General features: G+C 45.1%; 1 protein-coding gene and 1 long non-coding RNA gene across 2 annotated transcripts in view; both read left to right on the top strand.

Moving 5' to 3' along the window:
* Nucleotides 1-2,638, top strand: part of LOC132217819 (uncharacterized) — a 4,656-nt gene extending 2,018 nt beyond the window's left edge. Inside the window, exon 2 of the long non-coding RNA XR_009449019.1 lies at nt 576-2,638. This is a non-coding gene — a long non-coding RNA (uncharacterized LOC132217819). The remainder of the gene's footprint in view (nt 1-575) is intronic.
* A 44,138-nt stretch (nt 2,639-46,776) lies between these two features.
* On the top strand, nt 46,777-67,585 carry MMD (monocyte to macrophage differentiation associated). Its single transcript, XM_059669537.1, has 7 exons — nt 46,777-47,069; nt 53,680-53,761; nt 55,344-55,504; nt 58,075-58,149; nt 59,778-59,879; nt 61,992-62,061; nt 65,710-67,585. Exons 1-7 carry the CDS (start codon nt 47,044-47,046, stop codon nt 65,908-65,910), a joined length of 717 nt encoding a protein of 238 aa, XP_059525520.1. The 5' UTR covers nt 46,777-47,043; the 3' UTR covers nt 65,911-67,585.
* Nucleotides 67,586-72,089: the final 4,504 nt, after the last annotated feature.

Raw genomic sequence — 72,089 nt, 5'->3', positions numbered from 1 at the left:
GAGCCTGCAACCAAGGCATATGCCCTTGACCGGAATCGAACCCAGGACCCTTCAGTTCCTAGGCCAGTGATGGCATGTCAGAGGTGACACACGAACTCATTTTTTTTGGTTGATTTTTCTTTGTTAAATGGCATTTAAATATATAAAATAAATATCAAAAATATAAGTCTTTGTTTTACTATGGTTGCAAATATCAAAAAATTTCTATATGTGACACGGCACCAGAGTTAAGTTAGGGTTTTTCAAAATGCTGACACGCCGAGCTCAAAAGGTTCACCACCACTGTTCTAGGCCAACGCTCTATCCACTGAGCCAAACCAGCCAGGGCAACAACACATCGTTATACCGACTCAGACAAAAGAGGCTTCGTTCCAAACAGTGACGTCAGTACTTGGGCTACAGAAAGGCACGCCTGCGCAGTGCACACAGGAAGATTGCCATGTCCTTGCTTTTGCTCCTGCATATGGCAGATTGGCCTTGAACGTCCGGCGTACTCTGATTAAGGTTCCCACACCCCCGTGCCACTCAAATCACCCTAACTTCCTCTTCTGCTGTTTACTCTTTCCTCTATGGAGACATCTCTACTGAACCTCCAGGAAGATGCCTGCAAGTCGCTCCTTGACTGCCGATGTCTATGAGGACTCTGCGCTCGGGTGCATCCACATTCCTCATTCTCCGTTCGCCTTGGCACAGAACCAGGGGGCTGCTGCTCCAGGTTCCAGTAGTGGCCCAGTCGCTAACTTCCTGGGAGGCATGACCCTCTCTTGCTCCTCTAGGAAAAGAAAGCCTTGAAGTTAATGGACAGCCCTCCAAGGTCCTTCTGGCTCTGGCCTTCTGGCCTTGCACCCTTCCTCTTTCCTGGCCTTTCCTCTCTCTCCCCACCCGGGCCCTGTAGAACAACGAAGCAGTGAGTGACAGGGGGGCTTGTTCTGAAAAGCTGCTGTGGCTGTGGCATCGCTGCTGCTCAGGGCCCAGGAGGCTGAGCAGAGGGGTGAATCTTCTTCCCGCGCAGGAGGCTTGCACATTCCCCGTTTCCGGACATGTTTTCCATCTGACATTTCCAACAACGGTCCCCACGTGGGTGCTTCCTCAAGGCAGGTCTGTTTTGCACCTTTTGGGAGAAGCATCTTCCGTGACAAATGGTCTCAGTTCAGGCAGATGGCGATGCGCTGAGTCCCTGGTTGCCGGGCTGTATGAACACACTTATTGTCCCCAAATGTAAAAATAATGAACTTACCGCTGTGCCTGGAACGTCGACAATGTGAACCAGATTTGATTTATTGGAGCCTCGGAGACCGTCCTTAATGTGTAGCAGAACATTGCCTTTTATTTCCATCCAAAGTGAATTTCAATTGACTCACCCCCACCCCCCCACACACACACCCCCGACCCCCACACCCAGAAACCTTGTTTTGAGTTGGTCGCAGTGATTAGGAATTTAAAAGTTCTTTCTTTGTTTTTAAGTGGATATATTAGTTAGAAATTGGCTCAGCTATGACCAACGAAAGACACTAACCACAGTGGCGAAAACATGATGGGGACTTGGTTCTCTCTCCCGCAGCCTGAAGTTGGGAGATGGTTCAGCCTGGTAGTGACTCCCAAATGTCCCCAGTGGCCCAGGCACCTTTATTCTGCTCTGCCAGCTTTACTTCATGATCTCTATCCTTGGGGATGTCTTCTTACAAAACGGCTGCTGCAGCTCCAAACCTTACGTCTAAGTTCCAGCAGGGAGAGGAATAGGAGGGCACATGCCAATCAAGTCAGCTGAGAGGCCCACGCAACTCCTACTTAAGTATCATTGGCTAGAACTTAATCAAATGTCTACTCTACCCCCATCTGTAAGGAAGCCTGGAAGATACAAAATTTTGCTGGTATATTGACATTCCCCCCGCCCCACCGCCACCACCAAAAAAAAAAAAAAAAAAAAAAAAAAAAAATTTCAGGTTCCATTAGAAAGAAAAAAGGAGAGAATGAATTTGTGGTGGGCAAATTTGGGACTGTTTTTCCTTCTAATATTAATACATGTTTGTTCTTTTGTTTGTTTTTAAATCAAGTACTTCTTTTTGTAAAAAACATTTTTTATTGATTTCAGAGAGGAAGGGAGCCGGAGAGAGAGATAGGAACATCAATGATGAGAGAGAATCAACTGGCTGCCTCCTGCACGCCCCCTACTGGGGATCAAGCCCACAACCCAGGCATGTGTCCTTGACCAGAATCGAACCCAGGACCCTTCAGTCCACAGGCCAATGCTCTATCTGCTGAGCCAAACCAGCTAGGGCTAAATTAATACATGTTTGTAAGGGTAAACTTGAAAACTATAAAAAAGAAAAGAAAGAAATGATGATTTTAACTACCCCAATAGCATTTAGTGTAATTACATGCTTGTTTTGCTTAATATTCATAAATATTTTTCTGATTACAAAAGGATTTCCTACTCATTGGAGGAAACTTTGAGCAAAGTGTAGAGAAGAAAACAGGAATCACCCACAATAGCATTACCCAGAGATGGTCACTGTGCTATTTTGTTGCATTTTTGCCAATTGTATGTATATTTTACATATGAATAACTATAGTGTATGTACTAGTATACACTGGTACTTTTTTTCACTTTCTAAATAAAATAAGTGTATTGACATATGACCCTACCTAGTGTATCCCTGCACCCTCATAACACAGCATTCCAAATCATGGCTGCAGCGCTGTTTGGGGGGTGCTTAAAGTAGCAGAGAATGAATAGCACAAACTGGTTTTCTCTCGCGCTGCTTCTGGGAGACCAGATGGCAGATCTGGCTCACTTCTCACTCTCATTCGAAGACTGTATCATAGGCTCTCCTTTCCGTATTTTTCCATCTTGAAAAATGTCAAGTGTTCGTGCCAAGAGTTACAACGATTCTTCAGGGAACAGAAGCTGGCATGCCCGTTCTGACCTCGTGGCTCACAGGGGTGGCTTTTGCTCAGACTTCTAAATTCATAAGCTCTCCTAAGGCAACAGCAAAGAGAAGCAGGAAGGCATAGCACTTGCTCAGGGTCACGGTCAGTGCCAGAACCCAGGCTTTCCAAGTCCCTTTCCCAGGCCTTCCCACTCGAGACGCTGTGGATGATGCAACTCACTGCTAAACCCCAGCGGAGTAATGACTCCAAAAAATACACACAACCAACTGTAGGCCGTCGCTAAAGGCAATAACGGAAGCCTAGAGATTTAGAAAGTAAAATGTTTCATCTGAAAAGCCAGGATAATCACACTGTCCTATCTGCCATTACAGTGGGCTGTGACAGCCAAAAGAAATTGCTGTCCGTTAGAGCACTTCCCAAACTCTGCATGTCGCACAAATAGAAGGTGTTGCTCGACGGCTTTTTGTTAAGAACCGGTAAGGCAGCTACAGCCATAAACGCACGGAAACGCTGCGATGTTTAAGGGCCTCTTTCTCTTCATTTCAGAGAGGCCGCACGCTTAGGCCGCACATTTTAAGAAGAGGGAAAATGGTTACTGTCCTCAGGGAAAAGGAGTCAGAGTGCTAATTTTCCACATGAACGCTTCCATCAATAAAGTCATGTTCCCCCCGAATCCCCAATTCTCTGTGTTAACACCGTAGCCTCGGCAAATGCAAAGGGCAAATAACTGGCTGGTTGCATTCATTCATGTAGCCATTCAGTAAGCATTTATCGAACACCCTTTCTGTGTAAGATACTATGCCAGGTGCTAATGGAGACACAGAAATGGATCCAATCCAGATTCTGCCCTCAAGCAATTTATAGGTTATTGAGAAAAGGAAGCCACAATTTAAAGGGGAAAAAGAAACACACACAAAAAAAACCATTGTAATACATAGGATAGAAATTGAAACGTACAAGAGGGAGAGAGAGAGAGAGAGAGATCAGTAACATCCCTTGGAAGGTTAGAGGAGAGATCAGTTTCAACTAAAGGTTCCATAAGGCTCCGTGGAGAGGTGGCACTGAGCCAGACTGAAGAACAGGAACCGCCCTGGACCCGTGAGGTGGGGCAGGATGGAGCAGATGGAGTAGGAGGGAACGCTGTAGGTATGGTGGGAAATACAGGGACTTGCTTGAAGGGGAGAAGTCAGAAGAATGTTTGGACATGGGATCATTGTAGCAACGGATAAATTCTCTTCTTTACCTCTAACTTCCTTCTCTATATTTTTGGAAAGAATAACAAGATCCATCTAGCATTGGGATGGCAAAAAGACTTCCTGTCTAGCTCACCAACTTCCATTCATGGGGAGCAGAGGCCACATCGAGCTGGTCAGCTCAATGGAGACAGTTATTGTCAAATGCTTACTCCATAAATTGTAATTTTGTTATGATTACAGTGTTTTCCAACCCCACGATCTTCAGGAGCCAAGTCTTTTTGGAAAGTTTTTAACATTTTAGACGTAACTCTTCCTTCGCTAGAGTGCCCATGTCCATGCTTTCTAAACAGAAGAGACAGAACTTAATTTAGCCTCCCGGATGATTCATCCTTCAAAACAGAAGGGATCAGACCTCGCTGCGTCACTACAAGCCGGGACCCATGGAGGCCCAACAATTATTAGCCCTAAACTCAGTGGCCCCAGATTGCTCTGTTCAGATTGATTTCTTTTTCTGTCTGCCTCGTGGCTGGGCATTCAGCACTCAGAAGTTCATGCTCTCCACATAGCCACCTCCTTTATCCCATATTTGTTCTGTCTGTTTGCTGCTTCTATTCTACATGGAAGTTAGAGAAACAAGTTCTGTTAGAATTACACATAAAATAAGAGTGTAAGCTCTGTGTAAGGGTCTAAGAGGGTTGCCTACATGTACAGTATCTTGAGATGTAGTTCCATCTGGTCTGGCTGTGTAGCTGTTTAATTAAAGGTGAGAGAGAGAGAGAGAGAGAGAGAGAGAGAGAGAGAGAGAGAGAGAGAGAGAGAGAGAGAGAGAGAGAGAGAGAGAGAGAGAGAGAGAGAGAGAGAGAGAGGATATGAATGTATGTCTGTACACATGTGCACATGTAAATCACCATGTGCTTTTCCCTTCTGGCTTTTTACTGTGTGCAAGGTAAGTAAAATGTGACCATCTACAATTTGCCTAGAGAAATGAGGAAGCATAGAAAAAGCAAAGATAAGAAGAAATGTTGTAACTTCTTATATAAGAGGGCACTGTGGCTGCCCCTGCTGCCACGCAGACCGTGTGCTGATTATAAGGTAGTTTAAAGAGCAGCCATTATCTCTGAGAAACAGCAGTTACAAGATTAGTCCAAATTCCCATGGGGCAACTGAAAGAAAATGATGGCTAGGCTTGAGGTCCCCTGATCCCAAACCAGAGTTCCTTCAACTACAATGAAGTGCTACCCACACCCGGCCAGCATAGCTCAGTGGTTGAGTGGAGACCTAGGAATTAGGAGGTCACGGTTCGATTCCTGGTCAGAGCACATGCCCAGGTTGCAGGCTCAATGGATTGATCATGCAGGAGGCAGCCGATCAATGATTCTCTCTCATCATTGATGTTTCTGTCTCTCTCCCCCTCTCCCTTCCTCTCTGAAATCAATTATATATGAAAACAGAAATCAAAGGAATCCTGCACCTCTGCGATTCTACCCCGCAATGGAAGGACATTTAACCGAGGGAGGTGGCTTTGGAGAAAGTCAGTGCATCCCAAAATTCAACCAATGAGTGTGCTGAACAGAACCACTGGAGAGCTTCTCACCAATATCATTGCTTGGGTCATGTTAGCAAGAATCTGTTGTAGCAGATCTGACCCTGGGACCAGAAGTCTGGGAGAGATTTTCACCGTTAAATACTTAAGCACCTTAACTCCACCTTAACTGCAATACTATAATCACACCAGGTTTGACTTTATTTTATTTTATTTTTTAAAAAAATATATTTTATTGATTTTTTACAGAGAGGAAGGAAGAGAGATAGAGAATTAGAAACATCATCGATCAGCTGCCTCCTGCACATCTCCTACTGGGGATGTGCCCGCAACCCAGGTACATGCCCTTGACCGGAATTGAACCCGGGACCTTTCAGTCCGCAGGCCGATGCTCTACCTACTGAGCCAAACCGGTTTCGGCACCAGTTTGATTTTAGAACAGTGGTTCTCAACCTTCCTAATGCTGCGACCCTTTAATACAGTTCCTCATGTTGTGGTGACCCCCAATCTCATTGTTACAAACTAAACATAATTAAAGCATAGTGATGAGTCACAGAAACAATATGTAATTATATATGTGTTTTCCGATGGTCTTAGGCGACCCCTGTGAAAGGGTCGTTCAACCCCCAAAGGGGTTGCGAACCTCTGTTTTAGAACAAACTCCAATTGTCTTTGTGTTCCCAACCATTGAGTATTCATGCCTGGGGCTTTGAGTATGGGAAGGTCATTGTTCTGTTCTCAGAGCACACCTTTCTTCCAGCCGGCCTTTCCTGTTCAGTTCACTGTGTGCCTCTGGCCCTCCACCCAGGCCTGTGCCAGGACACTTAGGCATGCATGAGGTCCCACTGCTGGCTTTCCGCACTGCCTCTGCTTGGGTGCCTGGCTCCAAAGTGGTAACAAGGTGACTACAGGGCATTCTAACTAGCCAGGCCCTTTCCCGTGAGAAGCTTGAGGACTTGCACCAATGATCATGTTTCTGAAAGAGGAGTCAAATGGTGAGTGCTAATGTCAATAGCAAAAACTGGTGCCGGTGATCCAGCTAGGAAGTCCAACTCCTCTACAGGTTGAAGGCACACTTACCAGATTGTACACCAGGGGCAACAGGGGCGCTTACTGAGAGGATAACCCCTCGCCCCCGCCCCCGCCCCCCCAAAAGATATGTGGAGGTCCTAATCCCCTCAGAATGGCATCTTATCTGGACATTGGGTCTCTAGGAGGTCATCAAGTTAAAATCAGGTCCTTAAGATGGGCCTTGATCCAACATGACTTATAAAAAGGGAAAAGTTGGCCCCACCTGGTTTGACTCAGTGGATAGAGCGTCGGCCTATGGACTGAAGGGTCCCGTGTTCAATTCTGGTCAAGGGCATATGCCCAGATTGCGAGCTCAATCCCCGGTAGGGGGCTTGCCAGAGGAAACCAACCAAAGATTCCCTCTCATCATTGATGTTTCTATCTCTCTCTCCCTCTCCCTTCCTCTCTGAAATCAATTTAAAAATTTTTTTTTTAAAAAGGGGGAATTTGGACACAGAAATACACATGCTCAGAGGGAAGATGCCATGGAGATACACATGGAGAAGACAGCCAGGGGACTGGAGTCAAGCATCCAGAAACCAGAGAATGTCAAGGATTGAGGACAAGCAGAAGAAGTCAGAAGAGACAAAGGACTCTTCCCTCGTGCCACCCAAGAGACCATGGCCCTGCTAACACCTTGCCTGTAGACATCTAGCTTCCAGAACTACAAGACAGTGACTTTCTAGTATTTGAAGCCACCCAGTTTTAGGTACTTTGTATTCCTAGCAACCCTAGGAAGCCAATCCAACTCCCAAACTCTTCAGCATATCATTATAGTGCCTCCATGAAAAGATGCAAATGTTGATAGGTTTGCCTGGGGATATTGCTCATATAGGATAGACAGTTCTAGAAAATAGTGGTTGTCACGGAGGGAGGTAAAAGAAAGTAAAGGGGGGACAGATGGTGATGGAAGGAGACTAGAGTTGGGGTGATAAACACACAATACAATAGGCAGATGATGGGTTATAGGATTATCTACCTGAATCCTGTATAATTTTATTAACCAATGTCATCCCAAACTCAAAAAAAGTCTATAAATTTTTTTTCCAAATACATATCCTATATAATCCTATATAATCAAGAGCTAATATGCAAATGGTTGTCATGCCCTCACGCCCTCGTGCCAGGGCCGGGGGACCTGAGGCCATGCCCCCCACCCGGCAGGGCTTGACGGGGGTGGGGCCGGCTGGGTCTGGGTCTTGCACCATTTTGAGGTGCACTTGGATGGGCGGGGACTTGACTCTGGGTCCCTCAGTGCGCCCCAGACTCTGACAGGAAGGAGATTTTCATATACATTTTACTAATTTTCTTTCACCTCTTACACTTCTATTATAGAGAAAGGGCAAATACCAATATTAAAATATTTCCTCTAATTAATTTCCTTTTAATGTACATGAATTTCATGCACCAGGCTACTAGTATATATAATATATATATATATATATATATATATATATATATATATATATATACACACACACACACACCACACACACACACACACACACACACATACACACAAAGAGAAAAGAAAAGAATATAGTGGTTGTCTTCATGAAGGCACAAAAGTAGGACCAATCAAATCATGTGTTAGCCCAGCCCTAGAGCCAGGTTGCAGGGAAAACCATCACGAACTCAACCTAAAAGAATGGTCCTAGGATCTTCACACAGGCTCCCTACACCCTGGAAGGCTGGTGTCTCTACTCTCATTCCACAGGACTGGCCCCAATCCCACTGCTCGGAAAGAAAAGCAAGCCTTGAAACCTACAGCTTCTGCCAGCCCCACGTTCTTTTCTGCCTCCCGGCATTTATTCAGCTTAAATTGGTCCTGGTCCGTGTGACCAGTTTGGTCCCTGGCTCTGCCTGCTGTCTCAGAACACTGAGCTGCTTCTCCCTGGTGGCCTCATTTCCCCCTCCTGCGACCGTGCATTCTACTCAGCAGAGCTAATAGCTGCAACTCATTAATTTAAGAATTGCCTTGAGATAAGAACAAGAGCGCTGACGTTAAGAATTCAGTGGATTGGACTTAGGGGATGAACTTGTCCCTGAAGGTGAAAACTCTGAACTTGGCACCTCTGATGCCATCGGGACTGTGATCTTGAAACTGTTGCTCTGCAGTTGAGCAGACCCATGGATGCTGCCTCTACTACTTGGAAGAACTATGGAAGTGAAAGCCTTTCTTTGTTCTCCACACGCTGGAGGGGAAAAGAACATCAGTGTTATGGTTCAATCCATCACTACACATCGTCGATGCATAGCTCTGGAATGAAGCAAACAGAAGGTGACGATTAATTGCACAGGTTCCAAGATGGTGAACTCCAAGAGGGGGAGAATATTGTGTCTGCAATTGCCTTTACTCATCATTTAGCTCACCCTCCAGAATGAGAAATGTCTGTGGCTATGTTTATCATGGAACCTTGCTTGGTAACCTCCAAACTCCCCTAGCATCTAAAGCTCTCCACCAACTGGCCCTACTTTCTTTCCGACTACACTCCCATCCACAGTTCTACTTAACACCTCCCATCTGTTGAACAAACAAAATTCAATCAAGTAAATCTGAAGATCTAATTGGATTTGTTAAGCTATTAATGAATCAGGCAGCCTCCCACCTAGTAATTACAAAGGTGCTCTGATGGGTTGTACAAATGGCGGGTTTTTATAGGAAGAGGGTGGGACAAGGGAGCTATTAGCAAAAGAAAAGAAGGGATTATGTTTGGTGCTGGGATATCACCTTTTTCTTGTGGGGGGGGGGGGCGGGGGGGGCGTAATCATGCAGATTGCCTCTTCTTTCTTTGGGGGATGAAAAGGGCCCATGTTACAGATTACCTTACTGATGCTTGACAGACCAGAAAATTCCAGACTGGTTGATTACGATCACATTTTTGGGAGAGGTTCAAACAGCAAATAGGTCAAGTATTAAATCTAGGTTTGGGCCCTAGCCGGTTTGGCTCAGTGGATAGAGCGTTGGCCTGTGGACCAAAGAATCCCAGGTTGGATTCTAGTCAAGGGCAGGTACCTTGGTTGTAGGCTCCTACCTGGCCCGGGCCCTGGTTGGGGCTCATGTAGGAGGCCACTAATTGATGTGTTTCTCTCACATGGATGTTTCTCTCTGTGTTTCCCTCTCTCTTCCACTCTCCCTAAATACCAATGGAAAAATATCCTCTGGGAGGAATAACATATATATATGTTTGATATCATAAGATTTTAGCACGCGGGATGCCATTTGGGGGCTGTGGTTTTTTCTCTTTAACAATTCTAACCAAATGCATCCAAAATATGTTTGGCACTTTCTTATCTTCGTGTCTCCTTGCTTGAAGCACCTTCCTGTCAGAATCCCATCAGAGCCTAATACAGGTGAAAGGGGACCAATCCTCTAGTGCAGTGGGTCTACGTTGCCCACGCAAGCCGGGTTTATCAGAACCACCTCAGGTGCTTATTAGAGATCCCTGAGCTCTACTTCCAAATGCTGAGGCGCAGTCAAGTTTGAGAATCCCTGAGAGCCCAAACTCACTTGCCCAGTGCAGGACTCTCCACTGTACCTTCCTAAGACATGGACATCGGCATCTGCATGAACACTGTCTGTGGTCTTGAATTTCATTTTTAAGCAATGCTGTCAAAGTTTCTGCCACATGTTGAGGCAATATTATCTTCTTGGCAAATCCTACTTTGTCACCTAATTCTAATTATATGAATCTACCCAAAATAAGCCCAGTACCTCTTCCCAATCACAGTTGTTCAAGTATCTAAAGATAGACATCACCTCCCATTCACTACCGTCACAGCGCCCCCTCACTCCTAAGCCTTCAACTAAACAACTCTAATTCCTTCCAATGTAAATCATAATTTACCATCCTCCTCATAATCCTTGCCATAATTCTATGAGGTAGGTACTGTGCATTACTTCCACTGTATAGATGAGAAAACTGAGAGTGTGGGAGGTTAAGTATCAAGGCTTGGACCTGAGTCCATCTAACTTTATTTTTTTTAAGTATATTTTTATTGATTTCAGAGAGGAAGGGAAAGGGAGAAAGAGATAGAAACATCAATGATGAGAGAGAATCACTGATAGGCTGCCTCCTGCACGCCCCACACTGGGGATCAAGCCCCAAACCTGGGCATGTGGCCTGACCGGGAATCGAACCATGACCTCCTGGTTCATAGGTTGATGCGCAACCACTGAGCCATGCCGTCTGGGGAAGTCCATCTAACTTTAAAGTAGATGGCCTTAACCACTTTGCTCTACTGCCATCCATGTGTTCACTCTTCTTTGGACAGTCTCCAATTTTGATATCTCTCATTAAATGTGATAGCCAGAATGGGACACAATGTTTGTTGAACGTGTCTGCCCAGCACAGAGTACAGAGTTCTCTTATAGGTAACACAGCCCAAGACGATCTTGGTGTTCCTGGCAGCTCCATCACATGACTAACTAATACCAATTAAAACTCCTGGCTTATTTTCACCTGGACTGCTGTAAAGTCAGGTATTATTTATATTTTATTAATTGTCTATCATGTGTAAATCAAAGAACTATGGACTATGGATAGAGGACTGGGTTCATCATTAGATAAGGCACATCCTACTTTCAAAGGAGAAAGTGAAAGGAAAGGGAGGGGAGAGTGGGGAGTGTGAGAGATGATGTCACTGGTTCCCAACCATATCACTGGCATTAAGGCACTGTCAGGTGGAGAGATCTTAGGGAGACTCAGTCCTTTTCCAACTGTGTGACTATTGTTAGTTTGTGACTATGTAATCCCTGTTGACTGAGCAGAAGGGCAGGGCAGATGGTTATAAACCCTGTATGTCTTCTTGTGTACCTGTAAATTTAATTTATTTTAAACTTGAGTTAAGAACTTTCCTTCTATTTGTACTTTTTGTATCTCATATATTTCTTCCCAAACTTTAAAAGTATTTTATTTTTGCCCTGGCCAGGTAGCTCAGTTGGTTGTAGTATCGTTCCAATAGGCCAAGATTGCAGGCTCAGTCCATGGTTAGGGCACATGCAAGAATTATGTGTAGCTTAATATTCAATGAATATAAAAATAAGTGGGACAGCACCTCTCTCTCTCTCTCTCTCTCTCTCTCTCTCTCTCTCTCTCTCTCTCTCTCTCTCTTCTCTAAGTCAATAAACAAATTTTTTTAAGTATTTTATTTTGTTGCATAACCTGACTCTGCAAGAATCAAACCCCACAATGCCAACACTGCCAGCTTTGACCCTCCCACAAATGGAGATAACATGCCTTCTATGTCACTGAAAAAGTGTTAAGTGGGAATTGACCTCAGACAGATAGTATTGCCATAGAGATACAAGCTCAGGCTGGGAAAGGCCAATGCCTGGCTTGTTCATCACTGACTCCCAGATCATAGCACCAGGCTCAACACAGAGTAAAGGCTACATCAAGCCTTGTATAAATCAATCGATTCATTAAAATCCTTGTACAGTTTCAAACCATAGCCTATTAGAATATCCTCGCTGGAAAGGACCTTAAAAGTCATTTAACTCAACATCCTCCCTTCATAGCATCAGAAAATGAGACTCAAAAAGGAACAATTCTTTACTTCAAATCACCTACTTGGAGGGGAGGTGGGGGGACGGGGGGGGGGGGCGGGGGCGGGGAGAGACACAGATCAATGGCCTAGGCTATTTCCTAACACAGAGCACTTTCCACCACACCAAGCAATGGACTTACTAATCAACACTCTCCATGATGTTATCCACACCATAACTGTGCTACTGTTACCTACCCTGGGGGATCCTGTGGAAACCCCAATTAAGGCAGAAGAAATACCTTTTCTTTCTGAGTTAGAGGCAAATACTCTCGGGTGAATGAAGATGAATCCCCAGCTCCTTAGGTACTCAATTTGTCATAATAAGGGAAGTAATTTTAACAGCATGTTCCAGAAAGCAGCTCTAGGTTTTATAGGGCGGGGGGCAAAAAGTCTTCCATCACCCTTAGACATAGCAAGTGGCTCCCAAAGTAGCTCTCAGGGTCCTATCAGAGTCCTTGGCCCCACAGGCCTGAGCATCCTGAATATTAAATGCTACAGATTGCTGAGTACCTACCAAGTGCCAGATCCCCACACTGGGGTTCTACATTCCTTATTTCAAATCCTCGTGACCACCCTGCATGCTAGCCTTGAGTAGCCCATTTTCCAGAAGAGGAAATGAAGATCCACAGTGATCAAATCATTTTCCCACGGTAATATATGGAGAAGCCAATATTGAAACCCATGTCTAGCCATCAAGTCCACACATTTTCCACATCACCAGGCTGCTGGCCCCCAAATCTTCCCTAAATTATTTCAAGTTTAACCTCAACTGGCCCCAAACAAGTTACCCAGAAAACTATGAACTTGGCTACCACTCCTACCTGCAGCCTTTCCCATCGGCTACTCCAGACCAAGCTCCCCGTGGAGTCCTAATGCAGCCTACATTTGCAGCTCTCTTCTGCAAGAACTGCCTGCCCCGAATTGTTCTATTTATTTAACCATATTACAGACTCAAAAACAAGGCGACTTCAAGGATACATTTAACTCATTCAGTGCTACCACAGCCAGGGCGGTGTCTCTGGTTTCTTTTTTTCCTCCTTAAAGAAATGAGGATTAAACAACAAACCAGTTATATTTTCCTGGATAGCCATAGAAACGTATTGGTGTCTGTTTTTAAATGTACAGTACCATTTTATCAGCACCATACTTTCTGACCAACTGAGCAAACCAGCCACTGCACTGTACAGTATAATTTGTACATAAATAATTCATTTATTTTTTGTTTATTGTGGTATAATTATTACCAAGTAAAAGTCACCCTTTTAAAGTACACAACTCTATGAAGTTTTATTAGGCACTTGTCATTATGGTCTAAATTGTGCACAACCAAACTCCTAACCCTCAATATGACTGTATTTGGAGATAGGGCTACTCAGGAGGTAATTACAGTTAAATGAGTTTATTAAGGGTGGGATTCTAATCTCATAGGAAGAAGAAAAGATACCAGGAGTGAGCGTGCACGGAGGAAAGGCCATGTAAGGACGCAGCAAGAAAGGGGCCATCTGCAAGCCTGGATAAGCAGCCCCAGAGGCAATCAACCCGCCAGCACCTTGATCTCCGGCTTCGAGCCTGAGAGGAAACTACATTTCTGTTGTTCAAACCATACTGTCTGTGGTATTTTGTCGTGGCAGCCCTAGCCTACAATTACAGTTGTGTAACCACCATCAGAGTCAAGATACAGAAATTCCCATCATTCCAAAATGTTCTCTTTGTAGTCAGTCCTCTTCCCCCACTGCAGTCTGTGGCAGCCACTGATCCGAATTCTGTTCCTATGGCTTTACCTTTCCAGGGTGTCAGACAAACAGAATCATATCGTATCTAGCCTTTTGAGTCTGGCTTTTTTCACTCAGCATTATTATGCTTTGAGATTCACCTATGTTGCTATATGGGTAATATTTTTTTTTAATTTTTATTGATTGGTTTCAGAGAGAGAAAGAAACATTGATTTGTTGTTCCATTTATTTATGCGTTCATTGGATTGTATGTGCCCTGACCAGGGATCAAACCTGCAACCTTAGAGTATTGGAACGGTGCTCTAAACAACTGAGGTACCCAGCAAGGGCCAATCATCTTTTTTATAAAGATGTTTTGGGAATGTATGAGCTAAAGAAAGGATAAAGGGGGAGGGAAGGTAGGGGGAGAGAAAAAAGAGGAGAAGAAAAGGACAATGATTTTAGAGGAGTACAGTGATGTTGAGTTAAGAATCAGGTATTTGAGAAATTAAATGCACTCAAAATATGGCACAAATAATTACTTCAAATTTCCCCAAAATTTAGCCTAGGAAATTGTTCCCTTCTCTCTCTTAGTGGCCTTAGATCAGGGTGGAGATCATCATATTTCTCTGTTCCCAGTGTCCGAATGCCCTTAGTCTGTTGAGGCCTCACTCCCGTCTAATTTTATTAAGTTTCTCAATTTATTCTTTACACCATGGCTCTCCTCCCCCCGGGCTCTCTCATATGTTCATTATATGTGCTTAGATGTGGATGGACCCTTAAAGTCTGTAGAGAGATGATCTGTGTGTTCAGGGGCTTGAAATATATGCAAATGGTATTGTGGTGTAGACCTTGTACTGTTTCTTTGGCACTCAGCACCATGTTTTTAAGACCTATCCATAATGAGTTCTTGTGCAGTGCTTTGTAAACTGTCAAAGCTCTACAAATATTTACTACAAGTAGTAATATTCATGGTATATTATTAGTAATAATAGTAATTATTTAAGAAATCTTTTTGAGTACCTACTGTACTTTAGGCACTTTTTAACACCCTGTGTATAGCCAAATAATTTCTAAAAAAGATGCAGTTCTTCAGACTGATGGTTGCCAGAGGGGCGGGGGGGTAGGGGTAAGAAGCTGTGTGGAAAAGGCAGGGGATTAAGAAGTACAGATTGGTAGTTGCAAACAGTCTTGGGGATGTAAGGTACAGCTCAGGGAATATAGTCAATAATATTGTAGCAACTGTGTGTGGCGCCAGGTGGGGACTGGAGATGAGGGGGTTGGGGGGGGAACACTTTGTAAAGTATATGACTGTCTAACCACTATGGTGCACACTGGAAACTAATAGAAAATAGTATTGAATGGAAACTGTAAAAAAAATATGAATGAAAAACCTTTGGATAATTAAACGACTTATTTGAGATTTTAAATAAAGAGTTATTTGTGAAGAAGTACAGTAAACAAGTAATTGCATAATTAACTCCATAAATATGATTGTAATTATTCTAAAATTGTAAAGAACGAAGTGGGCCCGGCCAGCACGGCTCAGTGGTTGAGTGTCGACCTATGAACCAAGAGATCACGGTCTGAGTCCTGGTCAGGGCACATGCTTGGATTGCCGGCCCCAGTGGGGGGCGTGCAGGAGGCAGCGGATCAATATTCTCTCTTATCATTGATGTTCCTACTTCTCCCTCCCTCTCCCTTCCTCTCTGAAATCAATAAAAATATATTTAAAAGAAAAAAGAAAAAGAACTAAGTGGGATGAGAGTTTCTAACAGGCAGACCTCACCTCATCTTGAGACTCAGAGACAGCTTCTCTGAAGGAGCACACTTAAGCCAACTTTTCATCCCTTGATCTGACTCATAAAAGACCCCGTAAACCACATATACTGAGCATAGGCCAGATGGGTTTGCAATTTCTTCAGAAGGGTAAGTTTGAACAGAAGGAATCCAGGACTGAGCTGTAGAAAATTGGGTCCAATGACTGCTTTGGAGAGATGAGTCAAACCCAGATGACGTGCAGATGAGCTAGAGCTACGCGGAATCATCGACCAGTGAGTCAGCTTCTGATCGCATGCGAGTGGATGTCATCTGGGGCACATCAGCATCATCAGAAGAAAGACTAATTAAACGCCTATGACCATGCATTGTGACTGTTTGCTTGCTTGGATGGAGGAACAGTTAGAGACAGTCCGTAATAGAACACCCAGATGCCAGACCGAGTCATTACTCTCAGCTTTAGTACTGATTTGCACCCAGAGAAAAGAAGTCCAAGTTCAAAACATAAGATTAAGCAGCTCACTGACTAAGCAGTTCACACTGCATTAATTTTTATTTCATATGAAGTAAGAAGGAGGAACAAAAGAGAAACATGCACAAGCTGAAAACAGGGAGCACATGCCCAGCCTGGCCAGTGTGGCTCAGCTAGTTAAGGGTTGTCCCAGGTACCAAGAGGTCGCCAGTTCCATTCCCAGTCAGGGCACATGCCCAGGGTTGGGGCTGGATCCCCAGTAGAGGGTATGCAGGAGGCAGTTTCTCTCTCTCTCTCTCTCTCTCTCTCTCTCTCTCTCTCTCTCTCTCTCTCTCTCTCTCTCAATCAATAAAAGCATATTTAACAATGAATAAATAAAAATAAAAACAGGGAGCACATACCCAAGTGTGGATGTTGAGAGAGCAGGCAAATCCAGCTCTCCTCCTGTTCATTTCAAAAGCAAGCGCCGCCCTGTGGGGTAGTGCATATACAAACGGTTTTCCCTTCAGTGAGGAGCAAGATAAAGATCTTGGGAACTGTCAACAAGATTTTGTTTTCAACGCAAGCCTACATAAACACTGTTCTTCGTGTATGCCTTTTGTAATCATCTGGACTTATTTGAAAACTGCCTGGCTTATCCTCTCCTCACCTACTCCTACCCCATGAACTAATGTCTTAAGAGTCTGTGTCCCTGTGTTGGAGGTGTTAACGTAAAAACCATTGAAACCTGTAAAGAATTTTTGTGAGCTTATTTGTGCCAAACTGTCAACATATGCCGGGAAGCAAAACCTCAATTAATTGAGATAATGCTCCGGAGAATGGCGGGGTTACAATTGTATTTATACACTTGTAATCAAAGGAGGGACATAGGTGGGTTACATGAAATTCATTGGTGACAGATTAAGGAGGTGGGATAAAGCAAAGCAGGGGAAACCCCTGGGATTGGATAAAAAGTAAAATGATGGACACATACTTAGGTGGGTGCAGGATCAGTGAACATGATATGAAGGAATTTGTGGTATCTGTCCTGGCGCCCAGCACATTTGGTTGTGCCCCAGGGGCTCCAGAAAAGGGGAAGTTACAAGTTACCCAGACATTTCAAGGGTATGTTACCATAGATGCAAAAAGACAGATAGGCTCAGTTACGGTAAAGGTTGACCTTGTCAGTGAAGATACTGGCCTAGGACGTAACTGCCCACCATAACTGCTTTTAGTTAAAGTTTAATTTCAGACCATCCTTTGTGGTTACTTTAGGTCTCTGAGTCTGCAAGACCGCCATGCAGGCCTCCCCTGAGCTTGTTGGGTCAGCATGTGGCCCCTTTCATCCACAGAGGAAAAATATGACCCTACAATTGCTTACTGATCTGCAATCCTCTGACTGAGGAAATCTGAAGTCACAGATCGCTATGTGGAATTCACCAAAATGTGTGATGTCCAATGGTGCCTACAAGACTAAAGGTCACCGTTTACTCAAGTATATTCCAAAAGCTTCACAGTTTGACATTTTGATATATTGACATGCATGGAGATGTAATACCAAAGGTGGCTAGAAAGTAATGACATTTATCGTTAAGCCCCATAGAGTGAACTTAATTATTTTTTAATCTTACCACCTTACTGTTGGAATACGATTCACAGGAACAAATATTTAATGAGCCTTCCTGGTACGTTTAAGAGGGAAATGAAAATCAACACAATGCAGACTTTAGTAAGCTTTTTGAATATGAATATTCCAAAGACTCCTACCAAACCCATATTCAAAACCTACTTCCTTGGAACATTTCCTCTGGTGTTAAAGTTTCCACTGAGTGACGAGCTGGTAATGACCCTCCTACCGGAGAGAAGGAGGAGGAGGCTTGGCTCTAACTTGTCCTTCTGTCTTTCCAGCCTGACTCCTCTTTGCAGGGGAACTGACTGGGTCAAACCAGAAGGCAAATTCCCATGATGCCACGCAAACAGATCATATATAAACTGTAGGTTGTTCCAGATAGCACCTGGTGAGGAGCCTTCCCACTGCCATGCTTAAATAGTCTTGACCAACTGCTCTGAACGCCTGTGGTGTTTACTGTGAACACCTGGACACCTGCTATTGTTGGTAGACTGGGTAAACACACTGCGGTATAGTCATTCCTGCAGGAAGAGCGGGGAGTGATGGGATTCTCGAGGAGCTGGGGATGTTCTGTTTCTTGTTCTCAGTGCTGGTTACAAGGGTGTGCTCAGCTCCTAAAAATCCATTCAGTGTACATATATGCGCTGTTTGCTATATACTTCAATACAATGTTTAAAAAAGAAACCAAACTGGGGACCACTGCTGCCATTCTCGGAGCAAAACTCCTTAGTTGGGCCAATACTGAACTTGCCAAGGGACCTGTAGGAGCGGCTGTAGAGGAGAATCCCTTCCTTGTCTCTTCCAGCTTCTGGTGGCTCCAGGAGTCCTTGGCTCATGGCCCATTGCTCTAATCTCTGCCTCTATAGTCGCATTGTCTCCTCCTCTCATTTCAAAATCCTCTCTGCTTCTTTCTTTTAAAGATATACCATTTATGTCACACAGGAAGAATTTGCTAAGGAAGAAAACAATGATTTTCCTCTATTCATCTTAGGTTCATTGGTTGGGGCCATGACCATGAGATTCACAAAAGACAGATTAACAAGAGAAAAACAAACAGATGTTTGTTAACACATGCATCGTGCATACACACGGGAGTATTCAGTGATAAGGAGCTCAAATCATTGTTAGAATTTGAGCTTATATAGCAGTGATGGCGAACACTGACACGCAAACTCATTTTTTTGGTTGATTTTTCTTTGTTAAATGGCATTTGAATACATAAAATAAATATCAAAAATATAAGTCTTTGTTTCACTATGGTTGCAAATATCAAAAAATGTCTATATGTGACACGGCACCAGAGTTAACTTAGGGTTTTTCAAAATGCTGACACGCCAAGCTCAAAAGGTTCACCATCACTGTTATATAGCATCTTCACAAAAGAACAATAAATCTGTAGAGAAGTGACAAGACCAAGGCAAAGGATTGAGTTTTTGGGGGCAGCAAATTGTGGGGAGGGGAATTTATGGGGGAAACTATGGGAAATGAGGGCTAATTAGGTAGGTACCTCTGGTGTCAGCTAAGAGCTGGTAGGAGTCTGAAGTTGTCTCTGTTGATTAAGAGTCATCCTGACCGTCCTGGTAGCGGGGGAAGGGCAGAGAGTTTTTCTTGGTCTGCTTTTCCTCAATTGCTGTCAGCTTAAAACAATCCTTACGTCAGAGGGACGTACTATGGGGTGGCGTACTCTGAACCCTGCAGATCCAAGATTCAATACGTTCTTTCTCGGGATCCTTTGGAATACATATTCTTTTAAGTTACAGAAGGAAAATACAGCCTTTGCCCTTTCCTACTGCAACGTGGGTGGGTGTGGGCGGGGGAGCATCTGCCCTAGAAAGAAAAGGATTCAAGGGAGATTAATCTTCATCTCCCAGACCGGGTGGCCCAGATCTGAACACTTGAGGCTTTTGCAATAGGCAGGGTCAGGTTTCAAAGATCACTATCTCCATCAGGCTCCACTGCTGTTTTGGAAAAAGTTAGAAAATCCTTCAGCTAACAAATGCTCTTAGGCCTAGCAACATGTAACCAACTGAATTCGTGTTTCTGTTTAACCCTTATCCTGTCCCCCTCGGTACCCTCTTCCTACACCCCAGCATATCCTCAGGGTACTTCCTCCCCTAAATAATTTAAAGAGCCAAGCTATTAATTAAAGAAATTGTGCCCGGTGTGGCTCAGTGGTTGAGCATCGACCTATGAACCAGGAGGTCATGGTTCAATTCCCGGTCAGGGCACATGCCCGGGTTGCAGGGCTTGATCCCCAGTGTGGGGCGTGCAGGAGGCAGCCGATCAATGACTCTCATCATTGATGTTTCTGTCTCTCTCTCCCTCTCCCTTTCTCCCTGAAATCAATAAAAATATGGTTTTAAAAAAGAGAAATTGTAATAGAGGACCCAAAAAGGCACAGGAAAAGGAAAAGAATGATTATCTCCTCTTCATCACAGACCCTTACTTAAGTTCTAAAGGAAATACTTGAACTTTTGCACTAGGGAGAAAGGAAGAAAACAACATTAAGCGACCACCTTCTATGCTCCAGGCCTTTTTCTAGTTCTCTTCACAACCACCCTGTGAACTAGATGTATTGGCCCCTTTAAAAGATATGGACACAAAAGTCAACAGGTGCAAACAAATGTCCACCGCCAGATGAATGGATAAACAAAATGCAGCACCTACATACACTGAAATATTACTCAGCCTTAAAAAGGAATGCAGTGCTGACACATGCTCCAACATGGATGAGACATTAAGCCATTATGCGAAATGAAATGAGTCAAACACAAAAGGATAAATATATGATCCCACTGTCAACGTCAGAAACGCCCAAACCTGTAGAGAATTTTTATGAGAGTTTATTTGAGCCAAACTGACAACATGTGCCAGGGAGCAAGATCTCTAATGCTCTGGAGAATGACAGTTTCACGCTTCTTTTACGCTGCATTTGAGATGAAGTAAGGAAGATTACATGGAGATGGGAAGAAGCAAGGCAGGGGTTGGATTACAGGAGAGTTAACAAGATTATGTGCTCTCCGGAGGGTATGTCAAAGGTGTGTTCACCTAGATGCACAAGAAAAATGGACAGGGCTGGCTTAAAATCTTTCACGAAAGAAGTCGCAGGCCTGGGGTGTGACTACTCACCATGACCTACCTCCCCAATTAGTAATTTATGATCAAGTCACCCTGAAAGGTTCCTTTCCATGGACACATTCCATTTTTTTATTCACAACACTTACATGAAGTACCTAGACCAGTGATGGCGAACTTATGACACGCGTGTCAGAGGTGACACACGAACTCATTTTTTTGGTTGATTTTTCTTTGTTAAATGGCATTTAAATATATAAAATAAATATCAAAATATAAGTCTTTGTTTTACTATGGTTGCAAATATCAAAAAATGTCTATATGTGACACGGCACCAGAGTTAAGTTAGGGTTTTTCAAAATGCTGACACGCCGAGCTCAAAAGGTTCGCCATCACTGATCTAGACTAAGCAAATCCGTAGAGACAGAAAATAGAATAATAGAGGTCACCAGAGCTTGAAGGGAGGGGGGAAGGGGGAGTGATCCTTTAATGGGTACAGACTTTCTGTTTGGGATGATGAAAAAGACCTGAAAATAGTGGTGATAGTTTCACAATGTTGTGAATAAGCTTAATGCCACTAAATTGTATAGTTAAAAATGGTTAAAATGGTAACATTTATGTTACGTTTATCTTACTACAATTTTTTTAAAGGCCATAGAAACTGTGAAATTAATTGTCCAAAGCACACAGCTATTATGAGGCAAAGCCAGGGTTTGATCCCATCTGTGTGACATGTGGAGAAAAAAATATCAGTAGATAGTAATAATACTGATCTTCAGACAAAGCAGAAACTGTTGAATAAACATTAGCTTCTCATGTCTACTCCAAGCTAATTTCCTGACCTGAGGTGGTTTCTCAGATGCCAAGTGGGTGAGTGGAAAAAATGCAAACACATCACTCATTGAATTTATGCAACCACATCCTCATAAGCGCCTTCTGTAGATGGCCTTGTCTGCTGTGTTATCCCCTGGTTCCACCTCTGTTTGCACTTTGACAATAATTAAAGAACAAAATTAAGTAAATCAATATGGATCCTACAGCCTACAAACAATAGCCTTGATGAGAGTAAATAGCTGACCACTGAACAACATAGGGGTTACCAGCACCAACCCCCCCACTCTGTGCATTTGAAATTTAACTTTTGACTCCCCAAAAACTTAGTTGCCCCTCGGCATCCCGGAGGGATTGGTTCCAAGACCCCCGGCAGACACCAAAGTTTGTGGATGTTCAAGGCCCCTCCATAAATTGATGCATTTAATTGGCCTTTCACATTCATGATCTCCCAGTCATGGATCAAAAACAGTACAGGCATTTATTTATTTTTTAATTCCACAGGTAGTTGGACCCACACAGTCCAAACCCATATTATTCAAGGGTCAACTATAGAGCGATTCCCTTTAGCCAGTGTTAGAGAACTTTGAGAAGTCACTAGATTGTAACACTCAAGTTCATCTTTGTCTCCCACTCTAGTGTCTGGCATGATATCTAGCCAATAGCAAGACTTGGAAATTTTTTTACTTAATTGAAATAAATTTTGGAATTTTAACTCCAAACTTGACAGGAGACACTCAATATAACCAGCCTAGATACTGAATTATCCAAAATCTCGCATGGAAATCAGCGAGCTACGGGTTTTTTGGTTGGTTGGTTGGTTTGTCTTGTCCCCATTCCCCCTTTTCCACCATCACCACCACTGCACACAGAGATTAACTCTCCTTTTTGGTACCATGTCCTGGGCATGTTTATTAAAAGACCACTGAAGAGAGTTTAAGTACTGTATTATTTCTTAACTAGAGGCCCAGTGCATGAAATTTGGGCACTGGTAGGGTCCCTAGCAGCTGCTGAATGCCGGCCGGGTACTCCCTCCCTTCCCCCAGCTGGCCCTGCCCCCTGGTTGAACTCCTGGACAACTCCCAGTTGAGGGGACAATTTACATACTACGCTTTTATTATATAGGATGATAATAATACCTAATGTTGACAGCCTGACATGATGCTCCTCCCCAAAGAACAGTAATGCAATATGAAGTACTCTGCTTGGACTAGGAAGCATTGTATTTTTGCTCAGAATAATTGTCCTAAATATAATGAAGCCTTTAAGTCTAGTTTCCATTTTATAGGAAATATGCCAGACAAAGGAATAAGTTAAATAACAGCACAAACACACAATGAGAGAATTTAAGACATTCCTCAAGATGATTGGCCTTCTTACTCCAAAACAACAATGCCACGGGGAAGTAGAGGCAAGGTGGGCTACCGTTCTAGATTAGATGAGACTAAAGAGATATCAAACCCCTTATGTGAACGTTCAGTGGATTGTTTCAAAAAATACTAGAAAATGGGCAATTACGAACTTCGGATTATGGACCAGGAATTAGTTATTAGGAAATTATTATTCCTTTTCTTATTATGATAATGATACAGTTATGAAGGAGACCACCCTTTTTACAGCATGAAACCTGAGGTATGTAGGGCTGAAGTGTCATGATGTCTCACACTTATTTTCAAAAAGTCTAGCAAAAAAAAAAAATGAAAAGAAAAGGTTCACATATCCACATACACTTGCCCTGTATGTAGATAAAGCAAATATAGCAAAATGTTAACAGCTGTTATTTTTGGATGTTGAGCATTTGGCTGATCATTGAACTATTCTCTCAACTTTTCCACATATTTAGACATCTTCTAAATTGAAATTTATTAAAAAAATAAAAACCAATGAAAAGACAGTAAAAAAATAAAATAAAAAGAAAAGAAAAGAAAAATAACAACAACAAAATAGCTGAAGTCTCCTGAGTGTGTGCTAAGTGCCAGGCCATGTTCTAAGACTGGATATGAGCAGCTCATGTGATCTCTCCAGCAACCCTATGAGATGGGCACTGATATTCTTCTCACTTCAGTGAAGAGGAAAATATTCCATTATAGAGCACAGATCTTCCCGAGAGAGAATATGGGGCCATTCTAAGGCCAGTTCCTGATAGGCCTAACGTGAATTCTTCCACTTCCCATACTGCCCAGAACAAGCGCGATGCAAGTGCAGATGGAAACCCCCACCTGCATTCCAGGTTGTTTAGTGCTCTCCCGGCCCAAGTAACTTCCCTTTCTGCCCCTTAAACATTTACTCATGCGGCTACTGATAGCGCAAAAGCCCCATCTCTTAGGAAGTTATGCAATAAAGTGACCTCAGTCCTGCCAGAACACTGTTTGATCTCTAAGTTAGTGATCAACTCATTCAGTTTTGGAAGCAGGAACGGGAAGCAGTCAAGTGGGCTCCACAGCTAACAGCTAGGGGACCGAGAGGCTGTAATTGTACCTCGCTGGCCCTTCTCTTGCAAAATGAAAAGTTTGGCCACCAAAAAAATAGTAAGATTCTTTCCAACTTCGCCTTGCTGTAACCAGAGCTTCCAATAATCAGTTGCACAAGCAGTCTCTCTTCTAGATTATTGAATTGTGAAATTTTGTAAAGAAAGTTTCTCACAACTGGGAAAATCTCGTCTAAAGTTTGATGGCTCTATTTTAAAAGTGTCTTCCATGTCCAGCTGGTGTGGCTCAGTGGTTGAGCATCAACCTATGAACCAGAAGGTCATGGTTCAATATCTGGTCAGGCCACATGCCCGGGTTGCAGGCTCCATCCCCAGTAGGGGGCGTGCAGGAGGCAGCTGATTAATGATTTTCTCTCATCATTGATGTTTCTATCTCTCTCCCCGACCCTTCCTCTCTGAAATCAATTTAAAATATATGTGTGTGTGTGTGTGTGTGTGTGTATACTGTATATGCACATATTTTAAAAATAAATGAATAAATAAATAAAAGTGTCCTCCATGGCCATCCCCTAGCATATCTTTCACCCATATCAATCTGTTTATTTAATAACCAAGGGCAGAGACCCCTTGGGACCTGAAGCAAGAAATTCAAGGTTTAAACACTGGGATGTGTTGGGGGGATTTTTAAGTTGCAAGTCAGCCCCTCAAGTCAGAAATGGTCTGGCATGCTAAGCTCAAGTCGCAGCCTTCTGCACTTCCTCATGTCATATTCCACCAATGGGAGCAAATGCACATGTAAACCTTCATCTACACAAGTTAGGAACGGTCAGATTGCTGAGTGGGCTGCACAAGAATTCTGCGAAAATCTGTCCGGTCTCCCACAGTGTACCAGCCAAAGAGCCTTTCCATCTTAAGTTCAGGGAGAGTTCAAGGCCAACTCCTTCGAGACGTTAGAGATAACACGAATTCTAATCCTGTAACTGAATTGTGGAAAATGAGTCCTGAGTTTGATCTCTTTTTTAAAAAATGTATTTGTATTGATTTCAGAGAGGAGGGGAGAGGGCGAGAGAGATAGAAACATCAATGAGAGAAAATCATTAATCAGCTGCCTCCTGAACATCCCCTACTGGGGATGGAGCCCGCAGCCTGGGCATGTGCCCTTGACTGTAATTGAACCCCAGACCCTCAGTCCACAGGCCGATGCTCTACCCACTGAGCAAAACCAGCTAGGGTCTGATTCTTCAGCATTTTCTTAACTTAGGAAATGGTTTTTATCAAAAGTAACTTTGCACTGAGATTGATTTTTTTTTTACCTTTATTTTACACAAACACTAAAAAGTTTTTAAGCGGAGGCATTCTGAGCTTCTTTTGGGAGGGATTTAAGGTTGTCAGTGTTGTTTGTTGGCACTGTAGTTTTAAATATACAGAGTGTCCCCCCAAAATACACACACACACTTTGAATCATTACAAAGGCAGTGTTTATGAAAATACATTTCATTTTCAAAACTGAGCTCTCAGCTGTTATAGTGTGTCTACTTTACTTTGGGACACCCCACCCTGTGTATCAAATGCAAGATGTGGCATGAAACCCCAAGAGCCCCGCGGAGAGTGGAGAGTCCCTTCACCCTCCCCGCCCGGCCGCCCTGGGAAACAGACCTGGCTCATGGCCAGACTTGATGGGTCTTGTCTCACTTTGATTGGGCCATCCTTGCTCAGAGACGACCTCCGTCCCTCCGCCCAGGACATCTGGCACCAGTATTTCTAAATCAGGACTAAAGGCAACAAAGTGTAAACTCTGCATTCCATTCCTTCTGCAAGAAAGCCCTGTGCAAGTTCCCTTCTCGGCAGAAGTGAAGGAGTAGCGGGGAGCTGCCCTGGGTCTGCTTCCAAAGGAGACTGGTTAGGGTAATGCATCGTGTCCTCAACTGTGGGCCATGAAATTTCTGATACAAAACAGTTCCACTCTTTTTTTTTTTTTTTTAATTGAGAGGAAGGGAGAGGAAGAGAGAGATAGAAACATCAATGATGAGAGCGAATCATTGATTGGCTGCCTCCTGCACACCCCACACTGAGGATCAAGCCCACAACCCAGCATGTGTCCTTGACTGGAATTGAACCCGGGACCCTTCAGTCCACAGGCCGACGCTCTATCCACTGAGCTAAACCAGCTAGGGCAACAGTTCCATCTATAATAATAAAAGCGTAATATGCTAATTAGACTGGACGAAGCCAGGGCTGCAAGGGAAGCCCTGGTCCTGGATGCCAGAGGGAAGCTGGTGCTGGCAGCCAGGGGAAGGAAAGCCTACTCTTGCACGAATTTCGTGTATTGGGCCTCTAGTTCTTAAATAAAGTTGGGGAATCATGCATATGAATGAATCTCTTAGAGACTCTCACTGCACATTGGCGTGTTCAAGGTTCTGAGAAAGTCTACTATAAGGGAACCTGTTTATAGCCCAGCCTGTGTGGCTCAGTGGTGAGCATCGACCTATGAACCAGAAGGTCATGTTCAATTCCCAGTCAAGGCAATTCCCTTGGTTGCAGACTCAATCCCCAGTGTGGGGCGTGCAGGAGGCAGCCAATCAGTGATACTCTCTCATCACTGATGTTTCTATCTCCCTCTCCCTCTTCCTTCCTCTCTGAGATCAATTAAAAATATATGTACATATATTTCTAAAACCCTTTTTATGTTGAATGCAAGATTTCCTAAAACTATTTGACCTACCAATATATGTTATTTAAAAAGTGAGTATCCATTGGCGTAAGATCACAGATCAATATCGCCATGAGCTGGCTCCTTCTCTCTGTCCCATGATTGCAGAGGAAAGACTGAAACGCAGGCTGTGCCAGCGATCTTGCAAAAGTGTGCCTTGTAGAGCAGGTCAGCTCCACATGCTCCTTTACTGGGCAAACCAAGGAAGTTCTCCTTTTCCGGCTGGGGGCCAGTGGTTTATGCATATAAAAGGCACACATTTTTTTTTTTAAAAAAGATGTAGTCAAGCTGATCTATAGAGAAGAAGAAAAGTAGAAACCCTCTTAGTTGGAGGGGAAGGAGAATGGAAGAGATTATTTTGATTGCCAGGCGGAGCTCATCTTCCTGATTCATGCGGTCCTGTTTTTCCAGTAGACACTTAGCAACGGTGCATTAGTCAAGGGATTCTGCAACATCATTTAAATGACATGAAATGTCTGCTTGCGCGTGGGCATGATTCTGAGGGCGGGTTTGTGCTGGCCCGTCTGTTTCTCTGGAGAATATATCCAGAATGAATCCTGTTAGAAATGGCAGGACCCTGGCATGAGTGAACATAAAAGTCCTGCTCAGATACATCTTGTCCTCTCCTCCACCCTGCCCAAAGCCCAGGCAGGCTTTCTTGGTTGGACGTCAGCACTCCGTCCTCTAAAGCAATGGTTGGCCAACTTGTTCTGTAAAGGCCCAGATAGCAAAGTTGTAGGCTGTGTCAGCTAGAAGGGGCTCTGTTACAACTGCTTGACTCTGCCATTGCAGCCCCAAAGCAGCCATAGACAACAACATGCAAAGAAATGGGTGTGGCTGGTTTAATAAAACTTTATGTACAAAAGTAGGCGGGGAGCTGGATCTGGCCTACTTTAGTTTGCTGACTCCTACTCTAGAGTCCGGTCCAGACCACTTCTTTTCCATTTGAATGTGCATAGGACTCACCAGGGTATCTTGTTAAAATGTGGATTCTGCCTTGGCTCAGTGGAGAGAGCATCAGCCTGCAGACTGAAGGGTCCCAGGTTCGATTCTGGTCAAGGGCACATGCCCGATTGCTCCCAGGCGTGGGGCATGCAGGAGGCAGCCAATAATGATTCTCTCTCATTGATGTTTCCATCTCTCTCTCTCTGAAATCAATAAAAATTAAAAATACAAAAATACTGCTGCCTGGTTCCTCCCTCCACACCTTAGAATTCTGATTTCATTGGTGTGGCCTGAGCACCAGGAGTTTTCAAGTTCCCAGATAATTCTGATTTGCAACTACAATTAAGAATACAGCACTGTAGCCTTAGCTGGTTTGGTTCTGGTCAAGGGCACATGCCTGGACTGTGGGCTCAATCCCCAGTGTGGGGAGAGGGGATGTGCAGGAGACAGCGGATCAATGATTCTTTCTCGTCATTGATGTTTCTCTCTCTCTCTCTCTCTCTCTCTCTCTCTCTCTCTCTCTCTCTCTCTCCCTTTCCCTGCCTTTCTGAAATCAATAAAAATATATATATAAAGAAAAGAAAGAGAGAGAGAAAGAGAGAGAGAGACAGACAGAAAGAAAGAAAGAAAGAAAGAAAGAAAGAAAGAAAGAAAGAAAGAAAGAGAGAAAGAAAGAATACTGCACAGTAAAAAGAAAACTAAAAAAAACAAAAGAATACAGCACAGCAGATGAATGGCAGACTCAGTAGTTTCCTTGATGAAGATGAGATTCACTACTCAAACTTCTAAAATAGGGCATTTGCTCAGAGTGAACTATCCTTTGAGGAAGGAAAATTCTTTCTACCTAAGAGGAATGACACTGTTTCCTATGTGTAAAGTGATCACGTCCGTGAATTGGCCAAAGAAGATTAGATGCGGAGCCCAAATGGAGGAACAAGCCCTCAGAGAAGGGACGAGCCCCTTCCTCTGAGACTGGGGCCCAAAGACAAGTATAAGATCCTGGGAGAGTGGAATTGAGAACTTGGGTCATTTGTGTCCACTGGTTTGTACAGGGAGAGATATTCAACCAGCGAACAATTTCTGAGCGTTTAGCACGTCCCAGGGTAGGTCATCACTGAGTACAGGAAATAGAAGGGGAGTGAAGGACTTGAAGACCATTGTGAAATTTTAGGACAGGTTCTAAGACCACGAGGAGACGCAGAGCAGGGGACAAATGGGTATCCCAATGCGATAATGAACCAGTTCCAGTTGGAGACATTTTTCAACTGAATAAAAGGAAGAATTTGCTGGCAGTAAAACTAGCCAAGATAGTCATGAATCAGAAATGGTGAACTCGCAGTCACTGGCTGATTTCAACCACGGGTGAAGTCAGCACTTCACCCGTACATACCTACATAACGAAAGTTATGTATGAAGGACAGCAGAGTGGAGTGTGACTGGTCATTTTGGCTATTAATAATTAAGCCGCCAACTTTTGCACATGAGCGGCTTTTAAAATACTCTTTAGAATACAATCAAGTCTGTCTCTGTAATAGCATCCCCCCTAAGTATTTGCATTATTGATTCACTTGGAATGGAAGAGAAAGGCCTGGGACATAGTTAGCGTGCCAGGAATTGTGCACAACCCCCAACTGCCCTCTCTCATCAGCAGAGGTAATGTGTCCGCCACGGACCAGTATTCACCAAGTGTGGGGCAGTGGAAACGAAAAAGCTGCGAACGGCTCAGGCCGATGGTAACGTGGAGGTGAGGGATCCAAGGACTGAATTTGGAGTGGAGATGAACAGCAATTAAAATTCTTCCCAACTCTGCCCGGCTGGTGTGGCTCAGTGGTTGAGCATCAACCTGTGAACCAGGAGGTCACGGTTAGACTCCCAGTCGGGGCACATGCCCGGATTCTGGGTTTAATCCCCAGTAGGGGGCATGCAGGAGGCAGCCGATCAATAATTCTCTCTCATCATTGATGTTTCTCTCTCTCTCTCCCTTCCTCTCTGAAATCAATAAAAATACATTTAAAAAAAAAAGAAGTCCTCCCAACTCAGACACTCGGTGATTCTAAGAAAACACCTGTGTTCCTGTTTGTCCTTGTGGTTTGAAAGTAAAAGCTTCATGTGAGAGACGAAGGAGTCACTGCATAAATTATTCAGGGCTTAAGGTCCTTTAGAGAATTGCTATCTGGTCTTTGAAGCAGGGATCTTCTTCCATTTTCCAAGTCTGGGTCGAGGCTGCGCTTTTTTATCTCTCACATCCAGAGAAAGGCTACCCATGGCCAGCGAGGCCACAGGTAAGTAGGCTTCCTCCATCTCATGTCTTTTTAAAAAAATATATTTTTATTGATTTCAGAGAGGAAGAGGGAGAAAAACATTAATGAAGAGAGAGAATCATTGGTTGGCTGCCTCCTGTATGCGCCCCCTTCTAAGAATCGAGCCTGCAACCTGGGCATGTGCCCTTGCCCGGAATTGAACCCAGGACCTTTCAGTCTGCAGGCCAGTGCTCTATCCACTGAGCCAAACCAGCAGGGGTACCTCTCATGTCTTTTTGATGATCAAAAGCATCACCTGTGCATAGCTTGCAATTCATTCTTTTCTACAAAGCTCAGAATGGTTTGAGTTAGGTGAGGGGTTGCTGGAGAGGGACTTCTGAGCTAGTGGGAGGCCGTGTGACACAGCAGTGTGCCTGGGCTCAGGTATCAGTCAGCTCTACCACTTTCCAGGTGGTGACCTGAGGCAGGTTGTTTTCTGCTCAGTGCCACCCTCACCCCTGGTAAAATGAGAATAATAACGCCTACCTCAGAGGGTTATTATGAGGACATAAAACAGGTCGAATGCTTAGATTAGCACCTGGCAGGTACAAAGGTGAATACTCGGGCGACGTTCGTTATTATATAATTCCTATCTCCCAGAAGCTGGGAGAAAGATCCACTTAAATGGACATACTTTTACAACACGTGCAGGCAAAACATAAGCACATAAAACAAACAAAAAAATTAGGTAGCAGCTATTTCATTATTTGTCTTTTGTAGGTACTACTTGTTTATGAAATCAGGCACCAACTCTTTTTTAAAAAATATTTTTTTTTTATTGATTTCAGAGAGGAAGGGAGAGGGATAGAGAGATAGAAACATCAATGAAGAGAGAGAATCATTGATCAGCTGACTCCTGCACACCCCGCACTGGGGATTGAGCCCACAATCTAGCCATGTGCCCTGACTTGGAATCAAACTGTGACCTCCTGGTTCAAAGGTCAATGCTCAACCACTGAGCCACACCAGCCGGGCCAAGCAGCAACTCTTTAGCTTGGCGTCAAAGTCCTTCATGATGCAATGCCAATGTTTCTATACACAGAACATATTTGTTTTGTACAGGAGGGAAATTTATGCTCAGAGACTAAACTTGTCCTTACCAATAATTTACTTAACACAGGGTCACTGCAGGAATAACAATAATTTCAAAAGCCAATATAGGATAATGTCTCCTCGTAAGCCAATAAAGAAATAATACTGTAAACCAATGGTAGATTAATGACACTGTTGTTCCAGCCAAAGGGAAATGAAAGGACTGGAGTTCAAATTCAGTTGAGTTGTGTCTTTCTATGAGTTGGTTTTCAGGAGAATTGGCTTAAAGGACCAAGAGCCGCCAACGTAAAAGTAAAAGTCCCCCTGTTGCTAGAACACAGTTGCTAGGGAACGGCGGTGCCAGTGTTGATGGGCAAGATGATCTCCTTCATGGGGCCACTGCATGGTTTCCACCACCGCCTGTAAAGAATCACCTTACCATGGCAGGAGCTAATGCCCCCAGGTCTCCGGAGAGCTATTTCCATCTGCAAAGGGAAGCCTTGCCCAGACCCAACACTCTCAGATGGGCCTCACAAACTCTGGGTATTTATAGACTAAATGTCCTCTCGCCATAGTTGCCTCTTCACGTGTTCTTATGGATACACCCCCAGCCACGCCTCTCAGCAGCTGAGCTTTTCAGCAACCGCAGATCCATCCTGACAACAGCTTCACACTGATATCAACACAACTTTACATGCAGAAACAACTTCGTTCTTAGATCAAAACAACCCCACTCTTAAACACAACTCCATTTTTGTCACAAACAAGTGGCTCTGAAATCATATCAAACCACTGCACAACAACACTCTTCTTCATGAAGTCAGTAATCTATGCTTGAACCCAAACCAGAGGGTTAACTGTGGTTGCCATGGCCTCTATACGTTCTCATCTCTGAAAGCTTAATCATGATATTTACTTAAATTGTATGGGATATATTTTTTACTCACCTTTGCTGGTCAGTATCTTCCCATAGTTGCTATCCAGCCAACTGACTTTCTCCGAAGGCTTTCTTTAAAACCTCAGCAGGGCCCGGCCCATGTGGTTCAGTTGGTTGAGCATTGGCCCATGCACCAGGAGGTCACCGGTTAGATTCCTGTTCAGGGCCTATGCCCAGGTTGCTGGCTGATCACCAGTAGGGGGTGTGCAGGAGGCAGCTGATGATGTTTCTCATCGATGTTTCTCTTTCCCTCTTCCTTCCTCTCTCTGAAATGAAAAACATATATATTTTTAAAATAAATAAATAAATAAATAAATAAATAAATAAAAGCCCAGTAGACAGCCTGGCCGGTGTGGCTTAGTGGTTGAGCGTCAACCCATGAACCAGGAGGTTATGGTTTGATTCCTGGTGAAGGAATATGCCCAGGTTGCAGGCTCGATCCCCAGTGTGGGGCATGCAGGAGGCAGCTGATCAATGATTCTCTCTCATCATTGATGTCTCTATCTCTCTCCCTCTCCTTTCCTCTCTGAAATTAAAAAAAAATGCAAAAAACAAAACAGCAAACAGACTGTATCTGTTCTTTCCTATGGAGGCTTTATACTTTACGCCTCCATTACCATCTCTATCACACACTCCCTTGGTTTAGAGTTATCATGTGAAGTCCACCAGAGTTTAAGTGCCTCAAAAGACAATCTACTCCTTCATGTCCCGTCTTCTGACCCAACCCCACCATCACCACATTTACAGTAGGTACAGTTCACACTGCAGTAGTCGTGTGACAAATGCAGGCCAGATACCTGAGTCTCTGGGATGTCAGAAATCATATAATTGGGGTGAGATTGGGAAGAATTCCCTATCTATCTGGCCCAAACTGGGCAAGAAAGAGCAGATGGCTACCATCCTGGGGCTGCAAGCATTTATTAAAATGAGATATTTAATGTTTGAGAACAAATTCTGCTTTAAAAGAATCACCCCACACACGGGGCCTCTGACGAAATGGTGGCTGAGTCAGTTAAGTTCGATCTACCAAAGTCCATCCTCCAGCCTGGAGTGATTGGATCAATTTACAGAAAGCCTGGTTACCTGTGGATGCACGAGACAGGGTGAACTCAGTCCATGGTCCTCTCCACGGAGGTTTTGAAATTGGGACTTGGAAATACTCAAGCAGGGGCTGTAAACAGCAGCGTCGTTGGAACAATAACACAGCTGTCTTTATGGAGTCGGTAGTATGTGACATCACTGTGCTGAGTAATTAAAGACCTTACTTTATTTACCTCTCACACACTATCTTATGAGGTAGAGGCTATAATTAGCTCCTTTTTATAGATGAGGAAACTGGAACCAGAGACGGTGAAGTGATAAACCAGGAGTCAAACTCTGGCAACCTGTCTCCGCAGTCTGTGCCGGTGACCTCTGTGCTGAAATGCTTGTTTCCCTGGGGCAGGATGGGGCGTCCTGAAGACTCAGAGATGGGGCGAGCTTTTAGGTCACGGACAAGCCTGTGCCAGCAGAGGAAGCCCGTCTGCGGAGGAAAACACAGTAACAACAACAGGAGAAGGAGCCGAGGGAGAGACATAAATAAAAGATCACTTCCCTTCAGCTGAACAATTCCCAGGGGCTTGGCAGTCTTGTGTTTCCTGCCTTAGGGCTTTGTGAACTGACAGCTTATGATAAACCGACCTTTGTGTGAGCTCAACCAAGTGTGGCTTCTTGGCAGTGAACCTGCGCGCACTTGTTCAAAGCCTGCGTTTCCCTTTGGAACCTTCAGCTTGTGGGCTCAGACCTCACGCTCCTCACAGGGTCTCTTTCCGCTCAGGAAAGAATTCCTTGTTGGAGCTCTAGCTCCTGACCTTGAAGTGGTCTCTGATGTGTTTGAAGCTTAACCACTTCCTTTATAAAGTGAGTGTGGGGGAGGGGAGGGCCAATAACAGAACGCTTGCCCAGCCTCCTACCTCCAGGCAGAGCTGTGGCTGCCTCTTCACTAAGTATGTGAACAGGCTGTGCAAACAGGAAGCGCTGTTTTTTTTCTTCTTAAGCTTAGCATTTCTTGGGGCTCCTGTGTAAACCATTGCTTTTATCAGTGGCCCTAGGCCAGTCAGTAAAGAAAAAGGTAATGTTATCAGAATTTCCCTCATTCCATCTCTGTTTACAAAGTTACAGTTATTGCTAGAAAATACTCCCATTCCTTTGTTCTCAGTAATTGGTCAACTCTGGTCTCTTTATCAGTAAACCCATCTATTTTTCAATGGCTCTGTTTACACATCAGCAGAAACCTGTGGCTGGGCTGCTTCACTCTGTATGGTCTTGGCTCGCAGTCTTCCCATGTTACTCTGTTTCTGCAAACCTTCCCTTCCCTGCCAACGTGGGCCTAGATGGCCTCCTCCCCACACCCAAAAAGGGTTGTGATTTCTGTCCAGGGAACTTTAACTGGGTTGTTTGGGGAGAAACTGACTTGGCAACAAGGAACAGATAGGTTATCAGCTAGAAAGCCGGCCAACTGTGTGACTCTCTCTGATACAGTGAAGTTTACAAGACACAGAGGGTTTGACATTTAGTTTCATCTTTTCGGTGGGTTTGTTTATAAATGAATCATACCATCCTCACAAATATTAATTTGTGGGGATTTCCCAACTTCAGAAAGGTTCCATGTCTCATTAAAGCCACAAAACTCCATTTTGAAGATGGCACCGTAAGTAAACGCCTGTACTCGCCGACTCCCACAACCACATCAAAATGACAAGTAAAATACAGAACGAGTAAAATACAGAACAACCATCATCCAGAACTGCTGGAAAGCTGGCTGAACGGAAGTCCTACAGCTAGAGAAGTAAAGAAAGCACACTGAGACTGGGAGGGAGGTGGAGGCATGGAGTGAGCTGGTCTGGCACCCATGCGTGCCGCTTTTTTAATTGGGAGGAAGATCGCCCCTGCGGAGGCCACCCTGAGGAGCAAGGGGTCCCAGCCCCACACCAGAACCCCAGCTCAGGGTCCCAGAGCTGGGAAGAGAAGTCCCTTCAGGGAGTAAGAACTACGGGCTGTAAAAACCAGTGCAGATTGGGGCTCACTGACACAGAGGCTGCTGGAAACCCAGCTGTTCCTCTTAAAAGGCTGGCACCACGAACTGAACTTACAAGGTCCTGCTTCCTCTGAGTTCCAGCACCAGGGGAAGTCTCTGGGGAACACAGGCACATACGAGGAAGAACTGGATGGTCTGGCATCAGGGGCAGGAACTCAAGGGTGGCTTTCTTCCAGACGGAGGTACTCCCAGGTGTCATTGTGCCTATGTTGGGACCTCCCTGGCCACAGGGCTGACAGGCACCCATTTCTGTTTGCTCCACCCTGGTGATTCCCTAAGACCCTGCCTCAACCAATTTACAACCTCACCCAAGCTCTGTGCAGCAGCTTTTGCATACTAATGTCCTGTCCTTGCTCAGGCTAAAATCTCTCAAATAAGTTGCAGCTGGGTAAGAGAGCCCAAAGCCTATCAATTAAAGGCCCAAGACCCAGCACCAGCACCAGCACCAGCCTGCCTTGCTTTATAGCTGGGCTTCATCTGGGCACTTTCAAACCCAATACAAAGAGGAGGAATCTGTAGATCTTTCTGTAGCTCCTGCTGGGTTGCCCCAGGCAGTGGCTGACTTTGCACCTCCCTGAAGACCCAAGAGCCAGTGTACACAGTGGTCACTGTCAGACCATATCAAATTACAACTCTTCACATCCATAAGCGACACACTCAAGGAGCAGACACAGTGAGCACCAAAGCCTCACAGAAGCAAGTCCTGCTCCATAGGGATGTCTCCTGCACTGTAGTTGCAGCTAGTCCTCACAGTCAATTAGCCTGGAGGTCAATTCCTCCCAGTGACACCAACAGCAATCAAGTCTCAACTACAAGACTGTGCTCACAGACTACAAAGGGGTGCACCTAGAGCTCCCAAGCTCAGGTGACTGGGGAGGCTGAGCCACTGGGCCCTATAGAAAACCTACTACACAAGGCTACTCTACCAACTCAAGGAGACATAGCAGCTCTACCCAATACATAGAAACAAACACAGGGAAGCAGCCAAAATGTGGAGACAAAGAAACATGTCACAAATGAAAGAAATGAAAAAGCAAACTACTGGATATAGAGTCAAAACCATGGTTATAAGGTTACTAAAGAATCTTCTAGAAACCTCCAAAAAAAAAAAAATGGAAAAGGACCAGTCAGAAATTAAGCATACACTGACTGAAATAAGGAATAATATACAGGGATTTAACAGTAGACTAGAGGATTCTGAGAATCAAGTCAATGATTTGAAATATGAGGAAGCAAAAAAACACCCAAACAGAAGAGAAAAAAAAATCCAAAAATATGAAGATAGTGTAAGGTGCCTCTGGGACAACTTTAAGTGTACCAACATTCACATGGGGGTGCCAGAAGAAAAAAGAGAGCAAGATATTAAAAACCTATTTGAAGAAATAATGACAGAAAACTTCCCCTACCTGGTGAAAGAAATAGACTTACAAGTCCAGGAAGCATAGAGAGTCCTAAACAAGAGGAATCCAAAGAGAACCACACCAAGACACATCATAATTAAAATGCCAAGGGCAAAAGACAAAGAGAGAATCTTAAAAGCAGCAAGAGAAAAGCAGTTAGTTACCTACAAGGGAATGACCATATGACTGTCAGCTGATTTATCAACAGAAACTATGCAGGCCAGAAAGAAGTGGCAAGAAATATTCAAAGTGATGAATAGCAAGGACCTACAACCAAGAGTATTCTACCCAGCAAAGCTATAATTTGAATTGAAGGGCAAATAAAGAGCTTCACAGACAAGAAAAAGCTAAAGGAGTTGATCATCACCAAACCAGTATTATATGAAATGTTGAAAGATATTCTTTAAGAAAAGGAAGAAGAAGAAAAAGAAAAAGATCAAAAATATGAACAACAAAATGGCAACAAATACAACCAACATTTACATTCTCCGGTTCTCAGAATCCTCTGTAAAATGAGAAGGCTGAACAGGATGAACCCTAAAGTTTCCTGCAGCTCAATAATCATGTCATTCTGTCTCTCAAATACTAATGAACTACAAACATGATACCGGGTGAATTATTTAACCTCTAGGACCATCAGTTTTCTCATCTTCAAAATAAGGATGAGAAAGCCAACATCACAGGATTGCTAGACCAACGGACCTGGCTCATGCCTTGTCTAATTTGGAGAGACGAAGCTAGACATTCAGTCAAGTGAAGAAAACTCATTGTAGTCAGTAACTACTGACAGTAGTGGAAGAGCTCATCTCCATTCCAATTTGTGCAGAGGTGGCAGTGAGTTTAAATGGAGAATGAGCCCAACCTGCTTGGCTCAGTGGTTGACTGTCAGCCAACCTATGAACCATGAACCAGGAGGTCATGGTTCGATTCCCGGTCAGGACACATGCCCGTATTGCGGGCTCAGTCGCCAGGGCAATGATTCTCTCTCATCATGATGTTTCTACTTCTCTCTCCCTCTCCCTTCCTTCTGAAATCAATAAAAGTATATTTTAAAAATAATAATTTTTTAAAAAACATAAAGAGAGAATGGGGAGGGGGTAGAGCCAGAGTTCAAGTACAGTAAGGGAAGTGAAAAATGACAAAAGCTTGGTTAGTGTAAATGTGATGAAGCCAGCTGTGTCTGCTAGCTGTGAATTATTGAAGCAGGATTCTGTCCCCCACATAGAGAATGGAAGGCAGAGGCCCTATCATTACTGAGGATCACATTTCAAAGGAATGGATTATGGGTCTTTGAGAAAAGACACCATGGCCTTGTAGAAGATACATATACGTCTCAAAGGAACAGAGGAAGGAGTTACAATTGTAAGTTTCTTTTTTTAGTAAATGCTCTAAGAAAGGAAGGTCAGAGGCCTATTGTCAGGTGTTGGCTAGAACAAACTAAATTATTTTAGAGTCTTTAGACAGCCTTGAGCTTTTCCGGACAGGAAATCAAAAGGGGGCTGAGTTGTCCCAGGGACAAGGCCTTAGGCTGGTCAAGTCTCTTAGTGCAGGGGTTTCCATAGAGACCTTCCATGCCCAGATTTCTTTGCAATTCCCACCTTCAAAAGTGCCTGGTATAGGAACTTATGCTTAACAAAGATTCACTAGTACTATTAATCCCTTCTCCCCTTTCACCCCATCACAAATTGGTAGTTACAAAACAGTCACGGGGATGTAAGGTACAGCATAGGGAATATAGTCAATAACACTGGGCAACAATGTCTACTGCCAGGGGGATACTTGAATTATTGGGGGGATCACTTTGTAAAGTATATGATTGTCTAATTACTGTGCTGCACATCCAAAACCAGTACAAAATAAACTGAAAGTCAACTGTAATAGAAAAACAATTTTAAAGATCATTCATTTATTTATTCAAAATCCCGTAAGAACTTTTTAAAAAAATATATTTCATTGATTTTTTACAGAGAGGAAAGGAGAGGGATAGTTAGAAACATCGATAAGAGAAACATCAATCAGCTGCCAAGGTACATGCCCTTGACCAGAATTGAACCTGGGACCTTTCAGTCCCCAGGCTGACGCTTTATCCACTGAGTCAAACCAGTCAGGGCTCCATAAAAACTTTTATAATAAAACTTTCTCCAACCAAAATTTTGTACTACTGGTGTGAAGATGCAAAGATTTAGTGTAAAAACAGGAATTTGAAACTTGCTTAAATATTATTAAGTCTTAGGACATTGTTGGCCAGCAATGGACACGCTGCCAATTAAAATGAATCTTATTCTTTTCATTAAGACATCTCTTCTGACTCCTCCATCTTCATCTACTTCACAGGTGACTCCCATTGCATCATGTAAAATTGCAGGTCTTTATGGCTTTTGCATATGTTATGCTCTCTCCCATTTGCATGTCAACTTCTTTATCTCTTACATGTTTACTCTCTCTCATCTAATCACTGGATACTAAGCCCCAATGCCATTTCATCTGAAAGGGCGAAGGCTACGACCCTCCATCTTACCCTGGATCCTCCATTTTTGGGCAGCCATGTGCTCAGCAAGGAGCTTCTTCCCAGAAACCCAAGCCTCTGCTAGCCACACCCAGGATTTCTTTAAACTAACCAATGACAATCTAGGGAAGTGCATGCCATAGACATGACCACATCCTGTATAACAAGACACCGAATTGCGCCTGGCCAATAGGCAGGGCCCACAGTCCTTTCTCCTCCCCTTACTCCACACAGAGTTAGCTCTCTCTGCCACCTGCCGCTGTGTCGGTGAGTGTGGTCGGGGAGCCGAGCTAGCTCGAATAAAGACTCTTTGCTTTTGCATCGGACTCGGCTGGCTCCCTGGTGGTCTTTTGGGGACCTTCAAATCTGGGCATAACACATCTTCAAAGTCCCCATTCCCTGCCGCACCTTAATGACATTAGAGAGTCTCATGTGCCACTAAAGAGTCATTGATTTATGGTCAGTGTTTTTCTCTCCCAGGGCCTGGAGGTTCCTTGAGAATAGGGCATCTCATTCAACTTTGTATCTGCCACCTGTGTGCTCATGAGACTTTCAATAAGTGTTCACTGAATAAATGTGTGACACAGAAAAACAATACATCATTAGTTATTTTCAACCCCTTCCCTTCCTGTATGTTCTGAAGAACAAGGATCCCAGGAAAGCCTTTGGTTTTGCTCAGCAGGGTGATTGCTGGGATGCAAATGATGGAAGCCAAAGGAGAAAGACCAAATTTCTTTTTGTGAGAAAATGTACAGAGAGACCTCTGGAGATGGAGGGTGTTCCCCACCGGCATGGAGAAGAAATGTTGGACGGGAAATGGGGTTGTTTGGGAGAAAGAAATATGGCAGCTCACATAGGATGTAGGACTTAGGAGACACAGGTGTTTAAAAGTGTTGCACAGAGTAATTCCATTTTCCGTATTCACAAGAACTTTAGTAATAGTTGACATGACTTGTCCATGTTTTAATTTTTACTGCTTCACTTATTTATTTATTTTTTTTAATCCTCACTCAAGGATATTTTTCCATTGATTATTAGAGAAAATGGAAGAGAGAGGGAAAGACAGAGAGAAATATCAATGTGAGAGTGCCGGGGTCCAACCCCAGCAGGTCCAGGGGTCCCCAAAGGTGTGGACGGAGTCGGCAAAGAAGGAACGACACAGAGGCAGCATTCAGTTAGTTGATCAGCAGCCTAGCCAGGATCTCTAGCCAAATTCTGGTCAGGATCTCCGGCAAAGTTCTGGTTGGGATCTCCAGCCAGGTTCTATGTCCATGTTCTCTTGCTAGGTTCTCCAGCCAGGTTCCCAAGGTTCCCCAGCCAGGTTTGGTCACCAGATTCTGTAGCCAGGATCTTCAGCCAGGTTCTGGCTAGATTCTCCAACCAAGTTCTGTGTAGCTAGGTCCTGTCCAGGGTCTTTTGCCAGGTTCAGTCACCAGGTTCTAGTCAGGTTCTCTTGACAATTTCTGTAGTCAGGTTCAGTCCAGGATCTTTTGCCATGTTCTCTCCAGCAAAGTTCTTCTGTCTCTAGGTTCTGTGTAGGTTCTGTGTCTAGGTTCTGTGTCCTGTTGTCTTGTTACATCTGTATTTATACCAGTTGATTCCAATCCTATCAATCTCTATTCCAAAGGTTAGGGCGTTTCTTATCTCCATTCCAGAGAGTAAAGATTATGTAGCTTAAGCATGATTGTTCGTAGTTAAAGTGATTAATTACCCACCTGGCACTTAGTTAAGGGGTTTTATTCCCTCCCTAACTTCAGGGGAAAATCCCTACCTGGGGAAACAACCTTTCTCAGAGAGGTGACCTTGGTTAAAACACATAGTGCCAAGAAGGTGAGCAAACATATTAAGAACAGTATGCCATATATGCCAGGTCCCTTGAAACAGCAAGGATGAACCGGCTCCCGGCATGAGAGAAACACATGGATTGGTTGCCTCCTGCACATGCCCCAACCAGGGCCTGGGCTGGGAAGGAGGCTGCAACTGAGGTACATACCCTTGACTGGAATCAAACCCAGGACCCGTCAGTCCTCAGGCCGACACTCTATCCACTGGGCCAAACCAGCGAGGGCTGTCTATGTTTCCAGAGAATCATTTAGGTTTGTGTTTCCTCTAGGGCAATGGTCGGCAAACTGCAGCTTGGCAAACCTCGGCTTGCGAGCCACATGTGGCTCTTTGGCCCCTTGAGTGTGGCTCTTCCACAAAATATTGACTTCTGCGCATGGGCCACGAAGTTTCAATCGCACTGTATGTGCGCGCCCGCACATGGTATTTTGTGGAAGAGCCACACTCAAGGGGCCAAAGAGCCACATGTGGCTCTCAAGCTGAGGTTTGCCGACCATGGCTCTAGGGGGAAGAAATCCATGTCTCAGACACAAGGAATTTGAGCTGAGGTTAATTCCAGGAAGGTCTGGAGGGGAAAATCTCCAGACTTGGGGTCAGACAACCTGGGCTTTTTCATTTACACTGACAAATTTAAGTAACTCACAAAAGCTCTCTAAGCTTGCACGTCTTCAGCTATAAAATAGGCATGATATTATCTGCCCCCACAGGATAGTTTTGTTTTTTGTTTTTTTAAATTAAATCTTTATTGTTCAGATTATTACATTTGTTCCTCTTCCCCCCCCATAACTCCCCTCCTCCCAGTTCCCGCCCCACCCTCCGCCCTCACTCCCCACCCACTGTCCTCATCCATAGGTGCACGATTTTTGTCCAGTCTCTTCCCACATCTCCCACACCCCTTTCCCCACCAAGAATAGTCAGTCCATTCCCTTTCTATGTCCCTGATTCTATTATGATCACCAGATTATTTGTCCACTTGATTCTTAGATTCACTTGTTGATAGATGCATGTTTGTTGTTCATAATTTGTATCTTTACCTTTTTCTTCTTCTTCCTCTTCTTAAAGGATACCTTTCAGCATTTCATATAATACTGGTTTGGTGGTGATGAACTCCTTTAGCTTTCCTTATCTGTGAAGCTCTTTATCTGACCTTCAGTTCTGAATGATAGCTTTGCTGGATAAAGTAATCTTGGTTGTAGGTTCTTGGTATTCATCACTTTGAATATTTCTTGCCATTCCCTTCTGGCCTGCAAAGTGTCTGTTGAGAAATCAGCTGACAGTCGTATGGGTATTCCCTTGTAGGTAACTGAGTTTCTTTCTCTTGCTGCTTTTAGGATTTTCTCTTTGTCTTTTGCTCTTGGCATTTTAATTATGATGTGTCTTGGTGTGGTCCTCTTTGGATTCCTTTTGTTTGGGGTTCTCTTCACTTCCTGGACCTGTAAGTCTATTTCTTTCACCAGGTGGGGGAAGTTTTCTGTCATTATTTCTTCAAATAGGTTTTCAATATCTTGCTCTCTCTCATCTTCTGGCACCCCTATAATTCTGATGTTGGTACGATTGAAGCTGTCCCAGAGGCTCCTTACACTATCTTCGTATTTTCGGATTCTTTTTTCATTTTGCTTTTCCGGTTGGGTGTTTTTTGCTTCTTCGCATTTCAAATCTTTGACTTGATTCTTGCGCTCCTCTGGTCTGCTGTCGGGAGTCTGTATAATATTCGTTATTTCAGTCCGTGTATGCTTAATTTCTAGTTGGTTCTTTATCACAACATCGAGGGTCTCATTAGATTTCTCGAGGATCTCATTAAGTTTATCGGTGGCTTCTAGACAGTTCTTAAGAGACCTTAAAAGTGTGGTTCTGAACTCAATATCCTCCATTGACAGTTTTGTCCTGTTTCTTTGTCTCCGCATTTTTTATGCTTTCTTGGTGCACCCCCTAGTGGTCTTTGTGCGCAGTCTTGTAGTTAAGCCTTGATTGTTGTAGCTAATACTAGGGGGGATTTGACCTCCAGGCCAAGTGGCTGTGAGAATCAGCTGTGTCTGCAGTGAGAGAACTTCTGTCCTCTAGGGAGGTGCTAATCTAGCCTTTGCCTGAGGCTATCTGGCAAATGGCTCTGTGCAGGGCTTGGGCGGGGCGGGTCGCACAGGATCAAACAGGGCGGGCTGAGCGAGCAGTTATGGCTGCTCTCAGTTCCGTCCCTAGGGGCTCTGCCTCACAGAGTCCCAGCAACCACTGCACACCTCGGAGAGAAAGCTACCTTCGAATTCCGACTGAAGCCAGACAGTCCCGCTTTTCCCGTTTGAGTCTGGGTCCCTAGAGACTTGCCCAGAACTGGAGCTCAGAGTCTGAAACTCCCTCCCGATTGAAAACAACAACCGCACCCTCCGCCGCCAGCCCGCTCCACGCGCGCACTCCGCACCTCAGTATTTCACTTCAGCACTGCGCCTCCTCTGAGCCTGGGTATGATATTCTCTTTCCTCCTAGTTGTAGAATTTCCACTCAGCCAGCCTTCCTGTGGTTCTGGATGATGTCCGTTCCGTCTTTTAGGTGTACCCTTGAATTGGTTGTTCGAGGCAGCAATCTCCGGCGTTAACCTATGCCGCCATCTTGGTTCTCCCACAGGATAGTTTTAAAGATAAAATGGGCTAATAGATGTAAAAGTTCCAAGACCATGTTTGGTTCCAAGACCAAAAATTTGAATCTGTGTAATTACTGTACATCCCTCTTCCATCTGGCCCAGTCTCCGAAAGAAGTTACTTTCAAATAAATGCAACCAAACAGCCAAGAATAATAAAGAAAGGATGCTAAACTTTTCTTGGAAAATATTAGGGTGTCCAACTCATACTCTTAGCAAACCTTCTCACAATCCCTTTCCTAGTCATCTCATACCTCACAATTCCATAAGTCCTCTTACTTAGCTACATTCTTCCCACCTCACAGAATACCTTTACCAATGTATTATTGGTAATTAGATGATTTTTTCTCTTATCCTCATCATGTAGATCAATATAGCCTACGGACCAAGGCCTGTCCTTTCTCTCCAGACCTCTTTTTCTTCCCATTGTTTTCATCGTGAAAATCCAGGACCATGGCATGAAGAGACAGGTACTCCGCAAAGGTCAGGTGCCTTGGTCTCTTTGAACTGCTGTAACAAAATACTACAGACTGGGTGGCGTATCAACGATAGAACTTTATCTCCCACAGTTCTGCAGGCTGGGTGTCCAAGGCCAGGTTCTGGTGGAGGCTCTCTTCCTGCTGGCAGACTGCTGGCTTCTCCCCGTGTCCTCACATGACCAGGAAACTCTCTCAGACCTCTTTTGCACGAGGGCATGAATCTCATTCATGAGGCTGGTGGTTGACCGAATCACCTCTCAAAGGCCTAATACCATCACATAGAGCATTAGGATTTCAACATATTAATACTGGGGGGAGGGGACACAAACACTCAGACCATACATCATGGAATGAGGACAAAAGACTAAGTACAGAAAGACAGCATTTTGTTTTCCCCCAGGAAAGAGGCAAGGCTGGGAGCACTTCCATTTTCATAATGCTTTACTTGGTCATCTTTGTAAAGAGACCAATTGAACTCCAGCCACAGAACAAGACTTGCAACCAGAAGCTCAGGCAACCTTCCTGGGGCATCTGAAACCATAGGAGCAGAGCTGCTACTTTCTGATTGGATGATGACAGCTAGAGAACTAGGTTCCAAGTGCCTCCTAGTGTGGTCAGCATCCTGTCCTGGAACTCTGTGTCCCTCAGTGAACGGAGCAGGTGTTCTCCCAAGAGTTTCCTCCGAGTTGGCATCTGCTCCATTACCAATACTTTCTTCTCGGCGCAGGTTGTGCCCGCGCAAATGTTTGTCTGCAGTTTTGCAGTCAGAAGAACCATATCTCTGAGCTCAACAAAAATGTCACATCCTGCTAATTCAGAAAAAAATGTCCACGCTCTTTTGTTCCACTGCACACACTAATCTCGAAAGTTGAATCTAGTTCCTCTTTTTTGCAAACATACTTGGGATTCCTCCTCAGGAACAGATTTAAAAGGATACGTCGCTAAAAAAAAAAAAAAAAAATGTGGCAGGTTTTTTTAAAAAAATCAATCCAAAGCTGTTTCTGGTACTGCTATTTTTTGAGGCTTGCTTTTACTTTGGGGGGTAGCATTTCACCAACAATGAGGCTGATTTGAATTTGTGACCAGATTGTTTAAATAAGCCACTTTCTGTTAATATTCCTGCATTTCTGTGGAAGAGACCACTGTAGATCAACATATTTATATTCTATAGATTTAATCTGATTTGTATCTCACTCGTGTTTTTTTTCCTTTGGGTCAATATCATCCAGATTGGTGTTTCTAAACCTAAGGAACCTCTCATAAATTTTCTCCAGACTGATCAGTTCTCATCTTTGTTCAAGCTTTTCTCCCCATGTGAAAGGCTATGCCAAGTCATGCCCCATCATCTCTTTCAAAATCCATCTCCAGACGTCCTTCTCTCCTGCACCCCTTCCCCTAAGTCAGTGGCTCTCAACCTTGGCTGCACATTAGAATCACCTGAGAATCTTTTTTAAATCCTGATTTCTGGGCCTCATACTCCGGAAATTCTGTTTCTTTGTTACTATTGTGTGGCCCCACCCCATAACAAATCTTGTTTGTGTGGGTGTTTTTTGTTTGTGTTTGTTTTTTTAAAGAGATTTACTACTTTAAAACTTAGGGATAGGCAGTTCGAAAAGATTTGTACTGGAAAGATTTGGAGGCTTAAAAATTAGACAAAGTTAGGTATAAATCCTAGTTTTGCTTTGGGGAAGTTTCTAAACCTCTCAGCTTCTTTATCTGTGAAATGAGTAAGATAATGCCTATCTCCTGGAGTTCTGGGGGGAAATTAATGAGATAACCCTGGTGAATACCCTTGTAGATCAGGCCATTTAGAAGGTGTTAAAGGAAAGGAAATTAGAATTATGAGTGAAAGAATTCCCGGCTTTGCAAAATGTTCCACTGCACACATAGTAAACACTCGAAAAGGGCTTGGCCTTATGTCCCCTTGAGAGTCTCCAGTTTAGGGTTTGGAGGGAAGCGTGTGAACAGGCTACCTGGAGGGGAACACACTTAAATTCCATGAATAAGGGAAAGGATCAAGAAATCACGCATGTTCACTTTCCGTTGAACCTCTCTTCCAGCAAGCCTTCTGAGTTTAGGTTCAGCAACAGGACCCTGATTCAAGACTACTTTTATTTTATTTGGAAACTGCTTGGATTAAAAAGAAAAAAAATTGGAAGACAACATGAAAGGGTCCCTGTAGAGGACATCCTTGTTTTGTTTGTGGTTCTCAAGAATCTGAGTAAGACCATTTTAAGTTCCTCACAGGACAGACAAGGAAAGGTTTTTTTATTTGCCCCGGAGTCTCACACATGGGGAAGCTGACCCTCAAAATGATGAAGGGACAAAAGGCAGGATGAAGACACGAATGATGCAGAATGAATTAATGACTCCGAGCCAGGGCTGGAACATAGATGGGGTTCCTCGTTTGTTGCTACTTTCTTCACAGTTGCTGATAAGATTTTTGGCCCACCTCCTCCTCTATAACTTCTCCTTCTCTCCCCTCCGCCTCTTCTATGTTCACGGGCCAACAAGACCCTTTATAGAAGCGTGCCGCCCTTCCAGACCCAGCTCCTCCCCACAGCCCCGCCCCTCCGCCGCGAGGCCCCGCCCCTCCGCCGCGAGGCCCCGCCCCTCCGCCCGGGCTCTGCAGAAATGAATGGCAGCGTTGCCGCCGCGCCGCTCGGGGCGCTGATTGGCCGCCCGGCGCCGTGATGCACCAGCGGCCCGGGAAGCACGCAGGTGGGCGGGGCCGGCGGGGTGGAGCCGGACTCCGGGGCGGGGCGCGGAGGCTCAGGGGCGGAGAAGCCGGGGCGGGAGGCGGGAGGTGCCGGGCCCGTTTAAGCGGCCTCCCTCCCGCCCCCAGCCGCCCGGTCTGGCCCCGGCTCCGTCCCGACCCCCGGCCTGACCCACTCCGGCCCTGCTCCGTCGAGCGGTCCGCGGTGCACCCGGGCGGCCTCCGGAGCAACCCAAGCCCATGAGGGCCGCGCGCCCGGCCGCCGGCGCAGACGAGACGGAGCTCCCGGCCCGCGAGGAGGATCGGAGGATCAATGAGGTTCCAGAATCGATTCCAGCGGTAAGAGGGATGGAGCCCCGGCTCCCCAGCCCGTGCCAGGCGCGGGCTCCAGATCCACCTCCTCCCCTGTGGGTTCCGGCTCCCCACCTGGATCCATCCCTCGGTAGATCCGCCTTGGCCGGGGACCAGCTCCCGGGGATTCCCCGCCCTGCTGTCGCTGGGCGATCCCCTCCCTCCGCGGACCGGGACCTGGTGCCTGACCCGGGTCCCCCCACCCCCACCCCTTGCGATCTGCGGACCTCTGGTTTCCAGATCCCCGTTGCTCATCCGATGTAACATCCCCCCTCCCCCGGTCCCCACCAGGCGGGTCACTTGCTTGCTCTGAGACCCGAACCCCAATCGCAGGCGCCGCCCCCGGGCCCACAGACTCTGGCTTTGGCCGTCACCCCTTTCCCCACAGCCTGCGGGGCTCCCGGTGCTGCTGCGCCCTGCAGCGAGATCTGTCGTACAGCTGGGGTGCTGGGCCTTTTCGGTGCTTTGCAAACGCCCTGGCAACGGGGAAACTGAGGCACGCTCCACCGATTGAGCATGCCTGGCGCTGTCAGGGCCTGGAAGGTTCTCAGGCTCATTTAGCGCCCCCCGGGCGGCGCTCTTCGGGGCACTGCGAAGGGTCGAGTTAGCACCCGGGTGGTGGTAAGGTCTGCTGTTGGGGCGCCCGCGGTGGAAAGGCGGAGGAGGAACCGAGGCGCGCCACCGGAAGGATGGCAGGCTGCTCCCCGACTGGGGAGCTGGGGAGCAGGCCGGCCGGCCGGCGGGTGAAGGCGCCGTGGCCTTAATCCGGGCTTTGGGTCCCTGCCACCCAGCCATGGACAAAGGCTGGCCCGCGGTTCCCAGAGGAAGCTCTGGGCTTTTTTTCCCTCTCTCTCTCTTATTCTTCGGCGTTTAAGTGGGTGAAAGTTCACCTCCCCTGTGTTTGTGGTAATTCTCCATCTCTTTGTCTGAATCAGGCCGCTGTTCCCATTCCCAGACCTCCACCAGCCAGCAAGCTAGTGACAGGCGGGATTTGCAAGAAGGAAAGGAAGGCCTGGAATCTTCCAACGAGGTTATTGTGGAGGTTTTAGGCACGAACCTTTTCTTTGAAACATTTTAAGTGCATTTGTTTTATTTCCGATTTTCTAACCCCTCCATGCCCACTCACCCATCATGCTGATTTCATTCCTCCCCCAGTCCTGGCTATGGAAGCCAAAACATGGGAAGGAAGCCTTGTGGTGGACTGTGCTATCGGAAGGACAATCAGTTTGAACACTTGGATTCACTTCTGAATGTCCCTCAGGGTGTTGAATGCCTGGCACTGTTCCCCCAGTGGGAACATCATATCGGTGCTTCTAAAGGCGAAAAGGAACCATGATGTTCTGGCTTTAGACCCTGACGTCAGGAATGAAGGCAGGGGGGCTTTTTCACGGAGACTGCAACCTGGGTTCGGGCATGATTGTCGAAGCCCTGTGCATGGGGTTTGTTTGATTTGGTTTACTTCTGCATGTCTGCGCTTTTCCTGTTTGCAGAGAACAGGGGCAATACTCTGTGAAATTCCCCTTCCTTATTTGATAAAGAGTTTCCTACCCTTTGAATTCTACTCTAGAAAGAAAAGAGCTTGTTTTACTCTTCGTTGCACAAACATTAAAACAGTGTTAAGAGACATGAACAAAAAAGTCCACTTCATTTAGGATTCATCTATCTCACCTGAATGAATTATTTTCTTTTTGCGGGACTCTAATCTGTCGTAGATGTAATGTGATTGTGTGGTCTGCTTTATTCATTTACAAATGAAAAGTACAATCATTTTCTGTTGATGTGGCCCAGACTTTGTTGTGTTCCCAGTGGCTGCACAATATCAATGACTATTTAACAGTTATTTTCTTGATGACATCTAGATATGCCCTGATTTTCTTCTTTTTTTAATTTATTGATTGTTAGAGAGAGAGAAACATTGATTTGTTTCACTTACTTATGCATTCATTGGTTGATTCTTGCATGTCCCCTGATTGGGGATCGAACCTACAACCTTGGTGTATTAGGCCGACACTCTAACCAACTGAGCTATCCGACCAGAACTACCCTGATTTTCTTTGAACACTAAGTGGTCCCATAATTTCTTGTTTTTGTATCATAGACTAGATTGGAAAGATATTTCTCAGGGCCAATTTGAACTTAGAAATAAAGCTTGAAAGTAAAAAGTAATATAACAACAACAAAAAGTCCTGGCTTTTGTGGTCACGCATTGAAATGTTAAGGGTACTGTTCTCTTAGCATTTAAAGCCACGTTCATTTATATAGCTTTTGAGCATTCAGGGTGGTTACAGTAGATAAATTACAGAGGAACAAGGGGGAAGGGCACCCTCTCTTTGAACGCATGTGCTCCTCCTGATAGATTTATCAGGACTCCATTGGAGAGCATTTGATCTCAGTAAACACATTTCATTTAAGCCCTGGCTTGTGGCTCTGCCTACATTACAAGAAAACCTGAACACCCTGCTGGTGTGTTCATAAGGGAAACTTGGCGGTCATTGTCGCTTTGGATCAACTTGCAGCGTTCTGCCATTACTGTGGAGGAGGGCTGGGAAGACGCTTAGCCTGCCGTCCGAAGTGAGGCTTTATGCACGCATGGCTTACGATAGGAAAGGTGACGGCATGAAAGATTCCACTGGGACATGGCATACTGTATCTCTTTTGCCTTATCACTTGTACATTTGAGTTCTCCCCCACACCCCCTACCTTCTCCTCCCTGCCCCCCATCATTCTCTCCCTTTCACAGCATCTCTGACTGATCAGAATAACTGTTAACAGCGAGTGCCAACCTTTGCCAGGTAGTGGCTGGGTATTTGTACAGGGGGTGGGCAAAAGTAGGCTTACAGTTGTGAATGACATTTTTTTTTGAGTTAGTAAAGCTATTTGTAATAATCATAACCTGTTACATGTCTTTTTCCATACAAACAACTCTAAACCCACTTCTGCTCACCCTGTATATTACTCAGCGAGTCCTCAACTATAACCCTGGAAGACAAATTTTATACTCATTGACCAGAAGAACAGATGGGGTTCAAGAATAAAAGGGAACTTGGCCTAGTCACACAGCTAGGGAAAGGGCAGATCCAGAGGTTCAATTTCTTGTCCCTTTTATCACCCATGCTGCCAGCTCACCTCGTCTGCCCCACTGCGCACCCTGCAACATGTATGGGTACAGTGGAGAGGCCTAGGACCCACAGCAGCTCCTACTGTGTCTTCTTGGTGCATCCTCATTTCTCCAGCCTTGCAACTGAAAAGCAAGGGAAAGGATGCCCCTTTCCTCAGCCCCAGCCTTGGGACCACGCAAATGGAGTGTGAGGCAAAACACCTTATTCGAAGGCACCAGGAAGTCTTCCAGGATTGCCCGTTGCCTTTTTGCACAGGTTCTCAGAGCATTGAATCATAGGCCTGGGTAGTGTCCTTATATCTGCCTTCTCCCTTATTTAATAATTAAGTTACATGTCCCCTGCCACTGTCACCACCTCTGGCAATACGCTCATTCATAAAGGGGAACTCTTAATTGACTGTGCACAGGGGTCAGCTTACGTTGCCCCATCAAGTGATGTTGAAGGAGTCCTTGGAATGTCCATGGTCTGGGCCTTTAAGAATTTTCTTTACGCGAGAGTCAGAGTTCTTTTGGCTCCAAGACAGTCTGTTTCTCTTTGTTACATACAGAACCTGCTGCATCCCCACTGAAACCAGAAACAGTGGGCTATTGCTCTGTTAAGATAAAACAGTTCAGCTGCAATGTCTGTCTTTCTGTTTGTTCATTCAGCACCTATTCATTAAGCTCCAGCAATAAACTGGGCCTTGTGCTTGGGATTGGAAGTGAAATGGTGGACAAGATGGCCTTTATGGGATTCACATTATAGTGGGGAAAGATGAAATAACAAACACATTTTAAAAATCTTACTAAATGTGATGAGGGCTCTGGGGGGGGGGGGGGGGCTGAAGTGATATTAGTAATAGTAGTAGTATGTTAATCCTCACCTGAGGATTTTTTTTCCACTGATTTTTAAAAATATATATTTTTATTGATTTCAGAGAGGAAGGGAGAGGGAGAGATAGAGAAACATCAATGATGAGAGAGTATCATTGGTTGGCTGCCTCCTGCATGCCCCACACGGGGGATTGTACCCACAACTCGGGTGTGTGCCCTGACCAGGAATCGAACCGTGACCTCCTGGTTCATAGGTCGACACTCAACCACTGAGTCATGCCAGCTGGGCCCCATTTTTAGGGATATTTTTAGAGAGAGTGGAAGGGAGGGAGAGAGACAGAGACACATGGATTGATTGCTCAGTGTGTGGGAGTTGATTGGCATTTTACATCACTGGGCCTTGGGAGTGATTTCTTAAGCAGGCTAGATTGTGCCCTGGCAGATCAGGGAGAAGTGGGAAAATGGCGTTGTATGTTTCCCATCTAAACAATGGTGCTCTCTGTGCCACTGTGCCCCAGACAGTGATCTGCTCTTTGCACAGTTTCTCCGACCTGTGCCCCTTGCCCAATTTGGGCTCTGTCCGTAACAGAGCCTACCTGAAGTCACATGGGTGGGATATTTTTCTCCACAACTCCTGAGTTTATTTTTAACCGGAGTGATCCCAGGTGGGCAGGGACTAAGCTGTGACAAGCATGGCCACCCAGCTTCTTGGCTTTTAGCAGAAAAATGTGAAAGTCTACCCTGGTTGCTGTGTAATGGTCTGACTATTTTTAGATTGGGCTGCCAGAGATATAAATTGCTATTTTAGTCTGCAGCTATGGTGGGGCTACTGGTGGGTGGGCAAACCCTACTTACTGCGCCCTCCACAGAGCACTCCCGATTTTACTCTGGCCTCTGCATCCATCCTGGAGCCCTGCCCTTTACCCTTCACAGTTCCTCCCAGGGCGTGGGGCTTCTAGCTCTGTTGTTATGTCTCAGGGAAATGATGTGGCAGATCCTTGAATGCTGGGGACACTGAGAAAGTGTTCGTCCCAAGAGTGTCATTATTTTCCTTTTTACAAATAAGAGCTGGATAGCAACACTCCCGTCCCTTAGGAAATTAGTAAAATTATTTAAAGGATCATCAGGGGAGAAAAGATTTATTTATGTGCGAGCATAGCTCGGATCCATTCTGAAGCTGCTAACTGCATGTTTCTCTTACGCGGTTTCCAAGCCACCTGGTGAATTCCATTCGAGGGGTATGCATTTACACCCATGTTAGGTAGCTAACCCGTTGGAGGGCCTTCACGCTCCCAAATTCATTCCCCCGTGGATTTTCCTTTTGTGGGGTCACGAGGGACTGCCATTGTATTTTCGTTTAGTTGCTCCAAGGACAATGGCCCCTCTTAATTCAGGGAGAAAGTGCCAGTCTTTTGTTCAATGAACAAGACACTGTTTGGAATGGCTTGACCATGCGTTTTAGCCTATTTTTGGCCACCTGGCTCTGCCCTCTGGTTCAGCCAGGTACCATTTTTCAGTGTGTTCATTAATGAGGTGTGACTAGTCAGAGTGCCTAGTGGCAAACAACCAAGTCCACCCTCCCCTCCCGGCAAACTAGCTCAAGCACGAGATAGTTTATTGTGCAAAGCCTGCTGATGCTTCGCAGGCTCCGAGCACCGGGACGCAGCGGGGGCCCGAGACCTGAAGGCTGCCGGGTTCTTGGGCCTCCATTTGCTTCTCTGCCTCTCGTTCAGGCGGCTGCTTTATCTTCCTGAGTTTACATCTCCCCTTTCCAGGGGACAGACAGACTAAACCAGAACCCCTTGGGCATGGGTGTGGTTGGGGTTTGGGGGACTCTCACCTACACAGTGAAATGGAAGAATGCCGCCGTGGTCATGCTTGTCACTGCCTGGGTGCTTGCCACAGAGTTAGCCCCAAGGGAAGTGTGGGATCTGGGTCTGTGTGGCACAGAATTTGATACTTAGGTACATACATTTGTGTGTATATTTGAATTTTAGAGCCAGGGTTTCCGCTACGAGTCATGCATTTGGATTTCGAAGCAGACTCCTTTAATTGAGGAAGGGTGCGGGTGAAGACGTACCTCTTGTTTAGGTGGCCTGAGGCAGCCAGGTGTCACTTATTTATTATCTGCTGCCGGAACAGATAATGCCATAGAGAGAAACTAGTGGGACAGGCCGGCTGATCATGGGATGTAGGGTTTAAAGATCTACATGTATAAAGCTTTCTAAATTTTGAGAGCAAAAATAGAAGCCTTTCAAATGCATCGTGTCCCTTTTCATTTAGTGGCCATTACTGGACTTGGTAAAGTTTAGAGAAATCCCTTTGGTTTGCTTTCTGTTAGCGGTTAAGATTTGGTTGTGCCTTTTTTTTGGGGGGGGGGGGGTGTGAGAGGTACCAGTTGAAGGGAGTGGATATGGTTTCTGTTTGCTTTGGGTTGGTAGGTTTGTCTTTTGAATGACCTGAAAGAATAAACTAGGGCATTTGCTTTAGGATCATTGCTGCGGGCTCAGTGTACACCTGCTTTGTGGCTTCGGTTCTGTTCCCGTGACTAGGTGTTTCCAGCAGCCGCCTCTTTGTTTAGAATAGACCAAACAACCATTGGCAGGCTACCCACTGTTTTTCACACGCTTTGAGCTGCTCTCACATGATGTCTTTCTGTTTCTACAGGTTCATGAACCACCGGGCCCCAGCCAATGGCCGCTACAAACCAACTTGTTATGAACATGCTGCTAACTGTTACACACATGCAGTGAGTATGCGTTTTCTACCTTTTCATCCTCCCAAAAGGCTTTGCAGGGAGGCGGGGGCAGTTCTCTCTAGTACCTTCCACCCCATTAGTTGGATTTACCCATCCCTGTGACCTTATCTACCAGAGTATCCGTGCTGGGTCCTGTCACCAGAAACTGTGAGCATGTCCAGTGCTCTGACCCACAGTCTCCTCTGTCCATCCTGGACTCACTTCCTCTGAGAAGGTCTTTAAAAAGAATAATAGTAAGCACCCTAGTCATAGGAAAACCAGAGAAAACGATTTGTGAAGACTTTCGCCCTGGAATGAAATGATCGCCTTTTCAGGATAGTCAGCTGTGTTCATTTGGCAAGGACCTTTATCATTTGGTTGATAAAGGTGCTTTTTATTTCTAAATGATCCCCTGAAACTGGTAGCCACACCTTCCCTGTTACCACAGTGGCTATGCTCCTCAGTACAAATGATATTTCTTTAAAAAATATATATATATAATATATATAATATATATAATTGATTTTTAGAGAGAAGGGAAGGGAGAGGGAGAGAGAAAGAAACATCGATACGAGAGTGGAACATTGATTGGCTGCCTCCTGCATGCCCCTTACTGGGGACCAAGCCTGCAACTCCGGGCATGTGCCCCAACCAGGAATTGAACCAGCAACCTTGTGGTGCACTGCATGACACCCAACCAACTGAGCCACACTGGCCAGGACACAGATGTTATTTCTTATTGAAGAAAGAGCTAATTTGATCTCTAAATTCTTAATTTTTTTTCTTTCTTATAACAGCAAAACATGCTCAGTATAAGAAACTTAGAAAACACTGAAAAATGTAGAAGGAAAGTAAAACTACCCAGAAATAAATGAATGCATTGGTGCATTTCTTCCTTTTAGGTGTAGTGTTTGTGAATATGTATGCATTTTCATAGTTTTTCTATTAATGGCCTAACATTGGCCTTTTTCTTGTGTCATTATACATTTCCCCTTTTCTGTGGTTTCATTATTCCCTTTGAAAGTCACATTTAGTGAGGCTTTAGAGGAAAAATGGTGTTTAGTCTGAAGACAAGCAATAGAAAAGGAGACCAATTTAGTCCTTTGGTGAAGAGTGTAATTTATTTCATGCAGTGTTAGTACAATATGTAGGCGACATACATGTGCCATTAGATTAAAATTTGTTTGAAGTCAAGTTGTGTACAATTCCTTGGCTCTGAATAGCAGTACCTGTTTCCAGTACAACTGACTACTTTATCCAGCTCTCCTTCCGATTACCCAAGAAAGGCAAGTGTTTGTTCTAAAGCGACCTTCCTAAAATTACCCTGGTATGTTCTGAGTGGTAGCGGCTCTCTATGGAGCATGCCCATGCCTTTCTCCCACTCCTGTCCCCCGGGCATGTTTCCTCGCCTCTCTCCTTCTCCTAAGCTCCAAGGGCCCTTCTTTTGCCTCTGTAACTTATTTCCTGAGCCCATTTCTTCTAAATAAACTTTCCCTTATAAAACAAAAAGTTATCCCTGGTAATCCTGCATATTTGTAACACGGTCTAGTTCGGTCAGAGCCGGGATATTCACTTTGCTGTGCCCTTCCCTCAGTTCCTCATTGTCCCGGCCATCGTGGGCAGCGCCCTCCTCCATCGGCTGTCTGACGACTGCTGGGAGAAGATAACAGCATGGATCTATGGCATGGGCCTGTGTGCCCTCTTCATCGTCTCCACAGTATTTCACATGGTGTCATGGAAAAAGAGCCACCTAAGGTACAGTGGATTGCTCACTACTTCAGAAGGTCGGAACAGTTGATTCAGGTCAGCCTCCTATACAGCATGTGTAGGCCAGATGCAGCAAGCGAGCAGACATTCTCCTGCCTTGCAGACTTTACTATTGTTGTTTTAACAAATATATTTTTATTGATTTCAGATAGGAAGGGAGAGGGAGAGAGAGAGACAGAAACATCAATGATGAGAGAGAATCACTGATTGGCTGCCTCCTGCACTCCCACTACTAGGGATTGAGCTCGCAACCCGGGCATGTGCCCTTGACAGGAATCAAACCCAGGACCCTTCAGTCCACAGGCCGACGCTCTATCCAGTGAGCCAAACTGGCTAGGGCCCGCCTTGCAGACTTTAATGCTATCCCATTACTTAGGAAGCTTCCTACGGATTGGGCAGGTTTGAGGACCCTCATGTATCTAGCAGCGCAGGCCTTTGTTCAGAAACCAACAAATGGCACTGCTTCCCCGGGACTGAACAGCTAAAATCCCGAGACCTGTGTGCCAATGCCGTAAGCACACTCTAAGGCACTGCAGGGCGCTGCAACCGGGGGGCAGTGACCGCGTGCACTGAACTGGGGGACAGCGGCTGGCTGTGAGCCCCAGCACTGCCAGGTTAGTCTTGCGGATGTCACGGAGCCCCCGTCTCTCCATCACTAAAGTGAGGGTGACATGCCTTCCTCGCCGGGTTATCGTGACAGCTGAATGAGATAATGCATGTGGAAGTGATGTGGAAATTACATATTGTGAGATGTGGGGAGGTACACGGCAGCTTGGGGCCACTGTCCTGCAGAGTTCAGCTTCCGAATTAGGGCCTGTGCACGTGTGGGCTTCAGACACAATTCCTGTGTTTTGCTACTATTAGCTGCCAGGCACTTTTCAAAAATACTCTGGCCCCGAGCCTCCCAATGAGATGGACATGGGAGCATTCCCCCTCTGAGCGAAGGACTGATTTGGGGGGACACAAAGGGAGCGGCACACCATTTAGTTGCTTATGAAATAGATTCTGCACAACCCAACGGGCAAAATTTCTTCTCCAAAAAAGGAGAAATCAGAGCAGACTTAGAGTGACTTAAAATAATATCAGAACATATCTTTTTGTTTTACAGAATGTCCAAAAATATCTCCAACTATTCAAACAATCCAATATTAAAAAGACATGCTTTCCTTAAGAGCAGGACTGGGGTTGATGATATATTATTGGTTTCCTCGCCTGTGGAATCATAGAAGTCATAGAGTTTTACAGCTGGATGGGTCCTGAGGGATCATCTAATCCAAACCCGCTAATGTTCACCTGGAGAAACTGAGGCCCAGAGATGTGGCCTGACTTCTTCGAGTCAGCAATCCCTGCAGAACCTGATCATCCCAGGGCTTCTGACTCCTAGTCCCAAGGTGCTCTTCACCCCATCCTTCACAATATTGCTGGCAGGATGCAGTCTGCTACCTTGCCTGTAAGGTGACAGCTCCCCGGACTTAAAAATAAAGCCACAGCACCGAATCCCAAGGGAGCCGTAGACACACTCGCACGAGGCATCAGCAGTACCTGAGCTGGCTGCTCAGGACACACCATCACAGAGCCAGAGGCCAGCGCACTTCATTATCTTCTTGGCAAGCCCCACGCTTGTGGTTGCCTCAGCTGACTTGGCTCTGATGTCTAGATTTCTAAATCAATAAAGAGTTGTAGATGCCATAGGAGGCAGGGCCTCCCTGCCAGGGGCTGGAGAGGAGGGTGCAACAGAAACCAGATTCTCTTGAACCGCGAAATAGCATTGCCAGAATTGTCACCCACGCGGGCATTTCTGCTCTGCCTTGGTTTTTTTTTAAATATCCAAGTGTAATCTTAGTTGAAGTAAAAGAGGGAAGGGAATTATCATTCATTGAGTACCTACTATGTGCTGTGCTAAACATATGACTATATTACGTCATTTAATGCTCACGCAGACTCGGTAGAGATGCTATTATTTCTATCTTACATGTGAGGAGAGTGAGGGGTCAGAGAGGTGGGTAGAGGATCTTGAATAAAATTTCAGGTCTGACTTTACCTGCTGTGATGGTGCATAACAATTCTAGAGCAGCGATTTTCAACCTTTTTTTTTCATCTCATGGCACACATAAACTAATTACTGAAATTCTGTGGCACACCAAAGAACATAGTTTTTGCCAATCGGACAAAAAGTAGGTATAGTTTTGATTCATTCACACCAGACAGCTATTGTTGTGTTGGCTGTTGTCATTTTTTTATTTGACAATCTAAGGGAAAAGAGGTCAGTGCCCCTAACTAAATAGTCAGGTGTTGCCCGTTTTAAAAATTCTGGTAGCACCGTATTGAAAATCGCTGATCTAGAAAGCAAAATTAGAAAGGCCAAACCTGGCTAGGAATCATAGTCATCCAAGGAGTTAAAAAACAAAACAAAACAAAACATAAAAACCCCTCTTTCCCTCCATCCTCAACCCCCAGCTTCTAGCCCTTTTAAATTAGGATCTTCTGGACTGGAGTGATAACCCATACTTCCAGTCTGCATATCTTCTGGGAACTAACTTGGTTTTCTCTCCCATTAGGACAGTGGAGCAATGTTTCCACATGTGTGATAGAATGGTTATCTATTTCTTCATTGCTGCGTCTTATGCGCCATGGTAAGATACAGTCTTTCTATTTTTGAAGAATTGTGTTTTTATAATAGAATTGCCCAGACCTTTCTCCCCTTCCTCCTGTTCCTATGTCCGGCCCCATGCATATACCCAACCCTTCTCCCTGCAACACACATACATACGTGCGTTATTTTTCCATCTTGACCTACTTGGGTCAGATTGCAGATTTTAAGGGGAGGAAGTTGCTGCTGTTCAGAATATATGTCTGGCATTGGATCATTAAAGAGAAGTGTTGTGAACTTGGGTTTAAGTAGCACCCTCACTTCTGAAATCCATTTCGTTTGCCTTCTCTATTCTTTTATACCTCTACTGCTGTTCAGAATACTTAGACATCTAATTGAGTGGAAATGCTATAAATATGTATGAGGAAAACAAGCTCAGTTTTGAAATGTATACTGTTTGTCTTCAGTACTTCACAGCACAGTAACTACTGTATATGGAATGCATTTCTTTAGATGTATGAGTAAGAGAACTAGCCAAATGTATTCGTTATTTAAAATATCTGGTACTCTGATCAACTTCCTTGATCTTCCTGCCCTTTTGGTATTGAGGTCAGATAGAATCTTTTGTTGCTTTGAAAACTGTAATTAAAGAAACATTCATTTTCCCTATCAAGACGTGGTCCAGTTTTAAACACTCAGAAATTTACATCATGCCATCGACTACAGCAGTCATTTGAAACAGCCGGCCTCTAGACTCTGGCTCATGCAGCATCCATCATGCAAGAGAAACCTAAGTATCTACTGGAGTAAAAAGGAAGTGCTCTCTCTCTCTCTAGCACCTGTTACTAAATTACAGGTCTGCATTATATTGGAGAGAGAACCCTTAAAGGCTTTTGTGAAGTGCACATCAATTTAACGTAAGTCCGTGACAATTTTAAATGTAGGCTGAGGAATCACATCTTTACAGTAAACAGTTGTTCACATGTCATCTTTGATACATGGGTGATACTTTTTCCATTTGGTATTAATTTTATAGTACTAGCCAATCAGAACAATGTTGGTTTTTTTCCCCTCTCATATCCTTAATAGGAAATTAGTACAGATGTATTTGCAGCATTTTAACATTCAGGCCTCACAAAAGCCCACGGTACAATTCTAATAAATGTCTTCTATAATATATGTTGGGGAAATTCTTCTCATGTTCTCTCTTGGAAGAGAGGGTGATAGTGGAGACGCTAGGTCTGTGTGTTAGGTATCTGCTGCGGTTATGTGATCCCCGGTCAGGATTTTGTTCAGGGTTCCTGTTAAGCTTTGTAAGTAATCTGCTCTCAAATACATCGTCAGAACAGGAAGGCAAGCAGAATTCACAGCAGCCTGCCTTATTAGGGCCTCCCAGGTGTGCTGGGACACCCACGTATCTCCTTTTAGTAACTTCTGTTTCTAAAGCACATTGGAAGTAATTCTGAGTCTTAAAGGTCGGCTGACAATTTTATCTTTGAGTGACTCATGTTACCCAACTTCCCCAAACGCCTCCTTGGCTGTTGAGTGCTTCTCCTTCCTGGCCTTATCCCTGAACTTGCTTTCCCGCCTGTAAGACTGGAGGACAATATGGGTTCTGCGAGTTCCCTTCATTTATCACCTCTGTTCTTTGTTGTCATTTTACATTTTTAGGTTAAATCTCCGTGAACTTGGACCCCTGGCATCTCATATGCGTTGGTTTATCTGGCTCATGGCAGCTGGAGGAACCATTTATGTATTTCTCTACCATGAAAAGTAAGAGAAAATAATTTACATTTGATTGTTTTAAAAGTAACCGCCTAAGTTTTATCTCCACAATTTGCTCTCTCTCTCTGCACTTCCAAATAGTAGAAATACATAAAGAGTAAATATCTTGTTTTAAACAAATCTTCCGAACCATGTTTGGCATTCATCATTGGCGGGCAGATTGCTGCGGGAAGAAATGAGCGGCAGGGCGGCCAGGTGTAGGTGAGGGACAGGTGACTGCCACTGAGATTCAGTAGGCCCTCCTTTCACATGCTCAGGAAGACTGGCCTCATGAGCAACCAGCCTTATCCCCTGTGACTTACAGTCATCGCGGGAGAAAAAGAACTACTTTTCAAGGTTCCTATGAAGATGGAAGATAATAGATATTAAGTGCCCAGCACAGCACTTACCTAGATAGGAACCTAGATTCCCTGAGAAGGAGGGGTTTGGAAGGGCATCTAAACCCTTTATATCCTAACCATGGGGCACATGTTATTAATTCATTATTCGTAGGCAGAGTCCTAAGTGTTAAGCAATATAAAAAGGAAAGTTGATTGAAATTTAGCACCTGCACTCTAGAGAAGACCTCAAAGTCATCTATTCCAGCTTCATGCTTAAAAAACGAGAACATTTAGGACATGCATCTAATTAGTGACTCGTCTGCAACTGGGGCCCCAGTGTCCTAGTTCCTAGGCCACAGCTCTTTTCATTATTGCATATGCCTGAAATGGGGAAGCTCACAACTAAGAAATCATTGTCATTGGACACAGTTTATTAAATTCTTTATCTATTGTGGTTGGTAGAATGGTTCTCAGAGTTTAGCATAATTTCTGTTTACCACAAAGCATTATTTTCCCTTTTCAGAAGACAATGGTAGTTTTTGCTAGCTTCTCTCCAACTCTGAAATTCACATAAATGCATTGTCCCCCAGAACTAGCAATTCTGAGTTGTATTATGCAGTATATATAAATCCAAGGAAACAGTTTGCTTCTTGGACTCAAATCCCTAATTTATATTCTCTTTTTTTAAATGTATATTTGGTCTCCAGAGATGCTGTATATTTTTAAATATGTTTTTATTGATTTCAGAGAGGAAGGGAGAAGGAGAGAGATAAAACATCAATGATAAGAGAGAATCATTGATCGGCTGCCTCTTGCACGCCCCCTACTGGGGATTGAGCCTGCAGCCTGGGCATGTGCCCTTGGCTGGAATTGAACCCAGGACCCTTCCATTCCATCCGCAGGCCGACAATCTATTTACTGAGCCAAACCGGCTAGGGCACCTAACTTATGTTCTTAATAAAATAGGAAGTAAAGTAAGACAACTATCTTTTCTCCTATTCCAGACTTCCTAATGTAAACCATACCTGCAAACCCCTCTTCCCCAGTTCCCTGATAGGGTTCCTTCGCGGTAGACTTTGAGAACACTGATAATGAGAGGCGAGTCTCACTTGGCCATTCAGGTTGGCAGGTGTTAGGGAGTACCTTCCCTGGTGCCAGGCACTGTTCTAGGCCCTGCAACCCAAACATACATAAATGTGGCCCTGCCTTTGAGGAGATTCCGGTCTAGTTTGATTAGGCAGATATGTAAGTGCAGTTTCAGTACAATTTCTGACGTTCCAGACATTCGGTAGCCTGATGGGATGATGAGCCTTACAAATCGGAATTCTGGGGTGAAGATGCAAGATGACGAGACACAAATACACGCCCTTTGTTTCTTAGGGCTACTCTCCCTCTGCCACTGGCAGAAACCAGCCCAAGCTGCATCTCTGCCCGTCTGCCTCATTTGTTTCTTAGAGCAATGGGTGGCAGTGGCACTGCGGGCAGGCCCTCTGGAACTGGGAGGGAACGGGCATGGTGGATTGGATCCAACAGTAACTGTTCCGGTGGAAAGCATTTTCCAGGGGGTATGTGGAGGCTGAGGCCTTGTCAGTCCTATAGAAAATGCTAGTTCACTGTTAATCAGGAAGTTTCAGTTAGAGGCCTACTGGTCTCCTACGGGGGAAATACATTTTATTCGATTACTTGAGGTTACTGGATTTTTGAAAGAAAAAACTGATATGGAAATGGTTTAAGTGTTGTAGGAATAGACACATTAAATGAACTGCATTCCATCCTGCAGGTATAAGTTGGTTGAGCTCCTTTTCTATCTCACAATGGGCTTCTCTCCAGCCTTGGTGGTGACATCAATGGTAAGAAATGGCTTCATAATTTTACTTATTTCACCTTATTTCCTTTTAACTCACTAGGACTCTTTACATGTCCATAGATGAGATATGCAGCTTTTCTTTCTGACGTTATGATATGTTCATTAACTAGAGACTCAAACGAAAAAATATATATAAATTGCAAAGTGCCAGGAACTTGTACTGGCTACTGTCTATATCGTTTGGGAAAGTTGTACATTTAAGCGTGTTTGTTTCCCTGTGGTAACCTTCTGTGTTTGTTTCTTTTGGGTAACCTTTCTGTTCTCCCACCCTCACTCCCACTCTTCTCTTCACCCCACTCAGGTGTGAGATTATGTGAAGGTGGGTATTTCTGCTTGAATCACTTAGTGTCTCAACCTGAAATATATGGAAGAGGGTACCTTCTGAAGTTCCTTACATGAAGAAAATATAAATTACTGATTTCTTAAATCTTAAGAATTGGAAGGACCTTAAAAGGTCGTTTGGTTCATTTGAACTTCCTTTCAAACCAAATTACCACTGAGAAACCTATGTGTAGCTGTCAACTTGAAACAAACACATGTGATCACACCCTCCCAATCCCTACAACCTCCCGATCCCATCCAGCTGGTTACTGTGCCTTAAGTTTCTGCACCCCAGTGTCCTACCCTCTACATTTCTGCACTAGCCTCTGTGTTAACTGAGGAAGTCACAATGAGTTCCATTTGAACTCTCTTCTCAGCCTGCCATGGTCAGAATTGTACCTATAATTTCACTCCTGAGCTCACAGGCACAATTTTTTTCTTAATTTTTAGGGAGAGAGATAGGAAGGAAGAGAGGGTGAGGGAAATGAAAAGGGAGGGAGGGAGAGACAGAGAGAGAAACATCAATTTGTTGTTCCACTTATTTATGCATTCACTAGAGGCCCGGTGCATGACATTCGTGCACTCGCGGGGTGCGGGGGTGTTGTGGGGGAGTCCCTCAGCCTGTCCTGTGCCCTCTCACAGTCCAGGAATCCTTGGGGAATGTCCGACTGCTGGGTTAGGCCCGTGGGGAGCAGTCAGACATCCTTAGCACTGCTGCGGAGGCAGGAGAGGCTCCCGCCACTGCCACTGTGCTTGCCAGCCGTGAGCCCAGCTCAGGGCTTCTGGCTGAGCAGTGCTCCCCCTGTGGGAGCGCATTGACCACCAGGGGGCAGCTCCTGCATTGAGCATCTGCCCCTGGTGATCAGTGTGCATCATAGCGACCAGTCTTTCTGCCATTCAGTCGATTTGCATATTAGCCTTTTATTATATAGGATTGGTTGTTTCTTGTATGTGTCCTGACCAAGATCAAACCCACAACCTTAGCATTGAAACGACGCTCTAACCAACTGACCTACCTGGCTAGGGCCAGGCACATTATAGCAATGTAGTTTTACTGTACATAGTTCTGGTCAGAAAAATACCTGATAATGGTTTAGGAATTAGTTATAGGTTTGCTATTTTTTTTTGTTTTGTTTTTTTCCAGAGAATATGTCTTAAGAGAATGTAACAAAATATGCTCTTTGAGATAGGAGGTATATGATGGCTTGAACAATTCCCTAGCACCAAGAATGCACATAATTTAGTTGCTAAAGGCAACAGGGACTATCGAGGGGAGGGAGGTGAAGGACTGAAATGAGAAATTCTGTCTTGAAGGTCCTAGAGTTAGAGGGCGATTGAGGACACCCAAACAATGTAATAAGCAAGGTCTATGAAGACAGGTCATCAACCACCAGAGAAGTAAATTCCCCCTGGGTATCATCAGAGCAGGTTTATCCAGTATTTTTATCAGCCTCAATCTTTAATTGGCATTTTTACAAGTGGTAATGTTACAATCAAACAGGATAATCCTCACACTTGCCCCCACAGAACTTAGAATAAAGTGTGACATGTGTACACGCTGTATTATAAAATTGTACACTTGAGACCTATGTCATTTTGTTGACCCATGTCACCCCCCAAAATTTAACTTTATTTAAAAAGTTGTCGTTTTCTATAGCATGACATTCCCAAGATTCATATACTTTACTACTTCATGATTGGTTTTTCTTTTATTCTCTTTCTGTTTTCTTTATTTCTATGTGTTTTCAGGTTAAAGATAAGGAGTTTATAGTAAAACTAGAGGCCTGATGCATGATATTCATGCAAGAGTAAGCCTTCCTTCCCCCAGCTCCCGGCACCAGCTTCCCTCTGGCACCTGGAACCTGGGCTTCCCTCCAGCTGCCGGCAGGCACCCGGGACCCAGGCTTCCCTCGCAGCCCCAGCTTCCTTTGTCCAGAAGGTTGTCTGGAAGGATGTTTGGAAGGATGTCTGGTCTAATTAGCATATTATGCTTTTATTATTATAGATATTCTGGAAGTAATAAACTGGGATATAAAGTGATACCTCTAATAAAATGTTTATTTTGAGAGGACATTTAGCAAAGCCTGGTTCTTAGGGCATGGTCATCGGGTGCTGCCATTGCTTTGGCCTGGGCCCGTGGGCCCGTTCAAGTAGGCGGCTGCATTAGAACTTGCCTGTGCTCCCTGCTCAACTGGCCACAGGACCTGTTGCAAGGCTTAAAGGCCACAGCTGTCAGCGCCCAGGCCTCTCGGCCACCCACATGCCCGCCCCCTTCCAAGGCCTTGCCACCATCTGGTGAGGTTTCCACCAACCCTGCAGGACCCAAGACCTTTCTGTTCCTGGTCCCCGGGAATCCAGGGGATTGAGCTGTTTTGTCAACTTCCTAAGCCTGGCTCTGTTCCCTTCTCATTCATACAACCCAGTTTAATCTTGAAGCTGGGCCTAGGTCTTTGAAAACCAAGAGCGGCCTAAAATTTCTCCTTTTTGTGCCAGATCATACATGTCTGTTTACCTCCCGCTAAGCTAGGAAACACCACGCGCAAAGACAAGAAGGCCTGGCCACATCTAGGTTAGACAGTGTGTGGTACTATATGATCCCTGACCTCTGAGGTCACTTCTAGTTATGACTTTCCTGGGTCAGCCATAAGGAAGTCGTAAACTCAGACAGGCAGGGAAAATCTCAGGAAAGCAATCAGTGTAGAGCAGGGCTTGAGGACAACAGGAAGTGAAAACTCGGGTGAGACTGTAGGTTACAAATGGAGTGGCATGGGCGCCTACGTAAGAAGAAAGCTTTAAAGGGGAAGATGAAAGCCAAGGATTGTTCCATATTAAAATGAACTGCCGTGCCCTAGCCGGTGTGGCTCAGTTGGTTTGGCAGCGTCCTGGAAACCGAAAGGTTGTCGGTTCAATTCCATCAGGGCACATGCCTGGGTTGTGGGCTCGATCCCCAGTGGGGCGGCATGCAGGAGGCAATGTTTTGCTCTCTCCCTCTTCCTTCTTCTCTCTCTAAAAATCAATAACAACTTTAATAAATAAAATGAACTGCCATGTCTGGATGCGGTTACCGTCTGCAGAATGTGCTGCTCTGCACTAGGGGACCCGTGACCTGACTGCTGGGTTGGGTCAAGATGTGTCGCCCAAAGGGTGATCCAGGTCGATGTCGAGAGACTCGATTTACAGACCAGGACGCTGCCTGTGCAGGGATACTTCATTGTCTAGAATCAGGAGGCAGCGCGGGGGCCGCAGTGACCCTCTGTAGCCTGTCACCTCCGTAACATCCACACTTCCCCTCTGCTTCCTCTGCCCACAGAACAACACGGAGGGACTTCATGAGCTCGCCTGCGGGGGCCTGATTTACTGCCTGGGCGTGGTCTTCTTCAAGAGCGATGGCATCATCCCGTTCGCCCATGCCATCTGGCACCTGTTTGTGGCCACGGCCGCCGCCGTGCACTACTACGCCATCTGGAAGTATCTTTACCGGAGCCCCACAGACTTCGTGCGCCACTTATGACTGTTCTGCACCAGGTGTCCGCACCAGTATTATTTCAGCGATGGCACTTGGGAGAGGGGCAAGAGCTGCCTATTGCACAGGAGGAGGAAAAAGACAACTGCACTGACTTTCTTTATATAGTCTGACTATAATTACTGTGAACGTATCAATGCTGTGTTCTGGAATGTTCCAGGATGAATCCGTTAAGGTAGTGAACTAATTATTCATTCCATTCCACTGTCATGCAGGACTCTGGATAGACTTGGCCAACTGATGTTTACAAACCAGAATTTTGTATTTCGATTTTACAGACTTTACTACATGGGTTTTTCTAAATCACTAGGTCGGGTTGTCGAAGTCAGTGCAACAGCAAAGCTTCCTTTTGAAGAGAAACTCGTTTCTATCACTTTCCCATCAGCTGTGGAAAGAATCATGGGCAGAACTTACACTACTTTCACCATGTTTTATCCTGGCACAACATGGTTCTTTTTTAAACAGTAACTTGGTTTTTTTGTACATTTAAAAAAAAAGAAAGAAAGAAAAAGTTCCATGGACACGCACCTCTGCGGGTCCCCGCCCATGTGCATTCTGGCAGCAAGCCGTCCACATTCCACAGGCGAACCAACATTGTGCCTCTTCGGATGGTTTCACGGGGCCGGAGAAATTGCCAATTTTTAAAAACCGCAGTTTTTCAGACGTTTTCTGCCAACCCCTGATTCCGAGTTCCGGGCTGCTTTGGGCCACGGCCTTGGCTAGTTTGGTTTACTAATGATGGAGAAGTATTTTGATATCCATTAACTTTTTCAAAAGAGGCACCTTTTTCTCTGCGCCTTCGCCCTGTTCCCTTCAGGGTCCTCCTCTGCCTGTGCTCTGGTGTCGGTGGTTGGCCATCTGCTGAAACTCCCGTCAGGCATTACCGTCCACAGTGGCGTTGCCTCTATGGTGCCCGACAGTGTCGTCATTGTCACCTAGCTCTATGTTATCAGTTTGCTCATTTTTAAACTGTGGAATTAGAGGCATAAATTCACATTTCTACCTTTCTTCTATATCTCCCCATACACTTGTTTCCGTTTCAGGTAGAAAGTATTGAAAGCATGGATCTGTAGTCCATGGGTTATATCCTGGCTTAGTGGAGTGGTATTTAAAATATTACCTTTGGTTTTCCTTCAGTGTCTTATATTAAGATTAACACATTAGCTGCTTCGTTGATTAATCTCCTTTTGGTGTTTTAATGAATGAGACAGCCTTGCCTTTAGATCAGGTGCCGACAGTGACTGCTTCCGAGTAACAGGTCTGACCAATGGAACTGTTGGTTGGATGATACATTTAGGCTTGTATTGAATTTTTGTACTGACATGGCTTTCAAAGAGAGTTTATTTTGTGTGTGTGTGTGTGTGTGTGTGTGTGTGTGTGTGTGTTTAGAATTCTCCGATTTCGGTGAATTATATGGGGAGGAGGGACAGAAGAACTGATATCTGCTGGTGACTCTTACATAGGCGAGGTCCTCCGTCCTCACCCCACCTGCATGAATTTCAACATCCGGATTGCCTGCTGTTTTATTGTGTATATTTTACTTTTAATATATTAACTTCTGTGGATTCATTTAAAGTTTGCCCAACTGTAACACTGACAAAACCACTAAAATGTATGTAAAAACGTGTGCTGTAGACAGAATAAAATTGTTACTTGGATTTGTTCCACCGTGTCTAAGCTAGATGACTGAACATGAGCATGCATTTTTGAGAGCCTGAGCTTGTCTGGATTTGTAATCCATGTATCAGCCTTTTTCTGAAAAGTCATGGTGGGAAGGAAAACAAATGTGTCCTGTCATCTAGAACTTTCTAGTCCACTTTCTACTAATTGGAATGCCAGAGCCAGCTTCAACGTTAATCAACACATTTCCAGTTTAAAATACAGTAGTCAGGACCCAAGGGTGTCAGTTTTATAAACGATGGGCCTTTCTCAAGAACGGCCTTTTGGCTTAGCTCATATAGTACGCCGTAGGGCTGAGGTTACAGGCTTTCGAATTACCAACCGGACGTGCATCGCACCGCAGGCCCGACAGCTATGAGAGTTAGACGTCACTCTTTCCCTCCTGCCAAGTAGGAAACAGAGTCAGGAGCCGGGACCGGCCCCAGGTCTGTCCAGTTCCAAAGCCTCCTAGTTACCGCACACCACGCATTTCAGTCGGCAAAAGCAAAGGCACCCAACAATTGGATCTGAAAATTCACCCGGCAAGCTCCCAGAAAAGGAAACGCGATTCTGCAGTCAGAGCCTCCATAAGCCCTCAGGCAACTGCCGTGGCATCTGATTTCGAGGACGGAGTGTCGTGAGGCGTGGTCATTACCCAGCATCCCGCTCTGGGGTCCATCAGGGGCCCCTCACCTCCGCCTAGAGCAAATGTCCACTATTGCTGCCACCTTCCCGATCAGTATCTCCTCCTAAACTTTTCGGAAGGCCAGACCTCTCCCATCAACAGCCCACATGCCACAGGCATATTTTACTTAATGGCCTCAAACTGAGTCCATTATCCTTGGTTACCACCCCCGCCACCCCCCGCCACACACACACACACACACATCCATCGATTTCTGCCTCACACACTCCCAGCCCCAGCCAGTCAGCCAGAGCTGTCAGCTCCACCCTGTCACAACTCCCCGGTCTGGTTCCTCACCTCCCTCCTCACTGCAAGGCCCAGACTATTGCTGCCACCTCCTTGTTTGTACCTTTGCCACCGGTTACACCCCTCCGATGTGCTCATCCTTCACACTCTGTGTTATCTCCCTAAGAGAATCTGAGCATCACTCCCTGCTTTAAAAACATCCAATACTCGGCCGGCAGGGCTCAGTGGTTAAGCGTCGACCTATGAACTAGGAGGTCATGGTTTGATTCCTGTCAAGGGCACATGCACAGGCTGTGGGCTTGATCTCCAGTAGGGGGCGTGCAGGATGCAGCTGATTAATGACGTTCTCATCATTGATGTTTCTCTCCCTCTCCCTTTCTGAAATCAATAAAAAAATATTTGAAAAAATAAAAATAAACACGTCCAGCCTTCTTAGCATGGTCTCCTCCCATCTGTAGCGACCACAGGAACGTTGGTGAGAAATTGCGGTGGAAAGATCAGTGGGTCCCAAATAAAGCTCGTTTACAGAAGCTTCCAGAGAACCAACGATCAAGAATGGATAAGCCTGGGAATGATCTTGACCACCCTCCTTCCCTCTTGTCCTCCTTCCTGAACACAATACAATAAACTGCACCCAGTTCCGCAATTCTTGGGCCTTAAGGCAGCTGATACTCAACAACCAACTTTCACATCATTTTAAACATTTCATATATTTTGGCTCTAAAATATATAAAACCCTTTGGAAGATGGAGAACAGAACACGAAAAATGACCCTGAGTGCACTCATCCCAATGCATTTTCATGTATTTCCTGGCAATCTTTCCCCCTACTTATGGGATTTTTTGTGTATTTTATACATTTGTAAATATGCCATACATGCAGTTTTACATACTGCCTTTTTTCTTACTCATTTTATCATAAGCATTTACAACTATCATATCATTTTCATAGCCGGAATTTTCAGAGGCCCCATCGGCTTTCTGGATGGGATATATGCAGCCTATTTCACTTAGTCATTCACTCAACTCTGGATTTTTATATTGTTTTCCATTTTTCCTTCTTATGAGCAGGGAACACTGTGGCATAGCTGTGTCCGTGTGTAGGACGGGGTCTTCGAGGCAATAATAAACAATCGAGGGCTTCCTCTAGTGGGCACCGTGCAAGTGTGCATGGATCACCTCATTTCATCTTTATAAAGAACCCGATGGGCAGGTCATTTCACGGCCCCATTTTCCCGATGAGGAAACGCACTCATGGGGCTGTTTCCTTGTAGGAGGAAAGTGGCAAAGCCGGGTTGAATCCAGGAAGCCTCAAGCCTTTCATTCTCAGAAGTGCAATTCCTGGGTCAGAGGTTTATTACTGGACTTACCCTGAGGAAGGCCTTTGAAAATAGTACCTCCTCTCATTCCAAACCTCCACATGTTTACTTGGTGTCTAGGGTTATGTCCACTCTTTTCATGGGCCAGTTCGGTGCAGAGTGGAACGGGAAAGCTCTCCCAATGAGACTGACCCGGAAGGCCACGGCTCACCTCCTCCCTCCCGGAGCCCCGGGAAGGTTCCCCAGAGGACCCGAGGAATGTTTTTAGTTTCACAAGGTTAGAATCGCTGCATTCATGTCTTTCTGCTGCTTCTGCTGTTTTATTTATTTAAATATATTTTGATTGATTTTAGAGAGAGGGGAAGATAAGAGGGGTAGAGAGAGAAACATTGACCAGCTGTCTCTTGCACGCCTCCCACTGGGGATTGAGACCCACAACCTGGGCATGTGCCCTGACCAGGAATCGAACCGGCACCCTTTTGGGGGAACGATACTCAACCCACTGAGCCACCCTGGCCAGGGCAGCCTTCGCTGTTTTAAACAGTGCCAACATGCTCTATGCTCCGTGCCATTCCCACCTCCATCCCTGCCATGTAACGTGTAGCTGCTTTGGGAGGGGCGTTAAGCTGTTCTCACCGGCAGCCTCTTCAACACGACAGAACGCGCTCATCCTCCCACACAGCTCATTATCCCTCTGACTTGCGCTGCAGCCAGAAGTGCTTAGGCTGAAACAGACCTGCCAGGCCTAATGGGAAAATCCGCTTTGGAGCCTTACCTTATCTCCCGGGAGAGGTCCCAGGTCCCCTTGCCGTCTGGAGCAGGCCAAACTCAGACCCCCCATCAAATGTCCCTGCAAAAGTCAGGAAAATGCATTGAGCAAAAGGATCTGGTTCTCTTAAAAAAATATTAAAAATAAAAAAAATCACTAGTGTTTTTCTGCATCCCATCTGGGGGCCGGGTGTTGAGTGGGCGTGGCATCAGCCAGCCTGTGGCAGATGGGCTGGGTGAGCTTAGGCGAGCTTCTCATCACCTTTGAGCCTCAGTTGCTATCTGCAAAGAGGCACGGCATCTCCCTCCCAGCGCAGCCGTAGGATGAATCAGGAAGCCAGGAGTGTCTGGTGCATGCATGCTGCCCTGGGATTGGCACTAGATAAAGGTTAGCTCATTCCCTTATGGCCAAGCTTTTAAAATTACTGGGACAGCCCACCCACCTGCAGAGCTTTTCCATACGGAAACAACTGGAGGAGCAGTTGAGGAGCACGCTTCAAAAAAATATTCCTGTGCAGTTTTTAGCTCTTCACAGTGGCCCTGGATCAAACTCCCCCAAGGCCTGTGGTCCCCACGGGCTTTCTAATGGTTTTGTCTCTTTTGTAACAAATGCTCTTTATTTTTTAAAATATATTTTTATTAATTTCAGAGAGGAAGGGAGAGGGAGAGAGAGAGAGAGAAACATCAATGATGAGAGAGAATCATTGATCCGCTGCCTCCTGCATGCCCCCCACTGGGGATTGAGTCCACAACCCGGCGGGCATGTGCCCCTGACTGGAATCAAACTCTGACCTCTTGGTTCATAGGTCTCTGCTCAATATCACTGAGCCACACCGGCCAGGCTCAAACACTGTTTAAATAGTCAGTATCTCCTGAGACAGGCTGGGCACCGGATGGAGAAAGGGTAGGAAGGGGGAAAAGCTGTAATTGGACCCACATTCTAGGTAGCCATTTGGTCACCGTCTGTCATTACATGAGCACCTCCAGACCCACCCTCAGCGATTCGTTGGGGTCCCCGCGTCGCACATTCATTCAGCAAATGTCAACTGGGTATCAAGTATGTGCCAGGGACTGGTTGAGGCATTGGGGATGCTATAATGACAATTTATAAAAAGACAAAACCCGAGCCCATGGCTCAAGCCAGCCAATTCCCTGTCCCCAGTCCCTTCATCTGGATCTGAGGCCTTGGCGAGTTTTTTGCTGATCTGCTCACCACCCAGATGCTCATGGCCAGTGACCGCAACAGTGTGGACAGGCCAGCAGAAAGCGATGCCGACTGAGCTAGCTCTCCACCCGGGGGCCTCGCTTCCTGAACATCCCCGTCTGGATTCAGCTCCTGCTTGGGGAGCCCTGAAGAGGCTCACGGTGCACAGGGACCCCGTGGGCCTCTCTGCCCCAGAGAATGAACCACGCACCCTGTACGTTCACACGGGTCAGGTCCCTTTGAAATGGGGTTTCCTAGCCTCCCAGGCAAGGGGGGATGAAGGAGAA

The sequence above is a fragment of the Myotis daubentonii genome, chromosome 16, assembly GCF_963259705.1.
Source record: "Myotis daubentonii chromosome 16, mMyoDau2.1, whole genome shotgun sequence".
Taxonomy (NCBI): Eukaryota; Metazoa; Chordata; class Mammalia; order Chiroptera; family Vespertilionidae; genus Myotis; species Myotis daubentonii.
Note: the sequence above shows the minus strand (reverse complement) of the source record. Positions and strands in the feature narration are given on the sequence as shown.

Excerpts from the sequence above, each read along its gene's own strand:
- MMD (XM_059669537.1), top strand. The coding sequence starts at position 47,044 with ATGAGGTTCCAGAATCGATTCCAGCG. Across the intron at positions 53,762-55,343 it reads CTAACTGTTACACACATGCA|TTCCTCATTGTCCCGGCCAT; the intron begins GTGAGTATGCGT and ends CCCTTCCCTCAG. Across the intron at positions 62,062-65,709 it reads CCTTGGTGGTGACATCAATG|AACAACACGGAGGGACTTCA; the intron begins GTAAGAAATGGC and ends CTCTGCCCACAG.